We start from the raw sequence: 53,343 nt of genomic DNA, 5'->3' as shown, positions 1-53,343 counted from the left end.
ATGACAGTTGAATTAAACATATACAATAGGCATATAATTTAAACAATGGTACTCGCATTCTATTATAATTCATTATCACATATTCATCAAATTATAGCTTATAATCTTTGTCCAATATAGTGTATTAACTCGTGTAATTTTAACAATCTCCAACTATATCCATCTTACTTATAATTTGCATGCTCAAGTTACATGGCAAATCGACAAACATATAACCATAAATCAGCCATTCGACTAGACATTCTATTGCTACATCATTACATTTAAGCCATCAATCACATAAGAAGTCCATGTCAATTATTTACATAAATCATTGTAGCTAAATTAATCATAACCATGAACACAATGATATGCATTAATAAGAGTCTTAGTTACATCAACTCTTGGGTTTACTGCCTTAAAAGTGTAAATTTAGATTGTAAAGGGAGCTTCCTACCAACTCAAGCTCCAGTACACTATGCTTTACTCATAAAGCCAAAGAAACCATATTAATGACTAATCATAATTAATTATTTATTAATCATGATTAGGGCCTAATCTTCTACTAAGCATGATTAAACTTATCTAACCCAAAACTAGTTTATATTAGTTATTTAACTCCCAATCAACCTAATCGCCATTGTCATTAGCTCCTAATAGCCTTAACTTAATTATTTAACATCAGGGCTAACTCTAAACTTCTCATTAATTACATTACTAGATGTCAACTGCTAAAACCTAGATATAAAAGCATTAAATAACAATCATAACCTCAATTAATACCTTAGAAGTTGCTGCAACTCAACCCTAAGTTCATATTTTCACTCACCACAAAAACAAAACCATAAAAGACGGTAGGAGAAGAGTATTTAGGGCTTACCCAATGCTTAGAATACTCCAAAACGCTTAAGATACTTCCCAAAGGGCAAACCCTAGCTGAGCACATCACCCTTCTCTTAGTTTCTCTCCTAAAAAGTCTCTTAAAATGCTATCTAATTGTGTTTCTATGATTTTAAAATTATAACGTATTTACTACGACAACTTGCGCTTGTTCGCCATGGTGAACAGCTTAAAACAAGCAACTTAACTAGAGTCTTAATTTTTGGCCCAATTTAGATCTAAAGCCTCTCAAACCTTATCCTAAACCCTTTAAGGGGTTTAATACACTTAAATGGCCATTCTAATCCAATAATTAACTATAATTAACCCAATACATTACTTAAATAACTAATTAATTAATTTAAATCCTTAAATTAAATTCTGGGATGTTACATCCAACACATCTACAATTAACATCATCTAGCAAACATACCCTAAATAAGAAAAAAAATAAAGTCATAGTTGGATTACAATCATTCAACACAATTGTATAATCATAAAAAGCTAATCAAGATTTTCTAAAAATTTGAGCATTTTATCAATACTTCAAGTAAGCAATCAAAACCATGAGAGATAGAAAAAATCTTCATGGCACCATATATGAGTTAATAAAATATAGGGTCTACATGTCCAATTGTAATCATAATTATTCTAGGTTGGCAATTATATAATACATAACCCAAAAAGAGGCAAGACAAAATAAATTGGTGTCTTATACACCAATTTAGGCCTCTAGTGCTCCCCTAGCTAGACCCGCTCCTGTAAAAATATTAACCAAGAGAATGAGATACAAAGATTTTAATAACCAAAATTAATATGTAATGATATATGTGATGCAATTAACCATGTTTTTACTAAGTGGGTATATCATAACAGGTTTCTAAACATAATTTATCCAAACAATTTGAACAAAAAATGCATGACACACCTTGTATCCCTCCTCACACCATGCTTGAAATCAACAAACCCAACTAAAGATAATCCAAACTAAGTGTTACTCATTGAGTCTAATAAGGGCATATCATGTGATATAATATCTTTGAACAGAAATCACCACACATATATTTCAAACCCAACAAAGTCATGCATATTAGAATATATCCAAACAAAAAATATATATCTGAACACTTTTTCATGCTTTTGAACACAAAATTTCATACTAAACAATGTATGTATGTATACAAATATATAGCATTCCACTTAGCAGATAATTTTTCAAACATAATTTAATTTCCAAACACACTAACAACACACATGGAAATGTTTTTTTTTTGGTTTTGGATAATAAAAAACTATTTTCAAAACAAGTTATCAAATAAGCCCTAGTTTTATTTTTCTTTTTTGTTTTTTTACCAGCTCTCATCATATGTTTACTCAAAAAGTTAGTATATTTAGTTTAATTTTTTATCACTAACATACCATTTTAAATTTTATGAAAGCTTTATTACTTTTAAACTGAAATATTGGATGGAATCATGTAAAAATAATCTCCCCATAAATGCATACAAATTAAAGAAAAGATCAATATAACAATGTTATATACACCATAAATATAAAGCTAACACACTATTCATCAAATATAATCATCAGCACCATAGATTATATACATAAAAGATAGTAAAGTAATAATACCCACTATTTTACCTTTAGGAAGTGTTTGCACGTTTTTTTTTTTATGATGGAATATAATGGAGTAGCATAATTAGAAGTTTGATAAAATTGTTTGGGAGAGTTTTTCTTTTTTAAAAAAAAAGAAAAGAAAAGAAGAGTAAAATGGCTTGGTGGCTTTTCAAGTTATTATTAACCATTTTAAACAATTTTTTTCTGACTCCCCAATTTGGGGATTGATGGTGAAATAGTTTAATATAAATAATATTATTACAAAATTATTTTCATTTTTCTTACCTTTTTAACTATTCCACTTACTCCCATCCTTAAATTTAAAAATATAATTATATCCAATTTAAATATATTAATTTCATAATTATTTTTAAATAATAATTAAATAAAATTATTTATTTTACTTATAAAACTTCCAAACAATTGCATATTTCATTATGTTTCACTTTGTCTCATTCCATTTCATTTCACTGATAATAATTTCTTTCAATTCCATCATCCATATATAATTTACAATATAAAAAATTAATATTTTAATCCTTCAATTTTTAACTCATTTATAACTCAATTTCTCAACTATGACTTATTGCAACTCAATTTTTCAATTATAATTTGCTACGACTCAATCTCTCAACTTTTAATTCACCTATAATTCAATCTTTATTTTTTAATTTTTCTAAAAAATTTCTTATCATATAAAAGGGATAAAAAAATGCTCATATATTATTCTAAAATACCCTCATCTTGCTCATTGATGTGAGATATAAGCTAACATTAAAAAAAATTAACAAAAGTTCAGGGACTAATTTGTAAGTGATTCAAAAGTTGAGAGATTGAGTTATAGGTAAGTCATAGTTGAGGGATTGAGTCACAACGAGTCATCATTGAGAGACTGAGTTACAAGTAAATTAAAAATTGAAAAATTAAAAGATTAATTTTTTTATAATAATAGTAGTAATAGGAGGTCGTTCTTGGATCATTTTCATGCACAAATTATTCCTCTCAAGGGTGAAGTTATGAGCAGACATTTTTTTAATATATATGTGTGTCTATATATATATATATATATTTATATAACACGGCTCTTTGTAAAACAGCTGAGTTGTGAATCAGATTATCAGAATTATCAATTTCCCAGTCATGCTTGGAGCGATTGTCACGTGTCTAGCATGCCCTTGATACGGACCATGTGTTCCCGTCCCTTCCCGTCTCTGAAACCTTCCTCCGCAAAACAACAAAAGCGACCACACCACCCTCTTCTTCCCTTCACCTTTTTCCCCTTTCCCCTTCTCTTTCTTTCTTCCAACCCACACCCTCCCTTCTTTCTCCGCGATTCCTATCACAGCCACCGCAGTTTTGGGCCGCGATCCTCTACCCCCGACAAAAGGGTCGTCCTTAAGTACATGGCTAAGAAGAGAAAGTCCATAGCTTCAAGCCTCGATGAGGTGGATCGAACCATGTATGCCTCCTTTTGTAGTGCCGCCAATTCCCTCTCTCAGCTATACACTCAGGCTATGAACCACCAAAAGCTTTCGTTTCAAGCCGGGGAACGCCATGGCCTCGTAAGATTTCTCCTCCTGACCCGAGAAAATTTTGCACCCAATTTTTAGATTTTGTGAAACGGGGTTATGAATTGCAATTTCGATGCATTCATTGATGCTGCCTTTTTACTTGTAAAGATTAATTTTGTTCCCAGCAGAGGCTTTCGCTCCACCTCGTCCTTTCCCCCCCTTTTACCGCTTCTCATGATAGATGATGATAAAGTTTCCTGTTATGATCTTCACTGATAATTCTGTTGGTGCGAAGACATTATATCTTTATGAAACTTTGTTTGGTGTGCTATTTTTATAGTTAAATGAATGCTTGAATCCATATAGGTAGGGCATATGCTTTTCTCTTCTGTTTTGCAATCTTTTGAACCCAATAGAGTAGTTTCATTTTTAATTTTTTATAAGGTTTCAGCGATTTTCTTACTGCTCAGTTTAATGTCTATTGTTTTACTTTGTAATTGTTCAGTTCAATCTCAGCCCTTATCATTCGCCCTATTTTGTAATCATGGATTGTTGTATCCTGGTCCGATCTCGTTAGTTCCGATCTCGTTAGATTTATACTGCGCTGCTTCGTATCAATTAATCATGCTTTAGTCCAGTGCCTTGTTGTCCATTGAATGGATTTGTTGCTAGGCTTTCGAGGCTGATTTCAAATCGTAACCTCTTCTGAAATTATGTCTTTTCTCAATTCTCTGTTGCGTAAAATTTCTTGACCAATATAGCCATTGTTTTTGGTCTCTTTCCCTTGTTTTTTAACAGCGTGATCGCTAGGGTAAACAATTTGAAATTTCATTGGGTACTTGACATGCTTGAATCACAGTTTATAAGAAAAGACGTGTATTAAGTAACCCGTGCATAGTTTTCTTTCTAGTTCTGGCGACTTGAAAAGTTGTAACAGTTTATGATCTCATTGTCCGTACAATGCCATGTTCTGTCTGACTTCAGATTTTATGGAGCTTGGATGTCTGTATATGGCTGCAAGTAGCTTGCTCAATTAACTTATCCTATATATCATTTCAGGAGAAACTCTATCAGTGGATCTGGAGACAGCAAGAGGGTGGATCAAGAGTTGCACCAGTTGATATACTTAGCTACATTCAGGTTGGCTTGACTGTTCTCTCTTTTGCTTATGATACGTCTCCTTCCATTCTCAAGATTAAGTGGATTTCTTTTGCCAATTCAATGCATAAGAAAGTTGATGTTGGCTCAATCTATCTACAAATCAGTGGCATATGATACTTTGTAACCTTACCAAGTTATCCCGAGAACTCTTGATAATTAACAATGATAGCTGAATACTGTATCATAAATATATATATATATATATATATGCATCCTTCTACTAATTCGGCATGGGTGTTTCTGTGTATATCAGGGAGAAGGGGATGGAGGCAGTTGGACGATAGTAATGGAAGCATTGGAAAGAAATTTTACATTATGAAAGAGCAGTAGATTTACTGAACTCAGTTTTAGACCATATTTCTTCTCATTTAAAGCAATAGTTGACTATTGATTTTACCATTGATAGGGGGTTAGCCATTGAGTTTAATCAAGTTTTTTAAGTGATCTTAGCCAAGCCTAATAAAATGCTTTAAAACTTAGGCTTTAGCCTACCCATGATTAGTTCAGAAGTGATTTTTTTTTTTTAATTACTTTAGAAGGATAGAGAGAGAGTTGTCTCACTGGTTCAGCATACTTTATTTACTTGTTAAGTAGTTAACTCGTTTGTGTAGACACTTTTACTGTCAGTAACCTTTTGTCAGCTGCTTTGTCTGTGAACTCTTCTTTTATTGCTGTATTTTGTCACTTTTTTTGGGTGTTGATGTTAAGAGTATGATAGAGACTTGGTAATATGAGATACCAAGCTCTACATTGAGTAATATGGGATGCTCAATGAGATATTTAATTGGGCTGGTTCTTCCACCTCAACAGTTTGCTTTTAGGGTAGGGTTACTCATCCCACTTAGGTACCCTATCAATTGGTATCAGAGTATGGTTGTCAGTGATTTTGGAGAGGGCTACTGACGGAGCAAAAAGGTGAGTTTAGTGCCATGGATTGTGGCTGCTAAGATGTTGGCTTTCTGTGGGGGGCAATTGATGGAGACTTGGTAATTTCATATGCCAAGTGCCACTTTGAGTAGCATAGGATGTTCAACAGGGTATTTAAATGGGTTAGTTCTCTTGTCTCAACAGCTAGCTTTTGGGATCTCTTATCTCAACAGCTAGCTTTTGGGGTAGAATTTTCCATCCCACTCTGGTACCCATCAAAGTAATATGTTGTTTTTTTAATGATTATAGCAGTTTGTGTTGTGGTTAAACATAGATTGATTTTTTTCCTTTTTAAGTAACAAATATATGCTTATTTGCATAGTGGTGTAAAATAAGGCGATAATAACCTCTGATCTCTTCGTTTACCATGTTGGAAATTTGCGATTGACAATTTCCTGGATCAAAATGGTGAGCATGGTTGATAGCTTGTGTTTTCTTGTGGCAATTTAGATATCTTGAAGTTGTAGTTGCATTAGCCGCATTTTTGTGGAAAGTGATGACAATGTCGAGAATCTTGAGGTGGCTTAGTGATTCAAAAGTATTGGTTTATGAAATTTACTCCACTGCTTGCAGAATGAGTTGGATTATTGTGGAGAGGAGCCATCAATGTCTCCTAGAGCACCACTTCAACATCAACAGTCTCAACCATTAATGCATGTCAATAGCGCAGGCTTCCCAGTAACTCCAGGTTCTTCTGGCCAAACAGTCATTGCTCAGGGACTTCGGTCTGAGAATGGCGATAATCAACAGAAGAATTCTGTGTTTTCAAATGCTTTGTCTAGCCCTGTTCGCCAAAGTCTTCAGAACTATCATATTGGTGAGGGTGGGTCCTGCCCTAGCAGCCTCTCCTTGGGTAATGGAAACAGGAACTCTGAACCTGGCTTTTTTCAGCAGCAGAGCAGGGATTCTGCCGCATTCAGTGCCAATGATTCCGCCATGGATATGCATGCAGATTAGTCATACTTACTAGTTTATCTGCTGAAAATTCTTGTGTCACAGGCCTTCTGCAAATAACTGCAAAGGAAGTGAACAACTACGGAATTTCATACCTGGTTTGGCCCATCGCCTCCCACACGAAATGACACGGCAGGGCGGAACCATTTTTATCAGCCTATAAGTATGCTTATGTCGTCGTAGGGATTGCTGAGTTCGAGTCTCCCTTGATCTCTGTAAAGCTATCCGTTGAATAGGTTTAACCCCTTATGGTGCAACTTTTTCCCCCCGTTTTAATATCATTCTCTTAAAGACAGCTTTTTTAAAATAGGTATTGCTTCCGTATTAAGTTCCTATGTAAATCTGTTTCTTTTCTAACAGATCTATTTTGGCAATCTGCTGTTTCTATTGTCTTGAATCCTTTATTTCCTCGTTCTTTCTTAATTTTGTTGACTGATATAAATTTATTAAGCTTACAAGGGATGGAGGAAAACGAGAATGCCACTGGACGGTGGGTTTTTTTTTTTTAATTTTTATTTGAGAGGAATTCTATGAAACCATATTGCCAAGGTAATGATGGTGATTATGGATCATGAGTTGAGATTTCAAGAATGGGATAAGAAAAGAAGGGAAGAGACGCATTCCTACTCTGGACCACAATGCTTAAAACTTGGAGCAAGGAAACGAAGAAGATGGAATTTTCAGTTGGATTTTTGGAGGTGATTTATGCTTCTGTGTGTCCACAGTCCCGAGGATTATTTAGCCGACGAAAACTTAGATTAGTTCAGATCAAATCATCTTGTATATGCTGGTTAGAAAAATAAAAAAACAACAAATCATCTTGTATATAAATGGGTTTTATTGACTGGTAATCTACTAATCTATTAGTATTTTAACACCTTTTAAGCCTTGAGGCATGTGTTTTTTATTTCTAAGCATATGAAGTAGATTCTGCCACTAGCAGATAACATTTCTCATGAGATATTGAGAGTGAAAGTGAGACCTTTTTTAACGAACTTGTCGTATATATAAGGGTTGAAATTGAATCTCTCAATTTACTTGTTTAAATGACGAGACCTTCTATCACTTGTTTAAAGCATGCATTTTTAATTTCTTGGGATTCAATTCATTTGAACCTTCTCTTTTTTAAGTAAAAAAGAATGATACTCCTTTTGATGCACCTCAAGTAAAATTCTCTACGGTTAATGCACCTTTATCAATGTTAACAACATTGGGGCAGTGCTTATCCTCGTCTCCAGCACAAACATATGTGATGTTCCCTTCTTAACTTTGCCATCGCCCACCAGTCATTCCTCTTTCTCCATAATATGGGCCAAGCCAGATCATATGAGATAATTTGTATAAGTTAAAAAAATATGAATTAAGTTGGATTCAATAAATTTTTACATGGATTGAAAAAATTTCAACCATCATGAGTTGGTAGGTTAAATAGATTAACCCACTAATTCCTTTATTTTTTTGCATGAATTTTTAAAAAAAAGGTTAAAATATACTTTTGTTCCTGTATTTTCTTTTGAAAAGTGCTTGACAACTTGTATTAATAAGTATGATATTTTTTTCTTAAACTATTTTCTAGATGAGCAAAAATCTTTTTCTATTAACGGATCACTAATGGGGTTTTTTGCTACTATGGAGAATGATTTAGAAAAAAAAAAGGTCCACTTATTAGTATAAAGTGCCCAACACTTTTCAAAGAAAAGTATGGAAACAAATATGCAATTTAATTATTTAAAAAAATTGCACTTAAATGATAAGCTCTGGTATGATATTTCACATAACTGAAAAAAATTACATTATAAATGTATGATATTGATCTATTTCATTATGATTCATTTCAAATCCACTTCTCTTGTGGATTTGTGATACTAAAGCTCCCTTCATTTTATTTTTTTCTTCAATTTTTTTATAAATAATATGGTTTAAATTGGACGATTCTAACCCATCAAAATTAGGCAATTTAGTTAACGGGTTATCTGGTTCGGGATAAAAAAATAAACTTTTATTTAGATTAATTTCTTTTTAACCCAACCCGGCCATTTTAGACTTACCCATCCGACACAGATTTTCAACTCTAAAAAGTGAAATTTTAATTTGACTGTTTGTGTGGTGTTGTTGCTCTCTCTACATGAAGAAGGTGTACCCTTGGCCGGCAGAGTTTGATATGGAGAAGCATCATGATTCGTGTGAACGTGGAAAGGGTCATCACATCACATCACCTTGGAACTCTCCCGCTTTGCCTTCACATTTCACTCTGCGTCATTACATAACAAACTTACATTACATTATTAATCAACCCATCATTTCTCATTACGCTTCTAATTTCCCTCTTTTTATATTTCCCATGTGCGACAACCTCATTACTCTTTCTTCTTCATTAAAAAAAGTACTGCTAGTAGTTAAAACCAATGGACATTTTTCAAGAACTTAATAATTAAAATCATTAAAATAAATCGAAAATCACTGTGATTTCAAAGTTCAAACCAACAGCCCAGATGGCCTGACACAATTTCCATGCACTTGCATAAATCATTGAAAGCTGTCACATGCCTCGTTTTTGGAGGGGAAAATGTCCTTGTTAATTATAATTCCACGTACTTGGATAAAATATTGTTTGAGATCTACTCTCTCATTCGTATATATATAATGAATGAAACATTACTAATAATAATATAAATTACAAAATTTATTACAAACCATCACTCTGTTTCAATCAATAAAGTTGACCAAAATAAGAAAAACAACGCTACGAGTGATTACAAACGCTATTCATCTCTCAAAGTCCACGTAATGTAATGCCCACCCCACATCTTGTTATATTGTAATATTTTTTGACCAACAGTTTCCGTCGATAGCAATGATAATTTTAAACATATTTAAATTAAATTATTATATATATAAGGATTGAAATTCAAACACTAACTATTGGATTAAATGATGACAATCTCACATGATTATAAAGGAATAATAATGTAGCAAATTTGGGAAACAATCTGCTGGTAGGCATACTGTATGTATGTCTTATGGCTTCTAAAGCTGAGAGCAAATAATTTTTCTAGGCCTATGTTTTGATAGGGAGCAGGGACGACAAAGTTGGTGGATTAATCTTGACTATTTTATTAATATTTATATAATATTTCAAAATCTAGCTTGAACGAAGACAGATATTTTGTATGTGTACTGTGGATTTGTGATATTCTAATTTAAAAAAAAAATTGATGTGGGTTAGTTGAATTTTGTTGACGTGAATATTTTATAATGTGGAATTGTTCCATGTGCAATATTGGATCCTTGCATTATCATATATTTTTCATGAAGTTTTGATGGCTGCAAAAGGCAGTGTCCTTGTTGCCAATATCAATATATTAATCGAATCTAAGGTGGGTATGATAAACAAAATCACTTGCCTTTAATGTTGAGAGAAGGACAATAAAATTTCAAAATAAAAAATTTATCCCTTGCAAATTTTTTTAAAATAAATTATAAATATTAATTTAGATAGTTGTAAATAGGTATTGCAACTATCAACTGAAAATTATGTTTGAAATTTAAATCTTTTATTTATAATTAAAATTTCTAAGTTTACAATAATCTAAATCAATATTTGCAACTGATTTTTCTAAAAAATTTATCCAGAATCTAATTATCAAATTTTTTTATTCTAGGATTTTAATATTATTCTCCTTTTAATTGATTGACCTCTATACATATGATGAATTAATTTGGGGGAAAATTTCAGGTGGGAACCTTGACCTAAGATAATGAAAAAGAAGATTCTGAAATTTTTAAAATTTCACTGAAGGACCCGTATGAAATTTCTTTTGAATTTGTCTCGAAAATGATAAAATTATCCTCATATAAATGAACAATATAAACAACTTGTTCTTTCTTATACTGCGTATTGTTCATTTGCTTCTTGAACATTGTTTGGTTCCCTACTTCACTTGATTTCATTCTAAGGGCCATAAATAAATAAAGTAGGAAAACAAACAACATTCGCAAGTAAATGAATAATATATGGTATAGTAACGAATAAGTTGTCTTATCACGAAATCAATATTTAAAATAAAATCAAGTGAAAATAGAATTATAAATAAGTAAAGTAGGAAAATAAATAATATTTCATAAGTAAATGAAAGGTACATTGTATGGGAACGAACAAATTGTTTATATTATTCATTTAAATAAAAAAATTTTTATTATTTTCATTATAAATTTATAAAAAATTTCATACGAGTCCTTAAGTGAGATTTTAAAAAATTTGATGTACTCTTTTTCATTGTCTTGCGTCAAAGGTCCCCATCTAAAGTTTTTCCTTAATCTATCCAATAATGTAGGGCCACATGCATGCATGAAGCACTTGCTTCTTTTTACAAAGTTAAAGTTGCAAGCTTTAATTTGAAAACTTTTAGACGTGTTGATCAACTTCGTTTGCGGTGGATAGGATAATCAATTTTTAAGCTCTTGATTTTATTAAAAGGTAATGTTAATTAATTTCTCCTCATTTGATGGTGAAAGTGACAAAGCTAGCGAACTAACAAACATGTATATTGAAATAATAGGGATTCATTCATTCACTAAAGTTAATAATTTGTTGGTTAATAAATTAACTGGTGATTTATGGAGTTTTGATACCCTTACATACAGTTCGTGGGAGATCAAAATTCTCGCGTGTGGTTTCATGTGAATGAGCATACTCTTGACCTTGCAAAAATGTTTGTATATAATGAACCATTTATAAGATACAGGATCATCTTGAATTTTGATTTAATCTAACTTTTGTAATTTTTGCACGGTTTTTACCGTCTCTATGTATTAAAAAAATGTTTGTATATATATTTAATGAGATAATTTATTCAATTGCTTTTTTCAGTGTTAATTCGTACGCATTTTTAAATTGTTATTATTCTGGGAAACTATGATTGCATGTATGGAATCATCACGCTCCTACAAACTCACAGAAGTTGGTTGAACTCTATATCCAAGGACACTTGGTTTAAATAATTAAATTAATTTATTTTAAAATTTTGAATTTGAATTTTAGAACATGCAGTCATGTTAAATAAATATTTTAAAGATGCTTTTAAGGTTCTCATGAAACCATTGTTAATAATAATAATCTTACATGATAAGGGTTTGAATTAGTTTGGAAGGAGATTGTAATACCTTTAGAATTCCTAAAACACTGAGTGATGAAAAAAAGAAAAAAGAAAAAAGTTGGTTGAACTGTGCGTCTCAAGTTGTTAGGAAATTCACGAGCATTGCTCCCCATGGAGATGCATGTATGGCACTGTATGGCTCCGTTTGGTAGGCACAAATGAAAATACTTTTTATTTCATCAAATTAAAATTAAAATATACTTCATCCAGTCTAATAGATAAAGGTGCAGAGAGAATAATTTTTTAATCATATTTACAAGTCATGTTATTAATTTTTTTATAATAAATTTTTTCTTTTATCCCCATTAACTGTGGATGAGGGACAAATATGTTATTAAAATACTTCTTTAGTCATATACTCCTATTTATAGAACATAGAAAGAATTAATTTTAATTCTATTTATATAATACTTCACTATTTTTTATATTTATATTCATCTTTTTATTCTTATTAATTTTTTTTTACTTTATTAAATGATAAAGATAAAAACTTATTAAATTTTAAGATATAATTTATAAGATTAAATAATTTTTTTTAGTAAAACATGCTGGAATGACATATAAATAGAATAAGAAGGTGTGTGTTTTTAATAGAAATACAATTGAAAAGCCATAAAACTTTTAGATAGAATTAATTAATTTTAAAATTTTTAATTATTGTAAAACATATTTAAAATTGATTTATACATAAAATATTTGTATTTGTTTTTACACGTCCCTCCCATTGCAATTTGCATGCCTTGAAACTTGTATTTTTTTTTTTATAGCAAATATCATTAAAGAGGAAAGTGATAAAAACAAAGCCCGAATAAAATCTAAGCCAATAGATTTCTTTTGGCCAAACCAAAATACAAAGAGAAAAATTTTAATTTAATTCTCAATTTTATTTGATTGAAAAAAAGGGAGAATGACAATAAAGTTTCAAAACATGAAATTTATTATAATTAAATTTCTGAATTTTTTTTAAAAAATAATTGTAAATATTGACACAAATAGTCATGAATTCAAGAATTATAATTGCAGATAAAATATTTAAATTTTAAATATCTGTAGTTGAAATTATTCTTCTTTATAAATATTTAAATTGATATTTATAATTTATTTTTTAAAATTTTTTAAGAAACTTAATAATAAATTTTAAATTTGAGCCTTTATTTATTATCCTCCCTTGAAAATAAAAAGTGATTGGGGAGTACTGTTATATATGAACGCATTGGTTATTTAATTTGCTTTTCACGAAGCGGCCATCCTATATATAGAAGCAAGTGGGGGTGAAAATATATATATATATATATATATATTATTGTGCAATACATTACATATACGTATCGCTTTTGCCATTTCATTTTTTTATCAATCTATTCTTTTTTATTTTTAATTATATTTTTAATTATATTGAACTTAATATTATTACTTTAGTGTTATATTGTAATTGGTAAGTCATCTTACTTAGAATAAGTCAAATCTACAGGCTAAAAAAAAAATCTTGTGTCCAAAAGATACAGACCAAATTCTTAAAAATTTGGAAGCGTGGCTGGTTTACATTATAAGAGATTTATCATTAATATACAATAGTATATCATTAACAAATATACTAAATTAGTTATAATATAAAATATAATAAATGTTGAGCTATTTGATTAAATTGATCCTCTAACATGGGTTATATCTAAAAAAGCTTCTCTTAATTATTATATACTGTAATTAATAAATCATGCTATATGGCTATAGATTTTAATATAATCTTAAAACATATTTGAAATGTTTAAAATTAATATGTAAATATATTAAAAAAGTTTACTTTTTAGTAAGCTTTTAAGTCAGGTTATATTGAAGGTAGGTTTAGATTTAAATCATAAAAAAAAACTTTATATAAATTTTAAGTTAAACTCAAGCTTGTGACATATTATATAGACTCATATATGCTTTGCCAAAGCCTAGATCTAGCCATTTTCATCCCTAGAAGCAGCAGGGTTGCTTGGAAAGACGCTTGGATTGGATACACACATGGACATTGTAAATCCCATGTTCTTTCTCTCGTTTGTTAAGCAAAATTTGATTCATTATGGAACGAATCTCCCCCTTTAGTGATTTTCTTTTTTGCCTGAATGATTCTTACGCAAAAGAAGTTGGTGAGTTCAATAAGTGAGACTAATATAGTAGAGATAATTTTCTACCCTTATTTATCGTGTCATTTTCTGACAATAGTCTCTTCAACATAACTTATAATTTAAATCCCCTTTTCATTCTTTATTGAATTCAAATTCTCTTCTTAATTTTAAAAAATACAGATGTTATATAAGTGCGTGTGATTATTAATTAATCTAAATTCAAATATCATTAGATCCCAAATAAAAATGATTCTACATGAAAAAGTTTCATTTACTAAACTTGCATTTAACATCATGTTTAAGAGATCAGCCTCTTTCTTATATTAATAAAATAGAATTCTTTTTTAACAAAAACAAAGATTGATTTTTTATATATATTTAACTGTTATGATTTTTGTATATTACATAATATTAAATAAATAAGTCATGCCATCACCATTAAGAAACAATGTTATAATTTATGAACAAATAACATAATAATTTAGTTGGGAGATATACATCCATTACTTTCAATATCTTGAAAGTGATATTTTATTGATGGAACTTACTTCTCATGTTTACAAAAAAAAACTGTGATTTATTAAAATGAGTTAATATATAATTTAAATTTTAAACTATATGTTTAGGAACAATTTACATCTCAGACTCATAAATGATATATCATATATTTTGAATCATAATTAATTAAATTAAAAGTAATCTTGCCCCATCTATAATTCTAAATTCACGTTCGTCGGTTTACACTTGGCGGGAGCCATCCTCTTTTGCCTTGGCTATCTCTCTTCCCCAGTGTATTTGTCAGGAATAAGGGTGTTCAAAACCGATCCAAACCGAAAGCACCGATCCAAACCAATCCAAACCGATAAAAACCGATCAAAACCGAACAACAATCAGGTCTGCTTCGGTTTTTATGATATAAAAACCGATTGGTTCGGTTCAAGTTCGGTTTTGAGTACTAGAAACCGAACCAAACCGAACCAAACTTGATTAAAAAAAATTTATTTATTTATTTATAAAATATATAACCATTTATCTACAAGAAGCATTTTGTTTTGAATTTTTTATAGTAATAAATAAACATTTTTAAAATACTTGAATGAAGATGCATAATATTAAGTAATTATAATAATCATGCTATGATCATCTTTAATTATTTACAACCTAAAAGCCTCAGCATTCAATTTATCTACAAGAAACATTTTGTTTTGAATTTTGTATAATAAATTTTTCATTATTTATTAAAATATAAATACATAGATAAACATTTTCAAAGGATTTTAATGAAAATACATAATATTAAATAATTTTAATATTAAAAACTTATATTAATTTTTATGATTAATTATTGTTATCACATTAAAATTTTATTATATTTTTATACCTCTATTTATGAAAAAAAAGGAGTCAAAAAGAATTAAATTTAATTTTAGTACATAGCACCATTATGAAGATGGAGAAAAGGAAAAAAAATTAAATAAGTGCATTAAAACTTGATCAAGACCTTAACCAAACCGAACCAAACCGAAAATAAAACCGAACCAAACCGAACTTTATAAAAATCGATCAGGTCTCAATTATTAGTAAACCGAATGGTTCGGTTCGGTTTGGTTTTTGTCCAAAACCAAACCAAACCGAACCTATGAATACCCTTAGTCGGGAACGCCCTGCTCATCCTTTAGATGTCCTTGAAATGAGATCTCCATCTACTCCTTTCATTTTAAATTATAAAATATTTTTAAATTAATTTTATATATTAATAAATTTTATTAATAAAATTATTAAATATATTTAATAATTTTATTTTTTAAAAAATAAAAATATAAACTTTTTAAAATACCCATAATTTAATATATTAAAAAGAGAAGCAATAAAAATTAATTATAAAAAGAGAAAGGATAATATTAAAATTGGTGCAATTAATAAAATTTTAATCTACTTAAAATGTCTTATATTTTAAGATAAATTTTTTTAAAAATACCTTATAATTTGAAACAGAGGAAATATTATTTATATTAATTTATTAAAATAAAATTTATAAAAATAATAAAATAATAAAATAATTTAAATAAATTTTAATTTTTAATATGATCTATATTTAATTTAAATGATCTAATTTAATATTAATTTTTTATAATTAAATATTTTAAATTTTTAGATGTACTATATACAATTTAAATGTTATATCTGAACTATACAGAGTATATATAAATAATCAATATATTTTAATTATAAAAAATTTAATATTAAATTAAATTTTTTAAATTAAATTTAGATTAAATTTAAAATAAAAATTTATAAAAATTATTTTATAATTTTATAATTTTTACAAAATTTTTATTTTAATAAACTAATATAAGTTAATATTTTAAATTTGCATCGTCCAAAAATTTGGATGGACCAGCAGGAAAACTGTTCCCTGTGTTTGTCTCTCTCTCTCTCTCTCCCCCTCTCTCTCTGCCTCTTCTTTCTCCCAATCTTCAACCTCAACCACCATGCTTTTACCGACGGCTTCGCCAGATCCTTCTGCTTCACCGCCTCGAATCCCACCTTCCTGGCAGTCTATAAAGCCCACCAACGTACGGAGAGCATAAGTTCTATGAAACTGCAGAATTAAGTATCAGCAGGTAAATGATAGGATATAATCACAGACATGATTACATCTACCAAGGCTTCCCCACTTGGCAATTGGAGAGCACCACTAAACCTAGTCAGCCTCCACTGGCTATGTTGCTGCAGCGTCCCTTATCTCCGTATATAGGTGTTATCTCCTTTGTCACATTGTCGTTTGGAGCAATGAATCAGAAAATGATGGCCCCATGGAAATCCCCGTTGGAGCTACAGCCTCCTTGCAAGAATGCCTCGTACATCGTCAATGTTAGTGGATCCAAGGTCCCCGACGCGTCGCATATTTGCGAATGGTTCTCGCCCCCCCTCCCCTAACCATCCTACACTCTCCAATGTCATCGTCGCTTATGAGTCGTGCGATGATAGATGGTTGCTCATCACACATTCCTGCAGCCCATTACATCACATGCCACTCATTCAACTCGAATTCAGTGGCAGCACCAATTAACACTGCATTTGCACTTGTAGTGTTATTTTTTTCTTTTATTGTTTTAAATCACAAAATTATTATAATAATAATAAATAAATATTATAAAAGTATTATTTTAATACTTAACAAATAAATAAATTTAATTTGTTAAAATTTGACTTGAATAGTTCAGATAAAAATTTTAATTTGAATAATTGAGAATTGTACCAAAAAATTTAGTTCGCCTCTCCTGCGTTCATGAAATTCCTACCAAAAAAGGCATAACCATGTTATGTACGTTTAAATTTTTCTCCTCAAAATACCTTCATTTTTAACTTTTTTGTATTATGATTTAAATGTATCTTTTTATTAAAGATAATCTTGCTTGCATCATATTCAAACATTAAATGCAGACATTTTTTTGAACAAAAATTTGGATATTTATTTATTATATTGCAAGTAACTAGTCCTTCTGCTGTACTCAAAACCTATGATCCTTTTTTGTGTCACCTTTTACTATTTTCTCTTTTAGTTACCGTTATTTTTTCCTTTTCCATTTAAGTAATCCATACATATATTATTAGGAAAATGATAAAAAAAATTTAAAATTGTAAATGACAATGATATTTTTTGACATGTTATAATTCTTCTCAAATCTATGGGATTTTTTTTAACATTAATGATTTCTGGTAAAATTTCTAAAATATCTTTAGTTTAAAATAAAAAAATAAAGGAAAAATTATAGTTGTTTTTTCTGTTTTAGTCACTGTTAGAAGAAAAATAGTCAATATTACTTGAATTAAAGTAATTACGGATATTTATAACACTTGAACTTCACTGAATTGAAAAATTATATAGGAAAAGTTATAATTTGATTATTGCATTCTTATCATTGCTAGAAGCAAAATAATTATTATTTAAATTAAAGTAATCATTAATATTTACAACATTTTAATTTTAAATAATAAAACATTTTCATAGGGGAAGCTATAATTGCTTATGTTGTTTTTAGTTATTATCAAAGAAAAAAGTAGCTATTATTTAAATTAAAATAGTCACTGATATCTATTTTTTTAGAGTTAGGACTGTTATTTTTTTATTTTAAATTAAAAGTATTTTGGTTATTTCATAAAAAAATATTAAGTCAAAAAAGTCTTTAGAAATTTGAAAAAAATTATAACATTTTTTAGAACTTGACTGTCATTTGCATATTTTTAAAACATTTTTATGTCATTTTCCTATGTTATTTCATTAACAAAATTCGCAGGCTTCTTAATTTACTTGCAATCTTTTTTCTTTTAAATTGTGCACCATGCACTGATTATTAAATTTAGAATATTTTAATTAGATTTTAAATGCCTGAGAATATGTACGAGTATCTCCAATTCTCCATAAAGTCATAAAGTAATACAGTCGCACACAAGGTACAGTATGTCTCATAAAAGAAGAAAGGAATTTGCCCATTAAAAAAAATGGGGCCCATCGCTATCATGCGCCTTGGGTCAATATCCCTATCCTCCTTTAAAATAATTCCAACCAGCCCCATTCTTAATTTTTCCTTTCATTCCTCCTTTCAATTGAATTACTCGCCGATTCTTTATTCCATGTGGCGATCGGAGATTCTCCTGCTAAGCCCTTCCGATTCCACGCGCCACCCGGCCGGTGACCCTGCTCCTTGATCTCTCCAATACAATTCGGTACGGCCAATTCGGTTCTTCCTTGATCTAGTTTCTCTATCCGTTTCCCGAGAAAGTGAAGGAAACTGGCGCTTGGTGTCCTTCTTTACTGGTTTAATTTGATTGGGTGTGAAGGTCAGCGGAGTAAGCCACATAAAATAAATAAATAAATAAATAAAGTCTATTTCAAAGAATTAGTCCAACTCCAAGTCGTCGTCAGGTCTAAAATAAGCTAATTCAGGGATTTCATTTGTTGGCGCTTTCGTTAGTTTTGTTTTGCATTAGAAAGTACAGCAAGTCTCCGCCGATGTTTGTTCTGGGTGCTGTGCTTCAGTAAATTGGGAGGGACTGCATGCTAACATTTGTTTTAGGCATGGCTGCGTCGAAGTACGGATCTTTTCTTCTTCTGCCTTCCTTTAAAGCGATCCTACTGTGATATACTTAATAGACTCTCTTTTCTTTTGTCGGTAAATCAACAGGGATTCATCTTTTGCTCTAGTGAATCAATAGGAATTGATTGAGATTTTTCTTCTTTTCTTGAGTAAACTGTTGCTTTACTTTTATTTTTTGTTAAAATTTATTGTCAACTTATGCTGTCCATACTGAAATATTTAGAAAAACTCCATACATTGAAGTTATTAGGAGAATTGATTCGACGAGTTGTTATTTATTTTATTTTTTTTAGTCAAGAATTTGTTCTCAAAGTTTTGGTTTTGGCACATCAAAGATTCGTTATGACTAATGCGCAAAATTCTGACTTTTGATTATGCTTTTTTGAGTAGAAGGAAAAAATCACTTCCTTTCTGAGTTCATTGCTATTGAGCTTTTATGCAACACTTTTAACACGTTTTTGGAATTACAGATACGGATGCTGCCTTTAAATGGTTTTAGACTGGGTATTCGGCCTTGTTTTATGTTCTAACTCTATCTATACTGTGAGATATGTCTTCACTGTGAGATGTGCTTTTGTTCTGCACTAAACTCATTCTATCCTTATACAATACTTTCTTTTTGCTTGAAAGGCTTCAGCTTTGGTTTGAAAAAGCAAACGGAGCCACATTTAGAAATCTCATGCTGGTTTGCTGAACTGCCGATGAGCAGCACTGATGTTATTGGCAGTAGAAGGAGGAGGATTCTTCTCTTCTTCAGCTTCAGGATATAGTAAGGGCCTGACCCTTCTTCTCTTGGGTCAGAGGAGTGAGGACAAACCCATGAGAGTTTCGCCGTGGAGCCAGTACCAGTTGGTAGACCAAGAATCAGACCCTGAGCTCCAGCTGGCTTCAACAAAGAACTGTCTTTCCCGCGGTTGCGCTTCCTTTGTTTGCTTTGGTCGCGCTTCCGCGGCGCTTGAAACGCCATCTCCTCTTAAAGTGGGCCCTGCCCAACACCATGATGTCTCACCAGGGTCATTGGTTTCGGACAAAGATCAATCTGCTCATCTTGATAATAGCAATGCTATGAGAAAGATAGCACTTAAAAGTAACCTAAAAAGGCCACAAGATAATAAGCCAGCTCCCATTGAAGTTGCTAATGAGCATGGAACATCAGGCGGTGAGGCGAGTGATTTTTCTGTTCAAGTACAGCGAAGGAAGGTGCAGTGGACAGATGCCTGTGGTAACGAGCTCATTGAGATACGAGAATTTGAACCAAGGTATTGGAATATTTTGTTTTCTATGAAATGTTTTAGCCAAGAATATTTATGTGAATGAATTATCTGTACTAAGTGCAATTAGCTAGTTTTTGCTATCTGAACTTTTCTTTCTTTGTTTAGTCATGAAATGTTGAAAGACATGTTTTTACAGATTTAATCATTTAAAATCATGATGTTTTATTTTTATGATTGACATCCAATGTATAATCCATGCCTTGATAACCTTTTTGCTTTCCCTTTTATTTTTTTCCCTAGCTGATTCAAATGTCCAACAATAATTAAACAAATGATGTAGGAAGCTCTTTGAACTTTGGCTTAAAGATTTTATTTGTGCATGAAGTGTGAATTTTGGATAAAGTAGGTGCACATGTGGGTTCTCTTCCACAGCCTTTCCCGTTTTAGCTCTTCATAGGGATTTTAAGCTCTGGAAAGCTTTATAATTTCGAAGTTAGTTTGGAAAAAAGCAGTATACCAAAGTTGTCTATTTGAATTAAAGTAATTAGTTTAATTATATCATTGAATGTATATATTGTATAAAGAAGAAAATATGTATCTATTGATGCTTGAGATTCTACCTATCCGTGCCTTTTGAATTGTGGTTGTGCTTGAACTACCAGATTTTGGATTGAACCTTCTCATATTGATTCTGAAATTTTTCAATGCCAATAGTGTTGATAAAGTTCTTGAATCAAGTTTGATAGCAAACAAAAGTGAAGTGGGAGGAGATAGTGTTGATGGTAATAATTGTTTTGTTAGTGGTTTGGGTAGGGAGATCAGCTAATATAAGGAGGACATAATAATTGATTCAACTTCTCTCTTTTGGGCTTGGTGCTATTATGATAAGCATTCAAACTGGGCGGGGAATCTCTAAAAGTTAGATGTTGAGATTGAAGAACTGCCTTACTTACCTTATTCAGCAGTTCATGCTACTCGATGAGAGGCTTGAACATCCCATACTATCTTGGGTTGAAGGAATCATACTTTGAATTACCGTGGTTTTTATACTCAAGTTTTATTATTATTTTTTTGTAATTTCAATTGAATTGGGATAAATGAATCATTTCATGGATTCTCTGGAAAATGTAAGGTCTCTTCCAAGTCAAGTGGTCTTAAATTTGGATTGTTTTAGTCAATATGATTAATATTATGCATTTGTTGTAGGCTGAGAGTCTAACAAAACTCTTTCCTGTTCAGTTACGTGGTTTATATTATTTTGTTCTTACCTTCCATATGCTATACTCCTATAGTTGTATCTCGTCAAGGTTCGATTTACATTCTAAACTATCTTAGCAATAATAAAATCCAATCATGCAATTGACCATTTGTATCTTTTTCCTTTTGGATCATGGAATAGGGGCAGAGCTCAAAGCTCTGTATTCTTTCTTGGTAGGGTTGGAACTTGATAGGCTTTGACTCCATCTTGCAAATTGGGAGCAATTTTTGCATAGCCATTTTAGTTCTGGAAGGCTTAAGAAAGGAATGTTTAATAAGACATGCCTGTCTTGAAGTTTTATATGTCTTTAGTTTGACATAAATAATAGAATATTTTAGGATACAATGCTGATATTGCTGCATTTATGGGGTATTAGGTTTGTTTTCTTTTGCTTTTCTATGGTTCTTAGCTAATTGCTGCTGCAATGAGGTTTCTCTGTGATGTTCTATTTGTGGTTTCACCTTAATTTCCTTGCTGTTCTCCATAAAAAATGGCTTCATGATGTCCCACTCTTGTTAGATATTTTGCAAGTTCAATGTCTGCATAGATGTGCACCACATCTTTAGGTTTTTAGTTGTTTCTAAACCCTGTATAGTTTATATTATCAGCCCCTTTACTTTTGTTGGTCGACTAGTTCCCACTATTTATGTGCTAGTAACAATGCCTTGTTGCTGATATGTAATAGATCTTTTACTTGGAAGCATCTTAGGGCAGGTTTAACATTGAAATATAATTAGTTGCATCCTTGGTTTATTAGCTCTAAATCTTTTAGAATGTTTCTATTAAACATTCAAAGGGATCGGGCAGCTTTGCTGCATAGTTAATATTTCCGATAACCCATGTGTAATTGATTATAAGCTGAAAAGGAAAGTGTCATTCAACTGCAGTGAAGTGGATGGATCAGATGATGAATTTGACAATGGGAACGACAGAACTTGTTCGTGTGCGATTATGTAAAATTGAATTTCCACCAAAAGATGATTGGGACTTATTTGGGAGGCGTCCAAGGAATCAGTGCTACTTCATGACATCATTTAGCTTGAGGAGAATGGAGCAATAATTTTACAGTGCAGTGGAGACGGACATGGGATTGAATTTAAAGTAATATCTGCCTAAGTGATCATCTGTGTCTACAAATGCTTGCCGCGGCCTTCAATTTTGTTCCTCTGCTTCTCATCTCAATCAGTTTACTGTATATTTCTTGTGTGATTACTGATTACATTATCTTTTGATTCATTACATTTATGCCATTTTATGTTCCCAAATGTTATATGTTATCATCCACATCTAGAAGAAAGATGATACAGGGGTGATGTTCATAATACACTTATGGAAGTAACTAGAGGATGTGATGATAGATAAGAGTCGAAAAATCAATTTAATGAGAGTTAGGCTTTAAAAAAATTGTTATAAAAATAAGGTGTTAATATTGATTTATTTTAGTTAGAAATATGGGATCTTAGTTGCCAATTCGGTATTTCATTTTTGGTGATTCATTACTAGGATTTTCATATTTGCAATTCATTTTTCGGTAAAAATTATTAGGATCTAATTGTTATTAAATTAAAATTTGGGGTCTTTGGCTGTCATGTCTCATACAACTGTTGCCTTACCTCAATGCAGAAAAAAAGGGAGAAATTGCAGCTTCTACCCTCTGATTCAAATTTCAAATGAAATTGTGAGCGGAATTATTTCGCTTGCTACTTGTGAGGAGATTGATGTTCATTTGGAACATGAGAAATATTTTTTATTATTACACTTGTAATTACTATGATTTATTATTATTTTTTTAAAGACATAAGAATTACAAATCCACATGATTCAATTTGACTCGACATGAATTAGTCAAAATTTAATGTGATTTTTGAAAACTAATTGCCGTATTTAAAAATAAATAAATTTTATAATTAGACAAATTATTTTCAAATTTAGACTTGATAATTATTTTATATAAATATATAAAAATTTACCATATATATAACATTTTTTTTTTGCCAATGATATAAATGATGCTTTAATCAAAATAAACGCATTATACATAAGGTCCCTGGCAAATTTGCTCAATATAACCGTTCAGTTTTGACATGAGTTTGACTTCAAATATTTTTTTGTAGTAAAAACTATTTTAACTATTACTTAAAAACTAATTTGAATTAGTCCAACGCAAAAAGATATTAAATTTTAGGCAAAGGTTTTTTTATAGTATATTTCGGGAGTGATTGTCTTAAAATTGTAACATGCTATGTGAACGTTTTGAGAACAAAATTAAAAAAAAAAAAATCAATGCCTCAAGCTAGCTAAGTTAATATATATATATATATATATATATAGGAAAAGGTACAAATTCAATTATAAATTATTTTTTGAATGGTGCTAGATAATTTATGATATAAAATAAATTATTAATTATTTGATATCGAGCATGCAACATGCTCTGTTTAATCTAAACAAATATCCATTTATTTTTGAGAGAATTACACTTAGGTCCCACATGAGAGAATTAATTACTACAAGGATTATTGGCAACTAAACTAAACTGCATTGACAACTTGTCAATAAACCTTACAGTAATTAATTCTTTTATGTAAAATTTTAATATAATTATCCCTTTATTTTTTTAACATAGATCCACACTCATTGATGATAGAGATCGAGAAGGTGAGAGATGAGAGGGAGGGAGATGACATCTTCACTCACTTGAGTCTCATCCTCTTCAACATTCTCTGCACAACAAGTGCTCCATGTCACCTTGCTCTTTTCCCACTGAGTCGACCATCTACACCTTCCATGATGGGGATAGCATCTCCAGGTGTTAGCAGTGTTCTGTTTAGGGCACGGGTTGGAGTCAAAGGAGGATACCTCCTTGCTACTTTGTATGAGGAATGAAAACGGGAGACGGGTAAGAAAGAGAGTGACAGTATTGTTAAAGATAAGTTAATAGAAGAAGGGGGTCTTGCTTAGAGAATGCTTAGGAGTTCATGGTTTTGACTCATAAGCCTTGAGAAGAACCCTCCGTCCTCCTTAATTCTGAAAGACTTTTCCGCCGAGCCATTACTTGGCATCTTCTTCACTGTTTCTCTCTGCAGATCTAAAGATCCTTCAATGGACCTCATACACAAACACAATATCATACATATAGCATGTAAAAATTGTGGATGTAAGGTGGATGTAAGGTTGCCCCTTGCTAATTCACAATTAACACAAAACTCAAAAACAATCATTTAACCAATTCAATTAGATTAGTTTGTAATTTTATAAAAATAAATCCAAATTTTCATATTTAGTAAACCACACACAATATACTAGGAACTTCCTGGGCAACACACCACTTTTATAGAATTATAATAAAAAATTATTTTCATTCTTAAACCCCTTAAATATAAAAAACAGAAGGGGGTTTAGCATTACACAATTCATTTAACCTTCAATACAACAATATGACAATATTCCCTACACTTGCACTAGTGTTTTCTATCAAAATCATTCAACCACTTTTACAACAACCTCAGGGTTTTAAATATAACCATCTAATCATAAATAAACGCATAGTGCAAGTGTAACAAAGTACATATCCTAATTAGTAATATCCTATCTAATTATACTAAATAAACAGGTATAAGAGGGATTACATTAGGAATATAGGAATTCCTAAACCTCTGAAATTTTTTCCCTTTCTGTACTCGAGTTATAACCTATAAAATATTGAAAGAGAGAGGGTGAGTATAATCACACAATAATCAATGTACGTCTATCCTATTCAATTATATATTAATTGACAAAACATATGGATTAGAGTTGAATACTCAAATATATGTGATCACACATAAAAATATCATGATTTCATAATTTATCATATGCTCATTTTTCCATAAATCAAATCACAAGACATTTTACCACAATACTAAAAACCATATGACAATGGCAGAATTAGCTATCACAACTCACCACAAACTTAGCAATCATGTAATACGTCAGATAAAAATATGCATGATCAAACCCTCATTATATTTTCCTTATTTTCTTCAATTGAAACCGTGAGATATAATACTAATTAGGACTTCGTCTGTATGATTAGACTATCTAAGCTCACTAATTATGAGAAGTGACCTGGCCAAAAATCACCACACTCACTCTCAAATTATGGCTTTTTCCATTTTCAAATTCCTAAGGTGTTATAAACTCTAAACTAGTCTCCTCAACATATAGGTGAAGATAGCTAGGTTCAAGTCTCTCAAAAAATTATGAGACAATCCCTCAACAAATAGTAAGACAATACTAGCCTTCATGCATCAAAAAGTGGCCATACAATATCATATGAATTTATCTACTCCTCTCCTTAGGTGAACTCCCGCTAAACGATCATATAATTTGTGATGTTCACACATTTCACAAATTTACAATTCAATTAACACATTAGGTTATAATAATAAACTAATCCCTTGTGAGCTCTCCTTTTGTTCAAAACTCAAACACACATTTCTTTACACTACATAATCATAATATCACTTATGGTACACATTCTCTACATCACATAATCATCATATCAACTTCTCAATTTAGCACAAAATTTTAATATGAAAACCTTCCAAGTTCAACTTACAATTATAACTAAATCTGGTTTAATAAAACTTCACATGATTTAAGGCATACATTATTATCACAAATTCAATTATTTAAATCAATTCTTTTATTTTTGAGAATATAAATCAATTAATAAATAATTATACACAAAAAATTCCTTCAGTTATCTCAAATCTTTAAAAGGTTAAAGGTTTTCTCTTTTAATAAATGCTTTCAAAGCTCGGTTTTCAAGCCAAATATAATGCATGGGGCGACTAATCTATAATTAACCAAACATATAATCATCAACATCAATATTCACACATTTAACTTTTTTCTTCAATCTCTAAAATATCTAAAGTCCTTATTTCTTTAGGCTTACCCTTTAAGTGTATTAACTCTCTTTAGCTCTCATTAGATTTATTAAGTGCTCAACTCACCATTAATGGCTTCCAACCATTTCAATAACTCCTACTGATTGCTCATTTTTGAACATTAATGACTCACAACCATCATTGATGTCTAAACCCATAAATTCTATGTTTAAATACCTCAATTAGCTCTCAATAACTTCATTTGAGTTAATAGATTCGGACTAATTACCTATATAGATCAAAAATCAACTTTATACTGCAAACTGTAGAGAGGAAGAGGAAGGACAGGAAACACTTGCTTTAATGATTGAGAGCTTCATGCTGTCTCTTTTTCTTCACAATGTCATGCCTTAGTAGAACCCAAGCTTTTTCCTTCTCCCTCATTTTCTCTCTACTTTTCCTCTATTTTTTTGGCCTAATGCGAAACTTATTTGTATAGAAAAGAGGCCGTGCGTCATGGCGGATGGTATAGAAAGAGACTTCTTCTCATTATGTAATGAGATGTAGCTTGCTCAACACATGTCACGATGTATAGTATAGGAAGAGGACCCTTGAATTTTCTTCTCCATTTGAAGCCTATATGCCTTAATTTCATTTTAGACTTGATCTTCAAGCTGCAACCACTTGCATTAACACACTTTAGCCCTCTCTAGCCATCCTCTAACACCATTTAACATAATTAAATTTATTTATCTTCCTAATTAGCTGAGGATTAAAAATTGGATGTTGCAGTGGATGATGTACATACATATTTACAAAGTTAGAAGGGTGGTTAGAGAGGAGAAAAGAAATGTTGCTGATGACAGCAAAGGTAGTTAGAAAGTGCTTGAAAATTAGAAGGAGGATAGGCTCTAAAAAAATAAACAAAAGTTTGTTCAGATTAGATGGAGAATACTGAATGCTGCATTTAGTATAGGTTATCTAGTGTTCAAATAATTTGCCTAAATTTGCACCTTTATTGTAAGGTAGATGACATTGTTGGCAAGAAAAAATTGACAAACGACACTCGTAATTTAGTCAAGGACTCAAGGGAATGGGGGCCGAGGTCGCCCCATCGCCCACTAAACTACAGCCACTTTTTCCAGTGGCAACTTGGCCATGCCTTGTCCACACAAGCCTTCTCTGATAATGATAAGCCACTTGACTTCCAAATCCACAAATCCAAACAAAACCGGGTTCAAGAAAAGTCTCAAAGCATCAAGCTTCGAAATTTAAATCTTAAAAAACAAAAAGAAAATCCGTGGGTAATTGGGTAGCACCACCCGGCAAAGAAAATGTCAGTGGCATCTTCAATCCCATGCATCAAAATCCCTTCTTCTTCTCCCTCAACTGCTTCTTCTTCTTCCTCTGCACCATCCTATTCCCTTCGATTTTCCTCCTCCTCTTCCTCCAGGTATTATAGTTTCACTATAAAGAATTCTCAGACCGAAGGGCCTCTGAGAAGACCGGTGTCTCCTCCTTTAAGGGAACCCCTGAAACCCACCCCTCCGTCTCCACCGTCGCCTCCGTCGCCTGTGGCGCCTCCTCCTCCTCAGCAGAATGTGGCTGCTGTCGTTGCGGACGATAAGAATGTTGTTACGTTAGAGTTTCAGAGGCAGAAGGCGAAGGAGCTTCAGGAATACTTCAAACAGAAGAAGCTGGAAGAAGCAGATCAGGGTCCCGCTTTTGGGTTCGTCGGGAAAAATGAAATCAACAACGGAAGGTATGGCATTTCTTTTTGGAGACAATGAAATTGTAGCTTTTCTTTATGTTGGTACAGCTGCTTGACTGCTAGGTGTTTGATTGAATGTTGGAATGATGGGCTATTCGTCAGATTACGGATGGATTTAAGCCTGACTGAATTTCAACAATACTTGAGCAAGTTTTATGGGATAACGGCTTAATTATTCGCTGCATTATTTTCTTTTCTCTCCTACAAGAATTTGCTTGTTTGATATATATCCTATTGGCAATAGCAGCCTTGGACTTGATTAGCTTAATTTATACTTTACGATTAGGAGCACGAAAATGTAGATGGCCATGAAGATGACTCATAAGTTAAATCTTTGCTAAACTTTCTGGTGTTCTAGTCACTGTCTTGCCTGGTTTATAGCGAAGTCTCTTTTATTGCCACTTGCCGTTCCTTTCCTTCGTTGTTATTAAATGGATATGTTTATAAAGATGTATGATTATACTACACCTTTCATTTCTGTTACTCTTGTCGTATTATAATAAACTGTTATTCTTAAAATTTATCCTCAGACTATCATCTTTTCCCCTACATTTTGTTCCTCTAAAACAATTGTAGAATTCACTGAAAGCTATGCTCGAAGGCCATCTTCAAGTTTTCTAGCCTTTATTTAGAATTTCTGTTTGTCACCCCTCTACAGAATTGGTTGAATCCAACCTAGTGGAATTTCAATTGGACATCAGATGTAAAAATATAGATAGGAAACCTTTCAAGCAAATCTCTGATGTTGATATCCATAAATTTCCATGAAATCTTCCTTTTTTGCATATTTTCTGCATTTTTTTTTTAATATCCATGAATTTTCTCTATGTTGAAAGGAAATTTTCATGAAATTCACAGAATCTCAATTTTAGAGAATCCATTCCCAGAAACATTAGGACAAGTTAGTGCAACTAAATGGAGGATGACCATGTAGAAAACTGGATCAAACCACTAAACTCTTTGGTTTTGGGTGACTGTATAAAGGGGCAGATGAATTACCCTATTCTTTTAGCACTATCATAGTCATGTCGTGCAGCAGGGGAATCCACTTTGTAAGCTTTGCTTCCTTGCAAAGTTAGAGTAACATGCATGATTTTTCTCAGGCCAGCAGTAGGGAAATCTACCTTGTAACTTGCATGACGTTATCACACTTCCCCTCACCTCAAGTTTTTTAGAATGGGAGAGTGAGATGAGTTAGTTTTGAGTGAAGGAATCTGAAAATTGCATCACCACATGGCAAAATATGGGTGTAGGATCAACTGGACAGTTAAGATTGAATGACCCATCATCTGCAATCAGCCATATTGATTGTAGACGATCTGAATCCTAAGGTCTTGTAGTGTTGTCACAGGTGTGGAGGGTTCAATACTAGTTGGACTCTGATGGAGACCAAGGTAGTATATGAATTATGATGCACATAGTCTCACATTAAGTGAGCTGGTTTTCTTATTTAAACAATTAGCTTTTGAGGGAGAATTCTCTGCTGACTTAGATGCTCACGAGACACAGGTATGGCTGCCTTTTCAAAAGTTCCATTGCTTCATAGGATGCAATTGATTGGATGGACATATAGATGGTCTCAATCGGCTAGTTGTATGAATCCGTCTGATCCCCAGAAAATTGAACGAGATAGGAAGTTAGAAACCCTCTTTTTACACCACACATGCACAAAAACCTGGTACTCCCTCCATCCTTAAATATAGTACCCAATTTTTTTAAGCCCTTGTCCCTTTTTATAATACCTTGTTCAAAATTCTAGGATTTTTATAAAATATCTCTATGTGTACCCCTATTTAATGATTTTTCCACGACCCTGATAAATGATTTTATCATTATAAAACATTCATTTAGGGGGTAGATTTCGGAAAGAAAAAAAACTTTAGGCTCAACTGACTTCGTTGGTCAACTGGATATTTTATTGAGGGACAAAAGGGAGCATTAGTTTTGCAGCATTGTTGGCACCACCTTGATGGCATTCTTTGGTCCTCTGTTGAATAAATGCAGTTCATGCAAGCACTACCTATTTTTTCAACTCGTTTAATTTAGGCTGTGTATTGGGAATTTGGTTGATGCAGATGGGCCATGTTTGGTTTTGCTGTTGGGATGCTAACAGAGTATGCGACAGGTTCAGACTTTGTTGACCAAGTTAAGATCCTTCTTTCGAACTTTGGGATAGTTGATTTGGAATGAGCAATTTTAATGTTCCGCGTTGTTTATAGCTTTGACCCTTACTCGTAAGTATATTTTGCGTAATCTGTTACTTTCATTTATAGCCAGCAACCAAGTTGCATGAAATAACAACATTGAGGATTTTCTTCTTTCATTATGTTCCACTCTTTGCTCTTAGCTAGATGGACAGATACATAGCATTTGATGAGCAAAATAGATACTTTCTGTTCATGGAAATAGTCTGCTTCCACAGAAAAATGGGATTGTTCAGACGTTCTATCATTCATAATCACATTTATCTATTTCTTTCCCTAGCTTTTTCCGAATGCACATGAATGTAGGGGTCTAAATCTGGTCAGAAGATATATATATTTTTTAGTCTTTGTGCAAGATTACAACTATGACGCAAATGAAGAACAAGAACTCACATTTAACATGTTAGAAGGACGTCAGATTTGAAGTTTTTAGACAGATAAAGTATAAGTTTTAATCTTTGAACTTTCTTTCAATTATTAGTTCAGTTCTTTATATCCTAGTTTTTGTAGTTTAGAGTGAAAGGATTATAGGAATTGAGTTGTTTTGAGTCAAGAAATTATAATTATCTAATTATTTCAATTAAAAATTTATTAGGATTGAATTGTTGAGTTAAGATAATAAAAGAATTGAGTTATTTCAAGTCAAAATATAGATATTGAACGGTAATTTTGAAAAAGTTGAGAGATAAAAAATTGTCTTTTCCCTTTTACATGTTTGGTAACTATGGTCGATAATTGAGATATTAAGAGTCTGAGTTTGACGCCAGGTTTTCTAAATTTAATTTTTGAATTATTTAAGTAATTCTAATGGGAGGAGAAAGAGAGTGATGGTCAGGTAGAGGAGGGTGAAGGTGGTGGTGCCTGTTTTATTAATACTACTGTCTGGCCAAATCTAAAAAGGCACGTGATCCTCTCTCTCTCTCTCTGTCTCTCTCTCTCTCTCTCGTGGTAAAAATTGGGGCAAAACGTCCAAAACATTCAAATTACAACTTTACATCTCTCGAGTACCGAACACCCAAGGCATCCCTGTGTAACATCTCCATACAATTATCAGGAACAATCTCTAAAAAAAAAAAAAACAGTATCAAAATTATAAACTAAACTTATATTAATTAATCTGTACATTGATTGCCTTCTCTATAAACATGAGAAAAACAAACTTTATTAAATCGTCTTAGCTCCTTAAGCAACAATGTCTGAAGCTGATTAATAGGCGCCCCACCATCAAACAAATTCTTGAAAATGCCAATTACAGGCATGTGATCCTCTTTATACGGTTTTTGGAAAAATTACAACGCCTTCGAATTTATAACATTTATTTTTGCAACTCTACTATTTACTCACAAAAGTACTTGGTATTTTAAATTTTCGTGAAGTATGATTTCTTTTTTGAATTTTTGAAAGTAATGTGTTGAACATCTTGTCATTAAAAAAATTAACTTTAACTATTAATTAATTTTAAAATTATAAAAAGTGATATCAAAAATTACAAGAAATGACTCATAAGATTATACATAAATATCGTATAAAAAATTAATGTCAATTAAATCTCCTAAATTATACATAAATAATAGGATATAAATATTATTTCTTATTCAATTAAAATATTAAAATATAATTTTGACCAATCAATATTTTAAAATACTTAATTGATATTTATTTTTTTTAAGATACTTGTTTATAATTTTATGGGTTCGTTTCTGTAATTTTTAGGTCCTTCTTTTGTAATTTGTTGAGTAATTGACAGTAAGTTAAGTTTTTTAACAACAATTTGTTCAATATTATTTTTAAAAATTAAAAAGAAAAATTGTACCACTTTAAAGTTTAAAATATCATATGCTCGTAAGTAAATAGTTAAAAGATAAAAATATTCCTTAATTTTAATTGAAATTTTTTTTACTAAACACTCTAAGCATTAGAATTAAAATTTTCCACAAATAAACGCAGGCAGGACAATACGTATTACTTTTAACCTAAATACTAATAATTAATAACCGGAAATCAATGTTAAAAATTATTAATATTAGTATTTTATCAAAAAAATTACTATATTCATAATTCATAAATATTAGTATGCATGGAAAGAAAAGGTGTCTCATATATATGTCTTCTGAATGAGTTCTATAATTTTAATTAATTCAATTTTGAAAGGTGTCTCCTATATAATTTTAGTGTTAAATCAATTTTAATTTTTTAGACAATGATAATGTATCCTTTACTCCCATTTATAAGTGAGTTTTAACATATTTTACCCTAACCAAGAATCTTAAAACCTATTAACTTTGTTTAAAAACTTAAATATCTAACAATAAGATGGAAGACTTTCTTATAAGGATTAGCTTACATCATCTATAAACTTTACCTATTTGATTTAATTTTAAATATATTAACTGGTGATATTCAAGAGAAAATATTTAATTGTATTTTTTTTAGATGATATAATTCTTATTCCATAGTCAAGAGTATATATTAACTCCAAACTTTATGAAGGAGGTCATTAAAATTCGAGGGTTTTCACCTGAGTAAAAATAAAATAAAATACATACATTGTAATTTTGATTAGAGGCTAATCGATAGTAATTTGAAAATGAGATCGTAAGATCAAATTATGCTACTAGGGAAAAAGTTTATATATTTGAAAACAATTATTTCAAATGATGGTAAAATTGATAGAAATATTACACATGAGATATAAGTTAGATGGTTTAAATGGAAAAATGTTACAAGAGTTTTTTTGTGATCAAAGGTACTTAATAAGTTTAAAAGAAAGTTTTATTAAAATGTTATAAAAATCAATCATATTATATGATAGTGAATGTTGAAATTTAAATAGAAAATAAAAAATAAAGTTGAAATAGTAAAGATAATAATGTTGAAATAGACGTGTGGGGCATACACAAAAAAATAAATTTTGAAATAAACATACACAAGAAAAAGTGAACGTAATATCTATTAAGAAAAAGATGGTAACAAATTATTTGAGATAATTTAGCCATGTACAAAAAAAAAGTTGTGTAAAACATTAGTGAAGAGAGTGAAACAAATAATTTTAAACTTGATAAAGAATTGTAGATAAAAATAAAAAAAACACTTATAAAAATTATTAAACAAAATCTTTTGACAAATAATATTTTTAAAAACTTGATTAATAATAAAGTATAATAACATCATTCAACCCATTCAGCCAGTTTCTTCCCATAAAAAAGACTTGTTAGTTGTCTTCTCTGTTAAATATATATGTTGTAATAGTTTATTTTCTTTGATCAATGTTTAATAAAGTTAAAAAAATTATAATAAAAAATTAATTATATGAGTTATAATTAGAAAAACAAAACTCCTGCTCTCCTCACCTTGTCAATGGGACGTGGGAATTTATTGAATCTTTTCAAAAAAAAAAACCCCCCGAACTTTTTTTTTTTGGCCCCGGTTCAAATGTGTTCCGCTGAAGCAAAGGGGAGGAGTAATGAGTAATCCGCTCTGGAAGCCAAAATCCTTTGTCAGATATGAGTGTTATCCACGTGTCTAAACCGTACGGGAAGCCAACATTGCTTATTTTCTGTTTACGCTGTCACTGTCGCCGCCTGTTCTTGTTCCATTGCCCGTTTGTTTGCCGAAACTTCGGGCCTTGCAATTTCCCGAAACTGTTTTCGCAATCACATTTTCAACGGAGCAACCAAAGTAAAGAAGCGCTCTCTGAAATGTGGGAAAAGGCTTTACGGTACTTGTTTACTCACAGCAAGATTCCAAAAGTGCCGGCCATGGGCGGCCTCGAGAATTCGACGCATTCTTCTCCTACCCTTTTCGTTCTCTCTCATCCCGGCAACAGTCCTTCAGCTTCTTGGCTGTCTGCTTCCGTTTCTTCATCACTTTTACTCGGGCATGTCACTCCATGTACACATCATTACAAATGGGGTCACATTGATGCTGGGATCGGAACCCTAGAGGGTTATGGGTTGCGTTCAGGCTAAGACATCGGGAGGTTCGGAAACTAGGGGCTTAGAGAGGCTGAAGTTGGAAAATGGGTGCGTTGGAAACGGGAATTTCGCTGCTCGTGGACGATCAACGGGTCAGAGATAAGACGAACGTGAAGAGATTGGTAGGATACACCAGCGCGAAATCAGAAAGCACCAGCTTGTGTCTTGTATTGAGAACGGGCATGGTACTGAGAAATTAAAGGAAATCCTTTGACAATGAGATGGTTAATGGGTGGCCCAGATGGTTAGTTGACAATGTTCCTCGTGAAGTTTTGTTTGGCTTGGTTCCCCAGAGTGCTGAATCATGCAGAATGATTGACAAGGTCTTTGTTTACGGGTTTTATTAGGTTTTATGTTCTGGATTATATAAGGCAAAATGAAGGTTTATGCAAAATGCTGTAGGGTTACTTGCCCTTACTACTGATCTAAGTACTGACCTTTAATTATGCCACATCAATTTGGGATGCTTTGGAGCATTCTTTTAAATGCAGCATCATTTTGGGTGTAAGTTAGATGCTTAGCTGCTTGAATGATTAAAAGTCTTAGAAGTTATCGATGTTTGAGTTTGGGTCTCATATTTGATAGAAGAGGATTTCAATTTACTAATTATCTGATTGAGCGAGATGTAAACTGAAAACAACAAGTAATGTAATTAAAAAGTCTAAGCATATTTTATGATATGTTGTATGTTTATCCCAGCACAAGGTTGATAGGTTTTGCCTGACTGATAATGGTAGAAAGCAAGCTAACTGACTAGTTCTTCATGTAAATATTATATTATTCAGGTGGGACAATACAGCAATGCTTATTAAGCACGAGATCAGGCCACTGAAAAACTTGTGGCCCTTAAGAAGTTCCACTTTGATAAATCCCAGCTTGTAAGCATTAAATTTATGGCAAGAGAAATTATGATATTGCAGAGATTGGATTATCCTAATGTCATAATACTTAAAGGATTAGCCACATCAAGAATGCAATGTAGTATTTATCTTGTTTTTGATTTCATGCAATCAGACATGGCTAGAATAATATCTCGTCCTGAAGAAAGACTCACTGAACCACAGGTTAATTTCTCATTGGCGCCTTTGACAATGTTAGCATTTCCCTTAATTTACCATAATAATCTGGAAAAAAAAATGATGTAGGTCAAGTGCTATATGCATCAATTGCTTTCAGGTCTGCAGCATTGCCATGATAGGGGCATTTTGCACCGAGATATTAAAGGGTCAAACCTCTTGATTGATAAACATGGGATGCTTAAGATTGCTGATTTTGGGCTTGCCAATTTTTATAACCCAAACCGTAACCAGTATCTCACAAACCAGGTTGTGACACTATGGTACAGAGCTCCTGAGATATTGATAGGTGCCACAGACTGTGGAGTTGGCATTGACTTATGGAGTGCTGGATGCCTCTTGGCAGAAATGTTTACGGGAATTCCAGTCTTGCCTGGAAGAACAGAGGTGATGATGCCCATATGATGCTTTTTGTTTGTGAAAATTATTTTCAACTAAGTTTCCTCTAGTTTTTGGTCTATTTTTGTGTCTATGTTGTGTTATCTGGTTTCTTCTATCATCTAGTTCTTCAAGTCATTTAAATTTCTCTGCTTTCAGGTTGAACAGCTTCATATAGTTTTCAGGCTATGTGGCACACCATCAGAAGAGTATTGGAAAAAATTGAATCTTTCTACAACATTTAGACCTCCAAAGTCTTACGGACCCAACCTAGCAGAATCTTGTAAGGATCTCCCTCTGTCTTCTTTGGGCCTTTTGTGTACTCTTCTCACGTTGGATCCTGCATATCCTGATGAGTGGTTTTGATCTTCACACCTCAAAATGTGTGCTTCATATTAGGTGTCCGTTTTAATTGCTCATTGAATAATTTACTCTTTTCCATTTGAAAAGCAAATTACTCTCCGTTATTGAGGGATGCTCATGTTAACAGTTCTACCCCTTATTTTGAAAATGCAGACTCCTTTCCCTTCAAATCAAGGTGTTACACTGCCACTTTCTCTAACAAATGATGAGAACTTATTTTGACTAAAATACCCTAATTTAAAATAGGAGGGAAGTTTGTGTAATATTTCAAAATTCAAGGTATGTTCTTGCATACTCTTTATTAAAATTGATCTTGATTGATATGCTAGGAACTTTTGTTTTAAGTACTGTCTCACAGAGAATATCAAATGATTGACAAGGATAATAAGAGCTGTTTGGTTTCTATTTTCAAAAACTGTTTTTTATTTAAAAAAAAAAAAACTCATATGTATAAGTGTTTTGGATTTAATTGTTTTTTAAAATTGTTGTCATTTTTCGTTTAAAAAAAAAAGGAAATATCTTAAAGTTGTTTTCATTTTACTTTTCTTGTTATCAAAATACATTACATTTTATTATTAAAAAATATATTTAGCTTGATCAATTTTATTATAAATTATCACTATTAACCTCCTGCAATCATTATTATCAGTCCATTTTTTAAGTTTAAAACTGTTTTTAAATTAATAAAACTAAATGGATTTTCATTTTGTTTTGTTTTCAAAAACAATATTAGAAAACAGTTTTTAAAAACTAAAACTGGAAGCAGAAACTAAAGAGGCCCTAAATTTCTAATTCTACTTTGGAAGTTAATATATTGATCCCTTTAGTATCCTATTTTTTTAATGCGCATAATGTGCTAGTGTATTTCAGTGCCCTGCGAACTTTCTGCATGGAATGGATTTTACTCCAAGGGAAGATTCTTATCATCTTTCAAGCTAACTGTCTGACTGACAGTTCTGTAAAATCATGAACACGCATGTTCAAATTGCACTAGATTTTATCTATCGAATTCCTAACAAAAAACTAGGATATTGTTGAATGTGTAACTTGTTCGAATTTCCCACATAGATGGCACCTTTTGCCTGCAGTTTTTCTTTTCAAGCCCATTGGCATGTGAACTCTCTGGCCTACCTGTAATCTACACGGAAGATGATGGGAAAAATCATACCACTGAACAGATCAAGTAAGTCGTTTTTCATACTCAATGTTCTAAGGTTGGCTTCAGTCAACTTACGGACGCGCACAATTGCTCAGACTTCAGAGATAGATAGATCTTATGTAAAAAATATACACGTGTATATTTATTTATGATGGTGATTGCTAGTATTTCTCCTGTTATCATAGCGGTACTTGCACCACACACTGCATAGGCATGTTCTCTGACCATTGCTTTTGGAGCTTTGCACACCACTGATCCCACTGAAGCAGTGTGGTTGTAGGCTGTTGACTTATGGACCTTTTATGACCTTGTGTTGCTCCTAACTCTTGCCTGAAATAAATAGCTGCTAATTCTTAAAAATTAATAAATAATAAATTGTTGCCTTTTGAAATTGAATTCTTGATATAAATTGGATTCAAGAGCAACCTGATTGGATATAAATCCGTATATTGTAGCTGTTATTGTAAGATGGTAGAAATGTTAAGCATCATATTCTGACGGGACTGTGTTCAGATGCACGTAGGTCCCTGATGGTGATCTTAATGAAGAATGGAAGATCTATTTTAGGCATTGAAGCAGAAACCTTTTTTGTGGACTTTATTGAGGCTTGATTGATAGGTAATTAATTTTTATTTATTTTGGACATGCGGTTTTTATGGTCTTATGGCAGAAGGACCCTGCTGGAGATTAAGTCAGCTTAGTTTTAAGTTCAAATTTATTAATTATTAATTCTCTACCGAGTTTGCCTTTCCCTACTTTCTTCTCTCATCTTCTCTTTCACCCTCAACCCTATAGGGGGAACATCAAACATCAATTCTCATGTGCTACATGTGTTATTCACCCTCAACCCTGTATTGATTTTTGTACCTAGGTGAGGTTTGTAAACTCTCATGCATTTATGACATCAGACTTTTGTTTCTTATATAATAGTTACAGGCATGTGAATTCTAAATTAAGACAATCTTGTACACATCATGGGAATCAAAGGAAAAATCTAGCTTCTGGTTGGCAAACTGAGCACACTGTATCTTCTGAAGAGGTGAAAATTCTCCCCAATCCTTCTACTCTCCTCATATTATATGTCTTTATTTTTGTGTGCCTGTTTGCATATATGTATGTATGATTGACCTTTAGAGATGGCGGCGCCTTGTAGAACCAAATGTAAAATTTTGAAAATTCAAGAATGTTCTAGAAGGAAGTCAATAAATCACACTCAGGAAGTTATAAGCCAACCTAAGATAAAATGCTAATTACAAACTTTAATTAAGAATTAAACTAAAATCATCTGCATCACTCGTGCTAATGACGTGCCAACTATTGCAGTGATCGATGGGGCTATATTAAAATTTAGGACGCATTTGAAACTGTTTTTGTTTTATTGTTTTGAGAACTAGTATTTTGTAGAACATGTTTCGAGAATAAAAAAAATAATAAAAATAGGTGTTTTTTTCATTTTTCCTTGTTATCTAGAACAATAATTCCAAAACAATTAAAAAATATTATCATGTTTCTGTTCTCCAAAACAATATTGTTTTTTTACTTTTCAAAACACTTAAAACACGTTACTAAACACATGTTTTTTTTTTTTTTTTTTTTTGTTCTGGAGAATAGAAAATTGTTCTCAGAATAGGTTGCCAAACAGACCCTTAAGTTCTGACCTTAAGAAAGGACACCGTTTAGTTGCTGTCTCATTTAACTCCCTGACAGTTATAGGCGCTGATATTGACCCCTTTAGTGTTGACTTATTCCAGAGGAAGCATTAGTCAGTTGAATATTTATTTGCAGTTTCCACATTGTCCACTGTACAGGATAACTCAAACTTTAGAAGAGAGATGGTATTTTTTCTTCTCACGTCCTTTTAATCAATCAAAGCAAAAATATTTAACCATATTATGATCTTCCCTTTAAAAGGAAAATGCTGGATACTTGGGTGGATTTTTCTGCATGCTATTATCACTACCTATGTGATGCTTGATTCATTCTTAGAAAGCAAAATCTGGGGAGAAAAAAGTGTCTCGTGCAAAAGTCACAGTCTATCAGGAATGATAGGGCTAATATCATGTTGAAATTTGGGGGAAAACAGAAATTTCATGAATGATAATGTGATACCCAACCAAAAAGAAAGAAACTTAGAACACAGTTAATTAAATATTGACGTTAATCGGAGAACCGAATGCCCTAACTTAGTAGACTCATATTTAAAGGAAAGATAGGGGCCAACAAAGTCTCAGGTTTTGTATTAGCAAAAAAGAGCTTGTATCGTGTCTTTTTTTTTAAAAAAAAAATAATAGAATGAAATGTAGGGTGTTTAGCTTGAGAAAATCAGACTTGTGATTACTATAGTTTGGCTATATATAGAAAATAGAACCTAATAGCTATATGAACAATTATTCCAGGAATTGAGCTAGAGAGTTGAGGCATATGTTCCTTCTGATGAGCATGATGGCATCCCCACAAGCAGAACATCGTCTGTTTCCAACACTGCTGAGCCAAAGGATTATCCCTCGCCTCTCTTTCATTCTCCGAATGTGGCTTTCGATGATCAAATGTCGTCCCATAAAATTCATTGCCATGTTAATGGGCGTGAAAATTTGAAGAACCTTCCTCCATTACTGAAGTCTAAACATCATCATGCTTCCAAGAAAGAAGACAGACCACACCACATCCTCAGGTCTGCTTCCTCCAGAGAATTTAGATGCCCAAAACGGGGTGGTTTGAAATTGACGGTTGGGCTTCAAAAGAACAGCTGACATAATAAACCCATAATTTTTTTTAACTGTTATTTATCTTTTTTTTTATTTGTATTTTCATTAATAACTGGAAGATCCTTTATTGTGCAATGTCATCCCCAAGTAACCTTACGTTCTTGCGCATCAGTCAATTCATGGTTCTCGTTGTTGACAGAAACTAAACTGAAACCCAGAATATTAACGTAATAACGTTATATGTTGCTTCACTTCTTTATAGTTTGGTTAGTGATGTTTACTACGCAAGTCATACATATAAACAGAAAGAGAAAGGAACATCGTAACTGTGCTTGGCACTTAAGAGTTGTTCGACCTGATTTGTGAATTTATTTATACTTTTATCCTTTTCACTCGTGTGTGTGGTCATTAAATTTATTTTTTTATCTCTCACTTTCCTGTATATAAATTGAGGAAAAAGTAGATCAAGTTCAATTGCGTATGGAATTGTTTGTCATTTTGGTCAATTTATCGATACAAGCAATTATTTTTTATTTCTATGTTATGAAGGACTCGTATAACAAATAAATTGAAGGTTGCACGCACTGGATAGAACCGATGACACGTAATGCAGAGTGGCAAAGCAACGAAAAGAAGTGTACTAATATATACTCAAAACTGAGTTCTTTTTCACTTCCTTTTTTAAACTATGAATTGATTTTAAATTTTTAATAAACAGCATTAGACATACAGGTTATTTTCCTTTTAAAAAATTGAAGTATTCACCATTCATGAATGATTCAGCCTGTTAAAGTTTTTTATACTTTTATATTTGATTAACGCGTACGACTTGTATTAATGGATTAGTTAAACGTAGTGATTGATTTATCTAAAATGTCCATGTTATGCTCTTAATTTCCACTTGTTCGCTCCTGCTCTTACTTTTGCTGCATGATCCATTATTATAATCATTCATTTAGAAAGTTTCGAGCAATGTTCGAAAAATCAAACATCCACAACCACCCGGCCGTGAGCTGAATCACATGTCCTTCAAGGAACAAGTTGCATTAATTCATGTTCTAATTTAAACATTTTAAAATATATTTAAACGGTTTTAAAAAAATATAATAAAGTCGCTCGTGTTTTTAAAATATAAATCTCAATTACTAGCAAAGTTTGTTTTCATGCTGAAACATTAGTAATGAGACCTTCATGTTTGGAGTTTGGATGGTGACATCATCATGTTAATGTTGAAAAATATAGACTTTAATTCTAAAGTCAACTTAGAGGTGGATCTTTTTCTAATTAAGATGAAGTCTACTTTGATATGCAATTTTTTTTTATTTTTTAATTAATTACAAAAGTAAGCTTATCATCTTGAAATGATTAGGATCAAACTAATTACCCCTCTACAAGTAGGGTGACCTGGACGCCACTACACCTATATTTTGATCTGTGATTTCCATATAAACTACATAAATTCCATGCAATTTGCATTATTTAGTTTAAGAAATTATGTTATTAAATTTAATAAAAAGAATAATATGACAAAAGGGGGAACAAAAAAAAAAACATAGGCTGGTGTGAGCCAAATATGTCAAATCTCCAAAATATTATTTAATTTATAAGCCATGATTTCCCATAAAATAAGCGCGCGCGGGTAGATAGAGATATACATAGATGAGTTCCTTTCTCTTGGCCAGAAGATGAATGCGATCTCTTAATTGATCTGTTGTCCTAATTGAATTTCATTCATCAAACAGTTCGGATGAATTTATATTATAACACTAAAACTTATCTTCCGCGCTTCATTAAAGTGACTCGTGTGTTTGCTTCTGTGTCGTACGTGTTTAATATATCTGTCCTACTTATATTAGTTTGGAGTATATGAGACACATTAAAAATCAAAGGTATGTGCGAATTGAACCAGCACTGGCTCGGTTAGAAACCATGATTCACTGATCACGAGATTGCTGATCAGGTTCATTAATATGTCTGCAGGTTAAATATTGAGATAGACCTAATTAACCACAAATCAACCTCATGTCCTCATCAATTACTGAAATATCAACTCCGCGAAATTCAGTATGTTTAAGTTCTGATCAACTGATGATAACATTCTCTCTCTCTCTCTCTCTCTCTCTCTCTCTCTCTCTCTGTGTCGGGCCTAAAATGAAATGAAATGAAATTAAAGAAATCAATTAGTGTTTAAACAAACTCTTCGTAAAAGCATTGACAACAAGTGTGGATATCATAAGTTACACACCTTTGTTTGGATTAGCAAGAAAGAGAAAGGTATTTGCTTGGACTAATATGAATGTGTAGGTCTTTTTCCTTGTATGGAGTCTAAAAATTGAGTCTCAGTATTCATAATTTATGAACGGCATGTCTTCTTGTGGATTTTATATTTCATTATCACATGAAGAAGAAGAAAATCCATTTCAAAATCATAATGGTCTCAGTTCTTACCTCACAATTAGAACACTAAGCATTACTTGCCTTTATTAGTGTTTCATAATCCTCTCCTGTTATACAAAAACACCCCACAATTAAACCCTTATAATCTATCCCATGTTCTCAGCTCCAACATTTCATATTCCACCTCAGCAACATATATTGAGGTTTCTCTTTATGTATATAAAATCTCTTACAGCTGACATAATATGTCCAACACAAACAACTTTTACAGCTGACAAACCTTTCCCTTTTTTCTTCCTTACTGTTACCTTTCAGAGCTGAGATCTTATGGGGTTTGCTATATATCAGATTCTTGAATAAAAACATGATAAGTAATTTTCTTTTTGTACAGTTTCAACATTACCTCGCAAGATTTTTATTGAAAAATCTGACAGCAAATTCAGAAACCTTACCAGATTAAGTATTAAATATAGAGATGAAGGTAATTATTAATAGCTGGTATCGGTGAACTTGTTCTTGATCCACTTGAAGCTGTTCCTGACACGGGATTTAAGCTTGCCTTCCACGGTGAAGCCATTATAAGCTTTGATCCTCTTCTTCCTCTTGAACTCTGGATCACTGGACGCGTAGAAGCCATTCCCTTTCTGCGTCGGCCCGTTGAAGTTGTAAGAGTTGGATCTCTCTCCGAAGCCATTGAACTCCGCGTAAGAGCATGACGACTCACCAACGGACTTGCTTTTCTCCATTAAAGCTAAGCTTCCTTCACAATCACACAGCCTCTCTCTTGATCGATCTGTTTTGTCTTTGTAGTCTGAGCACTGCATGAACGCACAAAGTGGTTGAGGGTTTTAAGAGGAAGGAGGACCCCGGGGGGGGGGGATTATGATCCGGTGTGGTGGCGCCCCATGTGTGATGTTGGACAGCTGCAAATAATGGGAATCATGACTCGAGGGTGAAGGTAGGACCCACTTGCTGCACAAAGCCATGTCACCGTCTGCTAGTGATGACACGGATTGAATTCACCTGGTTGGAGAACTTGTAAAGTGAACTCAGATAATAACACGCATGATCCATTCAGCATATTCTTAATTAGCAAATTGAATATTTTATGCCCCCTTATTTGTTGAGATGTTATATGTTAAAAATATAAGATATTTTTAATTTTTTAAAGTATAATTATTATTATTTTAAATGTTTTTGTTGAATAAATCACTTTATATTTATTTTAGGGTGAAACACTCTATTAAATAGAAATAAATATAAAAAGATAGAGTTAATTTAATAATAAGTAACTAATTTATTGAAAATAAGATTCGATTATTTCATATTTTTAAATGGAAGGAATATTTATTTATTTGGGAATAAATTGATGGGAAAATGTGATTTTATTGAAGAGATCTGCTTGGAACCTTACGAATATCTAATAATGCAAGTGTGTGAATTCTTTTAAATTAGTGTCAGGAGGACTCCCTCCCCCACAATTGTGATATGGGTGAGAAAATGTTGGTTAATTAAAATGTGCACGAAATGAAAAATAATGAATTCACATGTTTGGGGTAGGGACCACTTGTTTGATAGTGGTGGGATCAATTTGGTCGCTTTGTTTAGTGTTTGTGTGATAGGATAAGGCACTATGTTTTGCTTTGTACAAAGTACCAACTTCTCATTTTTCAAGCATTGCCAATTCTCCATTTTATTTGTTTGGTGATGAGGAATTTGTATATTTCCCCTATTAAAAAGATATGTATATATATAATACCTAAATTAAATTTGGATGGTTGAAATTATTAATAGTGTTTGGATTGATAGCTTTAAAATTGAATTTTAAATTTCAACTCTTGCATTTAAAATTCACGTCTTTAAAATTTTTTATTTGGGTAGTTTAAGAAATTTCAAATCAAGAAAGGAGACGAGTTCTATAACATCTTTTAATCAAAAAGCTAATTATTGATAAAGAGTAAATTAATAAATTAATAGATTAATTAATTTAATCATAATTTCAAATTGTGAATTAACATTTTGGGTCGTTAAACAGCTGCATAATCAGGTTAAGATGGAAGTTGAGCTAACTAAGTCGGAATGAATGAGCTAAAGTGATAAGTATCTCTTTATACCACATGTTATGATGCATGTTACCAAAATTTGACTTTTTAAAGAGGAGGTCAACTTGTGATTTATGAGAGAAAAAGGGGAAAAAGGGAGGAAGAAGTGCTTTGTGCTAAGGCATAAAATATCAAGCAACTAAGTTAGTTTTGATTTGTAATCTACTAGATAAGCTTTATATCTCCTTTCTCTCTTGTTCTACCCTATTATTTCTTAGTTTGAGATATGAAAAAAATTAAATTTTAGATAGAGAAGGGTTGTTGTTAGGTTCAAAGGTTGATAAAAGGTTATTGAAAATTAAATTAAGAGTTTATAACCAATTTGGTGGTTATTGATTGAGTTTTGGTGATTTGATTTAATTTTAGCCTCAATTAGAAGATTTTAAGCTGTGGAAACCGTAGATTGATATTGATGGATAGAGTTAGTGGAAGTTGTGAAAGGTGGTTTGGACATAAAATTATCTAAAGAAAGGGTTAAAAGTTTAAGCTAGTTTAACTATGCTATTTAAGTACTCATGTTTAATTTAGAATTGACATATAATGTTTAATTTTGTAAATTTTGATCATTTGAAACCTCTCTAAAGTTGAAATAAATTGAAGCTTTAGAAGTGACCATTAGTAACTCTTTTTGCAATAAGAGAGGTAACCAAATAATTTATATTATTTATTATCTAATTTGATTATTTACAAGTAAATTGTGAAATTTAACATATTATAAGTTGGTATGATTAATTCATAAAGTGGCAAAGGAAAAATAATTTTTGAGAAAATAATATATATATATATATATATATATTAATTATATTTGTATTTATAGCTAAATGACAAGGAAATGTGAATATGATAATGTTAAATGCATTATACATGTGGAAACCATGATTATGATAGTGAGGGTAAGAATTCACCTTAGTGCGAGTAGAAATTTGAAAATTATATGACTAAGCTGACATCATGGGATATTAGGTATGGCAACATGTGATTAATTGTTATCATGGGACGTCTGAGCAATCATGACTTGATTATGTAATGTTTATTACTTAAAAGGGGTGTGAAATTAGAGTAAACAACACTCCAATTATATGTGTAATATTAGAAATTCATAGTTTGGAAGTATTCAAAGGTGTTGACATTGTGTAAATGTGTAGTATAACCCTATTTTGTAAGAAATCAAGATGTTCAAGTGACCAAATTTGATTACTAGTGTATGATTGTTGATATAATTGTCCTTAAAAGTAGCTAATGATACAAGTTTGACAATTAGGGCGCTTGGTTGCTCAACAATGAAATAAAATAATCAGTTTGCATCCAGGAGTCAAAATTTCAAATAAAATATTAAATTAAAACAAAACTTATGTCATTAGTTAGATTGTAAAATAAGTTACATGTGATGCTTAATTCACTCCAATCGAACATTGTATGTAAAAATGGCTCACATTGAAAATTTACTTTAGGTAAGCTATCATATGATAATAGATTCTGTTATGTGCACTGTGGCATATGTCAACATGTTATGACACATAGTATAGAGCTAGAATTTGGCTTTCTGTACTACATGTGACATATAGGATATAGCATACAAGCCATAACATATGTACTTGCACGGGTGAAATTAACCTTTTTACCCCTATTTTCTTATGTGTAATGAATTTATCATCCTAATTGCTTGCATTGTGCATAAAAATGCATTATTTTGAGTTTAAACACAATTTTAAATGGTTTGGGGATCCCAAACATTTTGAAAAGTTTTATTTTATAATATTAAACCCTTCTATGGTTTAAGGCAAGCTTGGGAGCTTAATGACTCATAATTATCATTGTGTGTTAAATTGTAGTGAATATTGGTAATGTCAAGATAAACATTATAAGTTTAAATTTGAAATGAAAATAAAATATTAAAAATGATAAGTTTATCTTTAATCTTTAATCAACGAGTGACAAAAATGAATGATAAGAAAAGATGTGAGAGTCGTAGAGGCATTTATAGTAAAAACATAAAGAAAACAAGATGTTTGAAATTTCAAATAATTAAAATGTTAAAGAAATTTAAAATTATAAAAGAATTATAATAAAAATTTAAATCTAAATTCCTAAAATTTTTCAATCCAAATGAAGAATTTGGTCTAAATTTAAATTCAAATCCCTATTAATTCAAACACACTATTATATATTATATTTGTTTATTGAATTAGATATTATTTTTCACGATAATTTAAACATTTCTTGAACATTGTAATAATCTAAAAGGTTACATGAAACTAGAAAATGTCCCATGAGATGTACGATATTAGAGAAAAATTCAGTTTCCTTCTTCTTTTTCTTCTTCTTCTTCTTCTTCTTGTTTTTTTTTTTTTGTGGCTGATCTCTGTATTATTTAGGTGCAATGGTAAAGCCATAAATATATATATATATATATATACACACACACATATATATATATATATATATTTTAAGGGATGCACATGCACCCTTTCTTTTGGGGAAACTTATGGGAAAGTAATAAAAAAAAATTTGTATTGTGCTCCCTCTAATTATAAGATTTTACACCCCATGAATTTTGAACATTTTAACTAATTTAATAATACTTAATGATTAATTTGAGGCTTCTATTACCTATATGCATAACAATACTTAATTTAAAAAGGTAGATGTAATATCATCCTCCGTCTAATCCCATAATTAAAACCAAATCTCAAGTAATTAGAAAATAAGATTATAGTAATTATTAAAATACAAAGTTTTTAATGGATAGCAAAATGGGGACCCTAAGTTTACAAAACTAAAATCATTTTTAAAGTCTTACAATTAGACAAATCAGAGTTAACAAATATGCAGAAGCATAGGATCATTACATAACTGAGTGCATTTGTTTAAAAATTTAAAACAAGAGAATTTTTAAAAAATTCTGAGGCATGTTCGCCTCTGTGACACGTGACGTGGCCCGTGGCGCAATTGCACAATAAATTTTGTTGTTAATTTGACAACATTAGGGTTAACTTCCGACGCGCCCTAAATCTCAGTCGGATGTTCGAATGACACACTAAGTGTCTATAAAAATCTCTTTTCAAGCTCTAACTAATGGTATTAGTCTTAGCTCAAATTCTTTCTAAAATAAAAATTGGACACACTTTTTAAAACTTATACTTTTACAATAATTTTTGCAAAATCAAATGTCCAAACCACATATCAGAGTTTAAAAGCCAACGACACCAATTTGACCACATCCAAATCATTAAAACTATCTCATGCAATGTACTATATCACATGAAATACTTTCAGATCAAATTTTTATTGCTCAACCCCTTAAACTCAAAAACATAAAAAGGAAAATTTTACCACAATTTTTATTAAGTTCTCCAAATCATCTCATAATATGCTCTACTCTTACTTGCATTAGTATTTTGGCCCTATCACAATAATGCATATTTTCCAACTCACTCTCTAAGGCCTAAAATACACCTAAAATTTACAATTCACATAATGCAAGTAAGAAATAAATGAGGATTTCTAATTGACAATTAAAATTGTCATATACATATAATTGCTTAAAATAAAAGGGCTTACTAAAATAAGATCGTGGTCTTAAGCCTCTGGGTGATTTTCTCTGTCCACACCTCTTGAGTTATTCCCTGTAATATTGAAAATAATGAGGTGAGTACAACTACTCAGTAACCAAGGTCTGACTAACCCATACTAATGTATATCAATTAGTTTAAATGCAAGTGACAGTTAATGTCAATACTTTAGCCTATATTAAATATTTGAAAATAGATATTCATAATTTCACTCACATAATAGCATTTACTTGAGAAACAATACTTAAGAGAGTTGGTCACACAAATCATTAACAAATATATTGGAAGAAATTAAGACTCAACTCAAAATATTATCATTAGGGACACCATATAGACAACAGGTGCCCTCATTCACTATATACATGATCACACCTTTCTTATATCCTCCTTATTCCTCTGACATGAAACCGTGGGCTATAACTCAATAGAATGGTCTATATTCCATGACTTTCCCAGCCTAAACACTTGTGAGGGGATTACCAAAGCATGCCTGACTTACTTGTGGAACATGATTTCTCCCATTTTTTACACTGTGGGGTGTCATACACCCTAAACTAGCCTCTTCATTGAACTGATGGATAGCTAATTAGGTTCGAGTCCCTCATTAAAACAGTAAGATAGTCCCTTATTGAACAAGTAGGACAATATAGATATAATCAATCTGGCAAACCATCTGACAAATGGGCCTTATGGATCTTATCATCTACTCCTCTTTCTAGGCGATCTCCCGCTTCTCAAGATCATGCAATGTACATTCATACCATAATTCACACATATATAATTTATAGAACTTCACATTATTAATTTTTATTAAACTTTATCATTACACAAATTATTGGACTTCTTAAACACATTTTCATGGAACTTCAAACCAAATAAGTTATTGAACTCTAACTTCACAATAATTGTATATTCACACTTTCAAAATCATTGAACTCTACTATTTTAAACATCATTGAACTTCTCATAAATAAAGATTCATGTTATTTCTCAATTCGCAAAAATCATTGAACTCCCAATAAATATAATACAAAAATCCACCGATATTGTTCTCTAAAAAATTTTACGTCACAAGGCATAAAAATCACAAATTTGATTTAGTAGATTTTCTAATAAATCAAACCACGCCCTTGATAGACTAAAGCATAAATTCATAAATTATCAATCATAAATTCATAAATTCATTTACACACAAAAGCATAAGATAGAATTTTCACGGTTACTTTAAACCTTTGAGAGATCAAAGGTTTCACCCCTCAATTACTCACTCCCAAAGCTTCCAAAAAGCTTGAATGGTGTCAATATTAGTTACTCTACAAGCATTTACCATGCAAAACATCAATATCCATATTTGAGCTATTTTTCACTAACACTTCATCATTTCTTAAAACTCGTATAAAAGTAGCCATAAGGCTTCTTAGCTTCCTTTAACCCTTATTAATAACTTGAGCTCTTAAATGGTCATTAATGAAGTCACATTATTTTCAACCACCATATTTATGAGAATTTTTAGACATTTAATGTCCTCTAATTATCAATCATTATAAAACCATAAATATTAAGTTTACTTAGCTCAATGGTATGATCATGAACTAGAATATTCTATTGAATGAGATATAGCCATAGATCTCTCAATGCCCACTCTTCAATCTCCCATCACATCGGTTCCTGAATATCGACTTACTCTTGCCCACCCTTGATAGACTAAAGGCTAAAGACCTGGCTGGTTGGCAAGGCAAAATTGCATAAGAAAAAAAAGAGTTTAGTGGAAGAGAAGAAAGCTGCTATTAGCAAAGAGAGGGTGGATAAGTTTCTAGTTTATGGATTGATCGAGTTTCGTTCGACTTTCAACTTCTCGAGATTGGGTTGGTGTTCAGTGTACCCGTTACAAGATCGAAAAGAATGCTGATTATTGATATAAAATTTTTGTGAGAAAAGGTCCAATCCTTCAATATCATGATTGGGTCGACCAGGCCAGATCATGAGTGAATAGAAAATTGAAAACGTACATGGCTATTCCAGTTGAAATACTTGGAATAATTCTACCACTTCTACTAGGAGTAGCCTTTTTAGTACTAGCTGAACGTAAAGTAATAGCTTTTGTGCAACGTCGAAAGGGTCCTGATGTAGTAGGATTGTTCGGATTGTTACAACCTTTAGCATATGGTTTGAAATTGATTCTAAAAGAACCTATTTCACTAAGTAGTGCTAATTTCTCCCTTTTTAAAATGGCCCTGATGGCGACATTTATGTTAAGTCTGATCGCTCGGGCCGTTGTACCTTTTGATTATGGTATGGTATTGTTAGATTCAAACATAGGGCTACTTTATTTGTTTGCCATATCTTTGTTAGGTGTTTATGGAATTATTACAGCAGGTTGGTCTAGTAATTAGGGGGCGGCCATTCAATTGCCTATGAGACTAAGACCAATAGGTCAAAACTTTGTTTGTGCCACAGGTGTTGAACGATCTACCCTACACAAGTGTGGGCTTACAGGGCTAGGGCTCATAAACCCTTTCTTTCATTTAAAAATAGGGCTGTGGTTGGTCACTTTTTCGAGCCGGGATTGATAAGTGGAGGTCATAAAAAATAGATCTTTCTTTTCGCGCCTCAGATTAAGAGGAAGGGTAGCTTGTCAAGCTAGCCTATATAAAATTATATTTATATATATATATATATATATATAATAAGATTCGTTATCTTTTAATCGACTGTTCTTCTTTATCAATGCTACTAAGGTGACCGGTTAGGGAGCGCCTAATTGACTTATGTATGAAAGATAATGAGAATGGGTCCTTCAAAAAGGAAAAGGCCCTACTTAGTTTCCTATTGACTTTATTTAAGTCAATAAGTTCGGCTCATAACTTCTATAGACCAAAAATTACCATTATCAATCAAACACTAACTTCTACCATCAAGAAAATGAAAGAAGAGAGAAAGATTTAAGTAGGAAAGCTTACCTTTAATGTTTAAGAGCTCCAAAATACTCCAATACTCAATTTTCTCAAGCCCTAGCACTACTCTCACTGCTCTTTCATTTCTTCATTTCTTTTCTTCTCTAATGTATCAAATTTGTGACTTATTTCAACAGAAAAATGACCATGCGTTGTGGTAGACACACAATGCACCACGGCATATGGCACTTAAAGCCTCTTCCAAGCATATTGCCACGCATGCATTACGGCAACCTATCCACAAGCCACGGCGCATGGCACAGAATTACTTTCTATGGTAATTCTTCCTCTTCCATTCCTAGGTAACATAATTCTCCTTCGAACCCGCGTTTAAAACTGAAATTGAAACCAAATACGCCCATTAGGCCTCTCTAGTCACACATTTCACTAATACACTTAATTAGTTTATTTGAACTTAATTAATCTTGATTTAAAAACTGAGGGTGTTATAGTAAATTTATCCAGTAGTTTGTTTTCTTTTAAAATTAACAATAGTTTTACATATTACCATTGCAATGGTTAAAAAAAATTTGCTCCAAAGATCATGAAAAGAAAAAGGTAGCACTATCAAAATAATAATTTAGTATGGCTATATTTAAAAAAAAATACTTTTAATAATATTGATAATAAAATTATAGGTAAAAGAAAAGCAAATTGGCTTCCAATCTAAAGTTCAAATTCCTTTTAGAAAAAGTATTAACATTTAGTACATGATTGTACCTTGAATAATATTGTTCCTAATAAGAATATTTATTTGGGCAAGTTATTTTTTTAATACAAATTTTTATATTTTTGGGCATTCTAAAAATATAAACATTTTATTTTATTTTAAAATTTAAAACTTATTACCTCTAAAAGAATTAAAATATAAGTTAAAGACTATATAAATATAAATTATGATTATATGATATTGTAAACATAGAATATAATATAAAACTAATTTTAAAATGTTAGTTGTCACAATTAAACGTGCTTTATTTTATAAAAAAATTTAAAAAAGATGAGTATAACAAAAAATATCTTAGAAAAAAGTTGAGAGAAAAATAATTGAATATAAAAAAATAAAAAAAGTTGACAGAAAAATAATTAAATTTAAAAATGATCGGTCCACAATACCATTAATTTCGGTGTTATGTAAACAGTCAAATTTATTGTATTTTACTCCATATATGGATATAGATATAAGATAAGATTCTCAAAAGACTTGCATACAATTATTGCAATAGTGCCTGATTTGATATTTTATACTAATAATTATGTTTTCTCTTATGCATTACGCGGGGTTTGAGATACATGAGATATATGGCGATGATATGAGAGCTTTTTCTTTTTTTAATTTGTCAAAACCGTGACCACTTATAGATCATTCCCTTCGATATTTTAAAGATTAAATATTAAAAAATATAAAATATTTTTAATTTTAAAATATTTAATTACTATTATTTTTTAAAAGTGCTCATATTGAATAAATTACTCCATATTTATTATTTATTTTAAAGTAAAATGCTCTATGAAATAGAGATAAATATAAAAAACATAATTAATTTAAAGAAAAGTAATTATTTTATTAAAATTAAATTAAATTTAAAATGCCTTATATTTTATTAATGGAGAGAGTAAAATGCATGTTAGGTTGTATTTTGTTATATTTCCTACTTTGTAATAAAGTAATTTAACTTTCAATTTTAAGAGAATAGAAATGGTTGGTGTATATCTCTAGTGAAAGCGAAGGTACCAAGTCATCTCCCACTATTTGAAGATGGGTGCCTCGTTTTATCTAGTGCCGGGTGGGGCTTCTGCATATTAATATTATTGTTATGAAATCTGTGTGTGTGTGTGTGTGTGTGTTTCTATAAAGGTAGAATCGCAAGTAATATGGCAATACCACATGTCCTTTATATTTAGATTTATTAATTTAATTTATTCATAATTTTAAATTTTT

General features: G+C 31.5%; 6 protein-coding genes across 14 annotated transcripts; 5 read left to right on the top strand and 1 right to left on the bottom strand.

Moving 5' to 3' along the window:
- The first annotated feature begins 3,650 nt into the window (after positions 1-3,650).
- LOC129293493 (uncharacterized) lies at positions 3,651-7,428 on the top strand. The gene is made up of 3 exons (XM_054931496.1): positions 3,651-4,040; positions 5,049-5,129; positions 6,651-7,428. Exons 1-3 carry the CDS (start codon positions 3,666-3,668, stop codon positions 7,032-7,034), a joined length of 840 nt encoding a protein of 279 aa, XP_054787471.1. The 5' UTR covers positions 3,651-3,665; the 3' UTR covers positions 7,035-7,428.
- An 11,461-nt stretch (positions 7,429-18,889) lies between these two features.
- Positions 18,890-23,137, top strand: LOC129292543 (uncharacterized). 4 transcript variants are annotated; one of them, XM_054930104.1, is made up of 4 exons: positions 18,906-19,029; positions 19,871-19,943; positions 20,031-20,659; positions 22,760-23,137. In XM_054930104.1, exons 3-4 carry the CDS (start codon positions 20,115-20,117, stop codon positions 22,827-22,829), a joined length of 615 nt encoding a protein of 204 aa, XP_054786079.1. In that variant the 5' UTR covers positions 18,906-19,029; positions 19,871-19,943; positions 20,031-20,114; the 3' UTR covers positions 22,830-23,137. The 4 variants fall into 4 exon arrangements, with proteins under 4 accessions (XP_054786078.1, XP_054786079.1, XP_054786081.1 ...); XM_054930103.1 differs by lacking the exon at positions 19,871-19,943 and having other exon boundaries at positions 18,890-19,029; XM_054930106.1 differs by lacking the exon at positions 19,871-19,943 and having other exon boundaries at positions 18,907-19,029; positions 20,038-20,659.
- A 4,842-nt stretch (positions 23,138-27,979) lies between these two features.
- LOC129292618 (light-harvesting complex-like protein OHP2, chloroplastic) lies at positions 27,980-30,996 on the top strand. Its single transcript, XM_054930198.1, has 2 exons — positions 27,980-28,508; positions 30,593-30,996. The coding sequence occupies exons 1-2, from the start codon at positions 28,081-28,083 to the stop codon at positions 30,705-30,707; spliced, it is 543 nt and encodes a 180-aa protein (XP_054786173.1). The 5' UTR covers positions 27,980-28,080; the 3' UTR covers positions 30,708-30,996.
- Positions 30,997-35,581: 4,585 nt separating this feature from the next.
- On the top strand, positions 35,582-40,544 carry LOC129292922 (probable serine/threonine-protein kinase At1g54610). Of its 6 annotated transcripts, none has more exons than XM_054930628.1 (8): positions 35,582-35,759; positions 35,841-36,158; positions 36,309-36,548; positions 36,666-36,791; positions 37,601-37,695; positions 38,185-38,289; positions 38,602-38,710; positions 40,068-40,544. In XM_054930628.1, exons 1-3 carry the CDS (start codon positions 35,589-35,591, stop codon positions 36,513-36,515), a joined length of 696 nt encoding a protein of 231 aa, XP_054786603.1. In that variant the 5' UTR covers positions 35,582-35,588; the 3' UTR covers positions 36,516-36,548; positions 36,666-36,791; positions 37,601-37,695; positions 38,185-38,289; positions 38,602-38,710; positions 40,068-40,544. The 6 variants fall into 6 exon arrangements, with proteins under 6 accessions (XP_054786603.1, XP_054786602.1, XP_054786605.1 ...); XM_054930627.1 differs by having other exon boundaries at positions 37,383-37,695; XM_054930630.1 differs by lacking the exon at positions 38,185-38,289.
- A 2,287-nt stretch (positions 40,545-42,831) lies between these two features.
- LOC129292923 (uncharacterized) lies at positions 42,832-43,635 on the bottom strand. The gene has a single exon (XM_054930631.1). It carries the CDS (start codon positions 43,595-43,597, stop codon positions 43,262-43,264), a length of 336 nt encoding a protein of 111 aa, XP_054786606.1. The 5' UTR covers positions 43,598-43,635; the 3' UTR covers positions 42,832-43,261.
- A 6,756-nt stretch (positions 43,636-50,391) lies between these two features.
- Positions 50,392-50,840, top strand: LOC129292690 (NADH-ubiquinone oxidoreductase chain 1-like). Its single transcript, XM_054930290.1, has one exon. It carries the CDS (start codon positions 50,457-50,459, stop codon positions 50,838-50,840), a length of 384 nt encoding a protein of 127 aa, XP_054786265.1. The 5' UTR covers positions 50,392-50,456.
- The last annotated feature ends 2,503 nt before the right edge of the window (positions 50,841-53,343 follow it).

This window comes from Prosopis cineraria, unplaced genomic scaffold (genome assembly GCF_029017545.1).
Source record: "Prosopis cineraria cultivar Desert tree isolate PC_DT_omini unplaced genomic scaffold, ASM2901754v1 PC14, whole genome shotgun sequence".
NCBI classification, from domain to species: Eukaryota; Viridiplantae; Streptophyta; class Magnoliopsida; order Fabales; family Fabaceae; genus Prosopis; species Prosopis cineraria.
Note: the sequence above shows the minus strand (reverse complement) of the source record. Positions and strands in the feature narration are given on the sequence as shown.

Excerpts from the sequence above, each read along its gene's own strand:
- LOC129293493 (XM_054931496.1), top strand. The coding sequence starts at position 3,666 with ATGTGTTCCCGTCCCTTCCCGTCTCTGAAACCTTCCTCCGCAAAACAA. Across the intron at positions 4,041-5,048 it reads CCGGGGAACGCCATGGCCTC|GAGAAACTCTATCAGTGGAT; the intron begins GTAAGATTTCTC and ends ATATCATTTCAG. Across the intron at positions 5,130-6,650 it reads ATATACTTAGCTACATTCAG|AATGAGTTGGATTATTGTGG; the intron begins GTTGGCTTGACT and ends CACTGCTTGCAG.
- LOC129292543 (XM_054930103.1), top strand. The coding sequence starts at position 20,115 with ATGTTATTGGCAGTAGAAGGAGGAGGATTCTTCTCTTCTTCAGCTTCA. Across the intron at positions 20,660-22,759 it reads ATACGAGAATTTGAACCAAG|TGAAGTGGATGGATCAGATG; the intron begins GTATTGGAATAT and ends ATTCAACTGCAG.
- LOC129292618 (XM_054930198.1), top strand. The coding sequence starts at position 28,081 with ATGTCAGTGGCATCTTCAATCCCATGCATCAAAATCCCTTCTTCTTCT. Across the intron at positions 28,509-30,592 it reads AATGAAATCAACAACGGAAG|ATGGGCCATGTTTGGTTTTG; the intron begins GTATGGCATTTC and ends TGGTTGATGCAG.
- LOC129292922 (XM_054930630.1), top strand. The coding sequence starts at position 35,589 with ATGGCAAGAGAAATTATGATATTGCAGAGATTGGATTATCCTAATGTC. Across the intron at positions 35,760-35,840 it reads AAAGACTCACTGAACCACAG|GTCAAGTGCTATATGCATCA; the intron begins GTTAATTTCTCA and ends AAAATGATGTAG. Across the intron at positions 36,159-36,308 it reads TCTTGCCTGGAAGAACAGAG|GTTGAACAGCTTCATATAGT; the intron begins GTGATGATGCCC and ends CTCTGCTTTCAG.
- LOC129292923 (XM_054930631.1), bottom strand. The coding sequence starts at position 43,597 with ATGCAGTGCTCAGACTACAAAGACAAAACAGATCGATCAAGAGAGAGG.
- LOC129292690 (XM_054930290.1), top strand. The coding sequence starts at position 50,457 with ATGGCTATTCCAGTTGAAATACTTGGAATAATTCTACCACTTCTACTA.